This window comes from Beta vulgaris, chromosome 8 (genome assembly GCF_026745355.1).
Source record: "Beta vulgaris subsp. vulgaris cultivar EL10 chromosome 8, EL10.2, whole genome shotgun sequence".
NCBI lineage: Eukaryota > Viridiplantae > Streptophyta > Magnoliopsida > Caryophyllales > Amaranthaceae > Beta > Beta vulgaris.
Window position 1 is genome coordinate 46,769,670 of NC_079209.1, and position 72,089 is coordinate 46,841,758.

Here is a 72,089-nt window from a genome sequence, read left to right on the forward strand (position 1 = left end):
TTTGTAAGCTAGTACAAGTTGTCGACACCAGCTGCTAATAATACCAACTTGAAAGGTATAGTATTAGAATCGGCCTCGTCTAGTATATGAAGCTCAAAAGTAACGCTATCCAAGTATTTAACATATGAAGTATAATATCTTGAGCAAGTCCTTGATTGGTAAGAAGTCAATTTGTTGCACGGTTATCCTCTCTATAAATGCAACCTATCGTCACAATTACATTTGATGCAGTGACATATTTAGGAATGGGTGTTTGTTCAGAGTCGTTTAAAAGAAAAAAGAGCAAAATAAATATACAAAACAATTTGATATACTAATTCAATTTCAAAATTTCAACCGATAACTAATAACATAATACATTTATTTACATTTTAAATTTTTTTATAGAAGTATTCTACGAGATTTTATATTTTGAAAGCGTTCTGATACAACATGGTCATTGAATTTGGTGGTGTGAAAGTAGGGGACTCATCATCACCTTATTTTACTAGAGGTTCCCTTAAATTAGGGTAAGAACTAGCAGAAATTTTTGACTGTCCCGCACAATGTTTCAATAAAAGTTCTAAATCCTTTATAGTCCTTGCTCCACAATCTACATTAAGCCAAGGAGAAAGGAGTTATGACCAAGAGGAGTATTTTGAGTATATTGAATGGTTGTGTTTAGTAAATTAAGGTTGCATTTAGCAACCATATTTATTCTGAATGGGAATTTCCTTTAATTACTCGATTTATCAAGAAGTAATTGATGAGAGTAAATTACGGGAGTCCTCTTTTCTTTCCATTAAAAATTACGCACCCCTTTCTTCTTCCCATTTATATTTTCTTCAAAATTTCGAAACTTGTTTGGAAGCTTCAATTCACTTTCCCACCATCTATCTATACAAATATATTAAAAGGCGTGCATAAACAAGAAACTGTGCCACGTGGCACTCTCCCTAGGAAGTTTTAGTTCATGTGATCCATGCACAATAAATTTTTTTTAGAAATTGCATAGTATAGGGGTTTGATCTCGAGACCTCAAGAACATATACTAAAGTCTTAACCACTAGACTAAGTTGTATTTAGTGTTATTATCATAAAGTATTATATTAATAAATGATTTTTTTTTTTCGGGGCATAGTCCGGGCCTAATAACTAGTTAAGAATTAAAGCTTGGAGCATCCATTTCCATGAAGGTGATCATGACTAATTTTGTAGTCTGACCATCAAAATTATATAAAGGAAAATTTAGCTTCCTAGAATTTTGTCTTAGACTGAAGGGTGTTGCTCTTTGTTTTTTAAGATTTTATTGGGGTGTTGTGGATCTGATTTTCTCATTTTAACCGAAACCAGAATTAGTAGAAGGAACCACACGGCAAACATTGTGGGATCATTTCCCTTTGACTCTTGGTTTCTTACAGATCCCGTCGGCTATATGCTGGTGGTATTCTGATTATGTGGAACTCGGCACGTGTCAATGTTCGCATTATCAGTCACAATCCCCAAGGAATCCATGCTTTGGTTGAGGTTAATTCTAAAACTCCCTTTTTCATTTCTGCTATATATGCAAGTTTAAAATTCACTCGTAGGAAGTTACTTTGGGATGATTTATGTTATGCTGCTCTTAATTTTAACATGTCATGCCTTGTGATAGAAGATTTTAATGAAGTTATGCATGTTTCGAAATGAAAAATGGGGTGGGCATCGGATCAATAATCATAGGGCCAACCTTTTTAAACAAATTATTAATAATTGCAATTTACTTGATCGTGGTTTCAATAGTCCAAAGTTCACTTGGACAAAGAAGTTGAAGAATAATCCTATTTATGAGAGGCTAGACCGAGAGTTTGGGAACAGGTAATGGTTTGATGCGTCTCCAAATTCTTGTACTTGGCATTTGACTAACTAGAATTACTTCGGACCATGCCCCAGCGTTGTGTTTGTTAGATGAGCCATCCCCGTCCTTAAGAAATAAACCCTTTTCGTTTCGAGCCAATGTAGCTCCAGGATCCGAGTTGTGAGGGGGTCATTCAAAAGGCTTGGGTTAGTGAGGACTTAGAAGTTTCCAAAAAGTTGTACAATGTTGGGGTTAATCTCACTAATTGGAACCATTTGGTTTTTGGGAATGTGTATGCCTAGAAAAAACGTGTTTATGCACGCCTTAGTGGTATCCAAAATTACTTGCAGTTTAACCCATCTTCAATATATAACCTGAACCTTGAGGAGGAGCTACAAAATGAGCTCATTTAGATTCTTCTTCAGGAAGAATGGTTATGGTTAGCAAATAGTAGGGTGAATTGGATTAACCATGGTGAGGAATACGACATTTTTATCAAACGTCATTTCAGCGCGATTAGATGCTTAAGTGACAATAGTGGAAATCGAATCTCTGAACCCCAACCCCTCACTTCTCTCGTTAGAAATTTCTATGTCAATCAGTATACAACCGAAAAATGGATGTAGGATAGGGGTAAGGCAAGACCTAATTTCCATAAGTTCTCCCCTTTCAAATTATGAAATCAAATGGGCTCTTTTTTCAATGAAACTGCTTAAGGCCCCTGGCATCGATGGTTTTCATCCAATTTTCTTTCAAAAAGAATGGCATATTGTGGGGGAAGATATTTGCGATTGTATAACACAATGGTTCCGGGAGGGGGAGATTCCAGCGGACCTTGGTCATGCCCTTATTTGTCTCATCCCTAGAAACTATGTCTAGCAATCATGTCGGGTCGAGTCAAATTCACGTTGGCCTGTTTATATAAACGGGCCTACCTCTCCTGTTCCTAAACGTGTTAGACAAAAATCTAGGCTGAAAATCTCTAAGACTGCACCTGCTCCTTCAAATAAGGACTCTCCTTTTGTCCTATTTGATGCATAGGAACAAGATCACAACTCACCTAAGGAACCAACTCCTCGATCCTCACCAAAAATACCAGTAACCCTCACTACCATTCCTTTCATCTCTTCCTTATCCTTCTTTGTTCCTTTCATTTTTGAACAGTTGAAGGTTGATATGAATGAACCAAACCCTTTCTCCTCTACATCTATTGACCTTCCACCACAACCACCTTTTCTTCCTTTCATTTACACCACTACTTCACCTTCTGTTTCTCTCAAAGGAACATCAAGACCATCTCAAGAAAACACTCTAGTTCCTCCATCTAAACCACCAACTGACTCTGGTTCTAAAGGAAAGGAACAAGTTCCTTCAAATGATTTTGGTTGGGTCAATGAAGTGTGTCTCCCTTCTCCACATATGATTAGATTCTACAATCACCTACACTGGAATCTTGATGATAAAATTGATAAGATGATGGGTCTCATGAAAGTCCTTAGTGTTACAATGATAGAACAACAAAAGAACATAGAGATGATGGCCCAAGCAATTAACACTTTGAAGCAGCAACTTGATGGACATCATGGAGAGGTGAAGACAAAGTTGGAAGAAGTAGTAGAGGAACGCAACTCCCTTCAATTCCTAATGTCTAGTTCTTTCTTCTCTTAAAGGAACAGGAACTCTTAGCTTTTGTTTCTTTTTTTTTCTTATCTCCTTTTTCTCTTTTGTACTTTAATGGACCAAATGTTATAAATATAATGATGTTTGCTATCTTTGTCTTCGTTTGTGATTTGAGTGCATAATTTCTTACTTGGAATGACTAATATTATCTGATTGATGTTTGAGCAAGTCTATCCTTTGAAATTCTTAACTTAACCATTTTTTTTTGGTGCTTGTTAATGGTTTAATGGTCTTGTAAATATCAGTCTTCTCAAAATCACCAAGAGTTTTATCTTTTTAACGATCACAAAGGAGGAAAAGATACCGGGAACAAACTAAGTTGAAAAAATGAAAAAAATGTAAAAATGAAAATTGTAAATCCTTACTCTACCTTAATTAAATTATTATTTTATCTTTTTCATTCTCTTATGTTATTTGTTGTTTTCCTTAGTTTGTAACTTTGTTGTCATCATCAAAAAGGGGAAAATTATTGAACCCTAGTTTTAATGATGACAAAGGAACAACTATGCAAACTAAGTATTAGACTAACAAGTTGTTTAAGTGAATGAATTTCAAGGTATCAATGAAAGGAACAAAGAGAATATTAAGTCAATGAAGAAATCAAGTTTGGATTTTGAAGACTAAGTGAAGATGTTCAAAGATTTGATACTATGGAGAAGCATTGGAGCAAGAAGACCAATGCGAGGAGTTTTGCTTCTAGTTCCAATGTAATGGAACGGGTAAGAATGTTAAGAATCTGTGGCAATTTAAAATGAGAATGAGCGTTTGTTCCTTTGTAAGGAACAGACGAATTGGCGCTGTCACAATAAATTAAAGAAACTAACTATTAAAAGGAACTAGACTTAGGATAAAACAGTACAACGGTTTAGTTATGTATTTTGAGTAATTTATGTCTAGATTCTAGGTAGCCGTTTAATTTAAGTAAAAATCTGATTTTAAGGAAAATCTTTTTAAGGAAAGATTTCATTTTTATAAAGATAATAAATATCCTTTTCGGTTTTATGGAAAATATTTTTTAAAGATAATATTTTTGGTAAAAGAATTTTATTTTGGTTTTATTAATTAAAATACTTTTTAATTAAATCATATTTTAGAATTACTATTCCCCACGTTTATCTCCCACATTTAACAGTGATCATGGAGATCATAGGTTTAAGGAGGAACATCATGAGATAATGGTTTTATCACTAACATATGTTTAAATCCCATGCTACAAGTTATTACCGCTATAACTACTAGTGTCTAATTAAGTTCTATTTTGTGTCTAACATAGTGAATTAGTGAGTTTAACTAAGTAAAGTGTCAGTGCCTTCATTCTCTCATAAAAGTCATATGTTCCTTGCCTTCTTTACTCTAATCCACTAAGGGGGCGTTTGGTTGGAGGGTTTCAAGAAAGGGAAAGGGAATTGAAATCCTTGTTTCCCTTTGTGAGTGTTTGGTTAGTGTGTTTTTTCAAACCCTTTACCCCTTTTTCTTATTAGGATTACCCTCCTTACCCTTAGATTGATTCCCCACCACCCCCCAAGGTTTGGGATTACCCCATATCCCTCTACCATTAAATTATTATTATTATTATTATCATTATTATTATTATTATTATTATTATTATTATTATTATTATATTATTATTATTATTATTATTATTATTATTATTATTATTATTATTATTATTATTATTATTATTATTATTTATTATTATTATTATTATTATTATTATTATTATTATTATTTATATTTTTATTTATATTTTTATTTTTATTTATATTTTTATTTATATTTTTATTTTTATTTTTATTTTTATTTATTATTATCATATATTATTATTATAATTTATTGTTATAATTATTTGTTATTATTGTATTATTATTTATTATTATTATATATTATTATTTATTTATTATTATTTTAATTATTATTATAATAATTTGTATTTTAAATAATTATTTATTATTATTACTATTATTATTTATTATTATTATTTATTTATTATTATTTAAAAATTATTATTATAAAAATTATTATTTTTATTAATATTAATTATCATTATTTATTATTATCTAATATTATTATTTGTTATTATTATTATTTTAATAATAATAATTTTCCATTTCCTTTGATTTTCCTAACCAAACAACATTTTTAATCAAAGGGAAACCCTTTCCATTCCTCTTGTAACCCTTTCTCATACCCTTTCCCTTTCCTTTCAACGAACCAAACGCCCCCTAAGTTTATTTGATCAATTATATTTTGATTTTTGGGATAAGGGGACTTTGAGTGAAGTTTTGTAAGAGAGAAGCTTTGAGTGAAGCAAATTAAAGTAAGAAAACTTAAAGTGAAGTTGAGAGGAACATTTATTAAGGGAATAATTGTTCAGGAACTTGAGTTTAGGAACTCAAGGTGTGGCCCGTGAGTAGAATTAGGTTGTAACAAAGTTGTTTGGCCTAATTAGTGAAAGAGTTGACTAAATCCCTAGTGGTCGAGGTTGTTTCTTCTTGTTAGGCCCAAGAAGTTTTTCATCGTAAAAATCCCTTGTGTCAATTCCTTTAGCTTGTTCCTTTGTTTAAGTTTAAAATTACGCAAAAAGTTACCTTTATTTCTACACATACAATTCACCCCCTTGTATTATTCTTAGTGAAATAACATATATTAACTTGGTTGTTGCTTCGTAAATCCTGCATGCAATGCAAAAGAAAAAGGAAAACATGGGTGGTTTGCTTTGAAAGTTGACTTAGAAAATTCTTTGAGTGGGACTTTATTTGACATTGTCTATCCATTCACAATCTTGATTCCCACTCCATCTCTTTGATCACGAGTTGCATCAATAAAGCAAGCTCATCTGTGTTGGTTAATGGCAAAAAGACAGAAATCTTCCATCAGTCTAAAGGTCATAGGCAAGGTGACTCAATGTCCCCCTTTATCTTTAATATCTGTCTTGAGTTTCTTACTGGTCTTATAAACAGGGTCGTTCTAAACAATTTGGGGGCCCTGTGCTAATTTTAAAATTAGGCCCTAATTTCCTTATAGATTTATACATATTGTGAAAAAATTACATATAGGATAACATGGTGATTACAAAAGAACAAAATTCACAATTTATGATTGAGCCAAATAAAAAAGAGAAACCTTAAAAAAAAATTATAGGAAAAAAGTAGTTTTTCTAAAAAAAAAACAAAAAAAAGAGAAGTAATGCTATCTCCTTTTCTCACCTTATCAACAACGGTCATAGACAAACAAAAACTTATTATCCCAATAACTCCAATAATCAAACAATTTTAGGAAAATAAATAGATGAATATATAAAATTATGATATGTGCATGTTACATAAAAGTATGGGGAAAAAAATATATGTTTATAAGGAAGAAGATATGAACTATATGAAATAAGTATATTGGAAGGACAAATACCTTTTCTTTTCTTCTTTTATGTAGAATTATGATTTATACATGTTACATAAAAGAACACACATATGCTTATAAGGAAGAGAGATGACTTATATGAAATTAGTATATTGGAAAGAAGAAGGTAATAACCCAACCACAAAACCCAAATGAATTTTTAAAAGTAATAATGAAAAAAAAAAAAACTTTGTGAATTTTGCATAGAGTGGGATTCGAACTCATGACATAAAACAAATAGTCATGTAGCATTACCAACAAGCCAAAGCAAGTACTTTCTTTTATAAATGCAAGCAATAATATATGAGGCCCTGTTGAAATGGGGGCCCTGTGCGGTGGGGCTGTTTGCACAGCCCCATCACCGGCCCTGCTTATAAACCCATAAGGGGATAAGTTGTGGAGCCCCTTTTGGATAGGTAGAGATCGGGTCCCTATTTTCCACATACTCTTTGCGGATGATCTTCTTACTTTTTGGTAGGATTGATGGGACCACTTCTTTTAAGCTTAGAGACATCCTAAAGATTTTCAGTCTAGCCTCAGGCCAAAAGATAAATGAGGGTAAAAGTAGACTTATTTTCTCTCCTTATACTTCGGAGGAACATAAACAACTGTTTTAGGAGACTTTGAATGTCAAAGAAAGTGGAGAATTGGGATTATACCTAGGTCTTCCGCTTTCCCATAAGAGACCTGGCAAGAAAGATGTCTAGTTTGTCATAGATAAAGTAAGGGAGAAACTAGCCATGTGGAAATCTAAGCTACTTTCTAGAGCAGGTAGACTTATTCTCATAATCTCAATCACGAATACCATTGCTTCTTACTACATACAAGTCACCAAATTTACGAAATCGTGTCTTCTGGACTTAGATAGACTTTGTAACAATTTCCTTTTGGGGGGAAAGGGAAGGAAAAAAGAAAATTCATTTGGTCGGCCAGTCTCACACTTTCCTTCGTAAAGCAATGGGGGGTTAGGGATCAAAAGTCATGGTGACCTCAATTTAGCCCTATTGGCAAAACTAAGTTGGAAGATGACTGATGGTCCACAGAATTTAGCCAAGTAGTGCATTTTTTCTAAGTACAAGAATTGTAGATATTCCATTGCTTTTAAGGTAGGATCACAAATTTGGAAGAATGTGGGGTTAGGCATGTCCATTCTTAGGCAGTGTAGGAAATGAAAATTGGGCAATGGGCTCTCAATAAATTTTTTTGAAAAGATGACTGGGTGGGTATTGGAATCTTAAGAAGATTTTATCAGTACCCTTTGCTTGAAAATGAACTGAATCTAACAGTTGGTGAGCTAATTGTTGACAACTATTGGAACCTTGATAATCTTTCCTTAGATTTTCCCGAGTGCATTCTAGAAAGGATTTATGCCATGCCCATAGCTTATCACATGGATGACGCATCCTTTTATTTATTTGTGGATAGTGATAAATTCTACTTGTCTGAAGTATATAATTAGATGGTCAAGGATTGTATGGCTCAGAAAAGGGTGAGTGGTTATGGAAGCTTGATATTCCCTCTAAAATTTGTTTTTTCATGTGGCTTTTATGGTGGGATTTCTCCCTAGTTTTTCGCTTTTGCACCAAAGAAAAATCATCCTTTTCGCTCTTTGTCCCTTTGTACCTCTATAGTTGAGTCCTCGATGCATATTATTCGAGATTGTGATACAGCTTCAAGCATTTGGAATATTCCTTCCCTCAAAATTTTTGGAAATGTAGCAATATTAAGGAGTAGTTAAAGTTTTGTAGTAATAAGCAACATCTTAGTAATGGTTTGAGTTGGTCCCTCCTTTTCTATGGTTTGTCTCGAGATTTGGAAAGACAGAATTCACTCATTTTTTGACAAACAACCTCATTCCCCGGCCCATGTCACGCTTGCCAAGGCTATAAACCTTGCTAAAGAATTTAGGGCCACTCAGTCATCCCCTATGCTAGATCCTTCGATTCGGCCCAGTAAATGGAGACCTTCTCCCCCTTCCTTTGTCCATATACATGTGGACGCTTCTTTTGTGAACATTGAAACCAAGTCAAGTTTGGCAGGAGTTATTAGAGATTGTTTCGGAAGTTGGCTCCACGGTTATTATTCTTTATCATATGTTATTGACCCATATCATGTAGAGTTATTGGCTTTACGACAGGGTTTCGAGATGGCAAAAGACAAGCAATTCACTCATATTGCTATTATTTCCGATTGTAAAATAGCAGCGGATACTATTAATGGAAATTCGGAGCAGATTGATTTTTATAAGGATCTTATTATGGATTGTAGGGAGCTGCAGCACTACTTCCCGAAAACGAGCCTTACTTTCGCTAGACGGAAAGATAATCAAGTGGCGGATAGGATGGTTCAAGAATGTAGGCATGGTTTGGATAACCTTGGTGTAATTAGGCATTTTCCTACCTCCCTCCCCCCTCCCTAATTACTGTCAGAAACTACTTTCTGTAGATTGTAATCGGCTTTTTGCCATAACTCTTTAATTATGTTATGCTACCTTTGTTCACCAAACAAAAAGCGGATCAGATTTTTATAAATACTCTAAAAGCATGTTTAAATTTTTTAAACAACGTAAATTTGGTTGCTCATCTATACAAATATATTAAAAGGCGTGCGTGAGAATGTATACACGCCACATGGCACCTCTATTAACTCCACTAGAATTGTGTAATGTGTACATAAGTCATGTCAATTAACAAAAGTAAAATTAGCTTGCTACAAGATTTGAACACATGACCTCTTGCTATTATACATGACACAATTACCATCTCAACCAACTTTTAATCGTGCTTTAATTGTCCACATTATTGTATTTGTACCTTTTAAATGTTGAGTTTTCCTTAATGTATTTTAATGAGAATGGAAAAAATGCATATCAAGTTTGGAAAACAGTTCAACCTAGAGCAATGCCAGAAGCCAAATACTAGTCTATACAAATATATTAAAAGGCGTACATAGACAAGAAATTGTGTCATGTGGTGCTCTCCCTAAGGAGTTTTAGTTCATGTAATCCATGTCAGTAAAAAAATTTAGAAATTGTATAGTATAGGGTTTGGTCCCGAGATCTCAAGTACATATACTAAAGTCTTAACCACTAGACTAAGTTGTATTTACTGTTATTATCATAAAGTATTATATTAATAAATAAAATTTTTTCTTACCCGAGGCATAGCTCGAGCCTAATAACTACTTTTTATTTTAAATTATGCATAATTTTTTTTTTATCCATATGAGCCACAAAGGCGGTACAAAGTACAAAGAATGGGAGAGGGAATTCGAACCTGTGACTTATCGTTCACAGTACCTCAATCTTAACCACTAGGCCAAGACATCCTTGATTGCATAAATTACTCTATTATCATTGAATGTGGTGTATATTTGATGGATTATTGATTAGGCATTTAACTTCTCCTTGTGCACTTTACTTTATCTATTTTACCATCTCTCTCATAAATATTGATTTTGGTGTGGCCCATCTTATGTTGATGGTTTTATGGTTGACTGGTGCACTAGGTGGGAATGAAATATCAATGAATGACATCAGTGTTAACAAAGTATACACCATGACGTTCATGCACATCATGCGGTTAAAATATTTGATCAACAAACCACAGGACGAAGTAAACTGCAAAGTATTTTTACACGCTTATGCGACGAAGCGTCGGAGAACCCTCTTCTTTATATCCGCGCATACGCTAAACAAATTTATGTTTGTTTTCCTATAAAATTTCTATGCACTTTCAGTAACGAACTATATATATTCGTCAGGAGGACAGGAGCTACATTTCATAATCCACATCAAAAACACAAGTACAACCCTGAATACAATTTTCGAGCCTTTAATTCCGTCTATATCAGACATCAAAATCCCTGGAACATTTAGTCTAAAATTTTATCAACAGCAGAAATAACCGTGCTTTCTTGCAACAAACTACAAAGACATACGATACATGTCGAGCATCTTGCATGCGAATTTAGTTTGCATTGAGATTTTACTCAAAGTACCTGAAAACCTCAGTAAACCCAACAAAAGGTGGCAACGTGCTTTTGCTAGCATCTATTGTTCAAGAGCCCTACTTTCTCTTGCACCTAATAAGAAACACAATGAAGGTAAGTTGCCACATTCTTATTCTTACACTATTCTTAACCTTGAACCACATCAACCTTCCTTGAATGTAGATCAACAATCTCTTAGCAAACTTACTAAACAAAAAGACCTCCAACAACTTCAAGAATTCGGTGGAGTAGATTCCATTGCTATTGCTCTCAAGACAAATCTCGATAATGGTATTCATGGTGATGACCAAGAGCTTGTAAATCGCCATGAATCATTTGGTACAAACACGTACAAAAAACCACCTTCACTAGGACTTTTTCATTTTGTGTGGGAAGCTTTCAAAGATTTCACCATCCTTATTCTTCTTTTTTGTGCTGCTCTTTCCCTTGGATTTGGGATCAAGCAGAAAGGTCCAAAAGAAGGATGGTATGATGGAGGAAGCATATTTGTGGCTGTTTTTCTTGTTATTATTGTCTCTTCTCTAAGTAATTTTAAACAAAGTAAACAGTTTGAGAAGCTATCCAAACAAAGCAACAACATCAAGATAGAAGTTGTGAGGGATGGGCGGCCTCAACAAGTTTCAATATATGAGATTGTTGTTGGAGACGTCGTCTGCTTGAAAATCGGAGATCAAGTACCAGCTGATGGCTTGTTCATCGATGGGCATTCGTTACAAATTGACGAGTCAAGCATGACGGGGGAGAGTGACCATGTGGGCATTGATAGAGCTCAACACCCATTCTTACTCTCAGGGACAAAGGTTGCAGATGGTTACGGCAAGATGCTTGTGACATCAGTTGGAATGAACACAACTTGGGGTGAGATGATGGGTGCAGTGAGCCGCAACACAGATGAACAAACGCCACTACAAGCTCGGCTTAACAAGCTAACTTCTTCTATAGGTAAGCTTGGTTTGGCGGTGGCTTTCCTTGTTCTTGTCGTATTATTGGTCCGATACTTCACAGGGCATACAACAGATGAAAGTGGCAACATAGAATTCAACGGGAGCAGAACCAGTGTTAACAATGTGCTCAACGCTGTCGTCAGAATCGTTGCTGCTGCAGTTACGATTGTTGTGGTTGCAATCCCCGAAGGATTGCCACTGGCAGTCACCCTGACACTTGCTTATTCAATGAAAAGAATGATGGCTGATCAAGCCATGGTTCGTAAACTCTCAGCATGTGAGACAATGGGGTCGGCCACCGTCATTTGCACAGACAAAACAGGCACTCTCACCCAGAACCAGATGAAGGTGACCAACTTCTGGTTAGGCCAGAATCCGGTGGAACACAGTTCAGCCACTGAGATTGCTTCAGGTGTCCTTGCATGTATCCAAGAAGGTGTTGGGTTTAATACTACAGGTAGTGTCTACAAAGGTTCTTCTAGCTCTGATTATGAATTCTCAGGGAGCCCGACAGAGAAAGCTCTTCTTTCATGGGCAGTATTGGAGCTCAACATGGACATGCAGAAGCTGAACCAAGTTTGCACAATCCTTCATGTTGAAGCCTTCAATTCACAGAAAAAAAGAAGTGGCGTGTTAATCAAGAGAAATGAAGGGAATAATGTTCATGTACACTGGAAAGGTGCAGCAGAAATGATACTAGAAAAATGCTCTTGCTACTATGATGCGTCAGGAAATTTGAAGCCTATGGATGGTGATGCAAAGAAGAATTTTGAGCAAATAATTCAAAGCATGGCAGCTAGCAGCCTTCGATGCATCGCCTTTGCACACAAACAAGTAGCCCTAGAGGAAGGTGAAGCAATGGCTCAAGAAAAGCTCACTGACGACAATTTGGTTTTGCTTGGAATGGTGGGTCTCAAGGATCCATGTAGACCCGGGGTAAAGAAAGCCGTTCAAGATTGCCAAACTGCTGGAGTAAACATCAAGATGATCACAGGAGACAATGTTTTCACTGCACGAGCGATAGCTGTTGAATGTGGGATCCTGCAAGCAGGTGACGACATCGATAGTGCTGTTGTTGAAGGTCCAGAGTTTCGCAACTACACAGAACTAGAAAGGATAGAGAAAGTTGATAAAATACGGGTCATGGCTAGATCTTCTCCTTTTGATAAACTACTGATGGTGCAATGTCTCAAACAGAAAGGCCATGTGGTTGCAGTAACCGGTGATGGCACAAATGATGCACCAGCACTCAAAGAGGCAGACATCGGGCTTTCTATGGGGATACAAGGAACCGAAGTTGCCAAGGAGAGCTCTGATATTGTCATCATGGATGATAATTTTGCTTCAGTGGCAACCGTTCTAAATTGGGGTAGATGTGTTTACAACAACATCCAAAAGTTCATCCAATTCCAGCTTACTGTAAATGTTGCTGCACTAACGATCAACTTTGTAGCAGCAGTTTCAGCAGGTGAGGTACCCTTAACCGCAGTTCAACTCTTGTGGGTCAACCTGATTATGGACACCTTAGGTGCTCTCGCTCTTGCAACAGAGAAACCAACAAAGGAATTGATGTACAAGGCACCTGTTGGAAGAACTGAGCCGCTTATTACCAACGTCATGTGGAGAAATTTGATGGCTCAAGCTCTATACCAAATAGCAATCCTCTTAACTTTACAGTTCAAGGGAGAATCAATCTTTGGCGTAGGGAGCAAAGTGAAGGACACCTTGCTATTTAATACCTTTGTGTTGTGCCAGGTGTTTAATGAATTCAACGCAAGGAAACTAGAAAAGAAGAACATCTTTGAGGGGATACACAAGAACAAGCTATTTTTAGCCATCATTGGCATAACCATTATCCTTCAGGTGGTGATGGTTGAATTCCTCAAGAAATTCGCTAATACGGAGAGATTAAATTGGGGACAATGGGGTGCTTGTATTGGCATTGCAGTCGTATCGTGGCCCCTAGGGTGGCTCGTCAAGCTCATACCTGTGGCAGAAAAACCATTTTTCAGCTTCATAAAATGGCAGAACTCATGTTTCTGGAAGAAAAACCGGGTAGGATCATTCACTGTATAGAAGATAGATAGATTTGCTAAAATTCTTTCAAGGCTTAATTCTTTCAGTTACTTTATACCATATGTAGTTATGTACTAGTAGATGTTAAGTATAATTTATTTATTAATATATATTTAATATGTGTAATGTATTACAAAAGGAAGATTATTCACCTAACTAAACAAAGAGTATCTCCAAAGCTTCTTACACCAGAAAAGTTGTGTCAAGAAACACAAAAAGCAATAATACCAATAACCTAATCAGCTAAATTCTTAGAGAATAGAAACAAACAAGAGCTCACTGAATCCTTCTATGATCCTATCCTACACAAACATGTAATACTATGAGATACAAATTTTTAAGATGAGGAACAGTAATTATGGCTTATAAGTGCAGTAACAATTTGTGTTAAGGCGAATTTCCAGAACCATTTCCCTGTTTATTTGTTGTAGTTCTATAGATCATTTGGAATGACAGGAAATATTATCCATTAGCACCACATTTTCCTCTGAATTAGCATTGTTCTATTTTACTTAACTTATGACAAACTGAAGGATACCTTCGTCTATTTGGGGTTCAACCGAAGTATTGACAGGTTTTTAATAATTGTAAAACACTAAAATAAGCTTTGAAAAAAAGTAGCGCGTTTCTTAATTTGAGTAATAAATACTTCTGCTCAAGCTAAAATAAACTTTTTCCCCGCTTCTAGGACCAAAAATAAAGCCCTTAACTCAAGATCTAACACGATGTTAAGTGTTTTTACTCCTTTTTTTTTCCTCTTGTTAGAGCGTTTTTACGCCTTTTTTTCCTTCTTGTTGGCTTCCAAGACTTAAAATTATGTCTCTCATTAATCTTTCCCATAAAATCAACTAGCATAAATCCATTCAATAAATAATTACAAAAACTTAAAAGCAGAAACATATAGCACCCACATTTGTCAATTTCGGCAGAGAAACAACACTGACTGTTCTCGGTTAAACATAATTAAATTAGACAACACTTGAGAATCAAGGTAGCTTCTGATGTAAACAGCTTTTCTTTATTAAACCTTTTTTTCCAAGTCTTTCAAAAATAGTCCCTTAACAAGTTCTGACTACGTAAAGGTAAGGTCACATACATTTGGAATGATGTTTTGTTACATAACAGACCAATCGAATAATCCCAATGATCATGTACACAGTTTCCATCAAATGTTATCCAGTTAAACTAGAGGAAGAGGTTGCAGGAATCATCACGTTAGGAACAAAGCCACACAAAAAGTCTCATAAAGAGAGGGGGGAAGGGGGGGGGGGGGGGGTAGAAGAAAAGAGGCTTCATTTTGCAAAGTACAAAAACCCGGAACAAAAAAGACATCTCGCATAAAATCCTATATGTTCAAGTGTTAAATAACGAAGATTGTGAAAATGTAAAAAGACACTAGCGAAGATATTTCACAATAACCTAAAAATGGCTATTAAACATGCTAGGCTTTAAGAATCTATGTAGCATGGATACTTCTTCTAGGTCACGTACTCGTACTCGTACCCGTACCCTATATGATATGTATTCTGTATGAGTACCATTCCTAAAATTTCAAAATCCTCCCATTTTTTGTCCCAATACCAAATCTGAACTCATACCCTTATCCGTCTCTGGGCAACCTAGTTAAGAATAAGTCTACAAGTGTATACTTGAAAATTAGGTAATAGATGACCACTAATAATAACAACCCATTTTACAAGTGATATAAATGGTTATAATGGCAATGAAATCATATGTAAATTACAGGTAAAATCTCTTGCTCATTAGCATGCTATTACGGCCCGTTTGGTAGTTGGTTATAAATGGCGGTAATGGGAATGAATTTGTGTGTAAATTTGTGAGAAATATCATTGTTCATTCCCATGGTAATGCTAATTTATCCTAAAGTGTCCACTTTCCTTCTTGAATTTTCATTCCCATCCAATACCACCTTGTAGCTGTAGGTGGTAATGAGTGGTAATGAAAATTGCTTCCCCTTGGAGACAAAAACACAAGTTTATGGGTGAGATTGCTTGCCCATGGAGAAAAAATACCTCCCCATGGAGATTTTAGGGGTGCTTCCCTAATAAAATTACACTTAAAATTCATTCCCATTATCGCAATTTATTAACGATTACCAAACGGGCCGTTAGAGTATCATCCCCAAACATGTGCTCTCAAAAGTATTTCATACAGAAAAAATAAACAAAATGATCTAGCATAGAAGAAAATGCCATTACCTAAAGAAGTTATATAAGCTAACCACAATCAGAATGGATTTGCAATGATTAAGAACAAGTTCTACAATTGTCAAATAATAATTGGAGAAACCAAAATTATGTCTGAAAATTACATCACAGAAGAAATAAATAACAAATACGCAAGGGGATTTTATCGATTTTTTGCACCTCTTCACTAAGTAGTAAGTATTCAAAAAGCACAAGTGCACAATTCTATTGATTATTAGCAGTGTGTAGGTGTAAATTAGTAAATGCAGCATAAAATTTACAATCAGAGAAAATTTATAACACTGAATTCATCGTGAACAATAGGAGGATTCAAAATCGAACCTGTTTCCTAAATTGGCGCTATGTAATTGAAGCACGCCAAGAACAAACTGGGGGAAGACAGAAGAGACAGTGGACAAATACGCCAATATGGGAGGGACCATCAACCATGGGATGGAGACTAGAGAGTAGAGAGTAGAGACTAGAGAGTCAAAGAAGGCAAGTAAAAAATGGGGCCAAAGTTTGTTTTGGCTGCGAATTGCGATAGTGTCCAAAATATTGATATTTCATCGAGGAGTTAGTGTTGCATCACGCAATTTAGATCCTGCACGGAGGTGTAGGTAGAGGAACCTACACCTCCTGCAAAACGACAGCGTTTTGTGTAGTTTAGGGGGGGGCCAAAGTTTGGCTGAATTGGAGGTGAGTTTGGCGCCTTTTTTGAAGTGGGCCAGCTGAGTTTAGCTCATGGTATGTCATGGTGTACTTTGTAACTTTCATCAATCAATCATTCATTCTATTTCTCTCTCATAAATTTATGTAGAAACATTTAAAGTCTCTCTTTTTTTTTTTGTTCTTCATTGATTTCTTTCTGAGTTTCATAAATTTATATGATAATTTGGCAGAATTTACTTTGGGTGATTTTCGGTTTGTATTTTTAAAATCTTTGCAAGTTTTATGGTACAAAAGTTGGAAAAATGGAAGATATTAGTGAAAACGATGTTGATAATGTTGTTCTTGATAATGCAATAGAAGATTTGGGGAATGAAGGAGGAAGTGAAGAAGATGAATTAGAGAAGAAGAATGGTATTTAGCTACCAAGCTCTTTTTTAATGTACAAATGCATGTTAGTTGATGTGCAAGAATATTATAATGTACATTGGGGTATTAAAACTGTACAATTGGTTGAGTATTAATGTACAGTGGCATTTTGTACTTTGGTTACGTATGTCAGATATGTTTAATGTTATCCCATGAAGGGTCAATATGCGCAGTCAATTTTAAGTTTGGTAGTTACATAAGTTAGTCACTCACTCTGATTTATTATGCAAGAAGCAATTTAATGCCTTGCCTCATTTATTTTTCATTTATTGTGCTGTTGATTGGAATGTTCCTTATATTTATGTATGTCTATTATAAATCCCCAAAAGGTGCAAACCTATACTGTTTTGGGATGTTTCAGTGTTTGGCATGTGTAAAGGTTTATGTGTTTCATGATAATGAATTTGCCAAATGGAGGGAGAAAGTGGGAAATGATGTAATTTACGTGCATCAAAGACAATAGTACAGTTAGGATTATTTACTGATCATTTCAGTGACATCGTCCAATGTACATTATTTTACATGAGTGTTAATATTTGGTATGTGTGAATAATTATTTTTCTTTTGTTTCAGTGATCAATTTTAGTGAGATCCAATGCACATTATTCTATATGAGGCAAATATTAGTTATGTTTAAGGTGTAAACCTATACTGTTTTGAGATGTTTCACTGTTTTACATGTGTAAAGCTTTATGTCACTACTACAAAAAAGGCCAAAGAGACTACCTCTAGAAGACCGGTTGAGGTTACCAACCTATTTCTTAAATATAGGAAACCATTGATTATCTAAGACCAGTCTCTTAAGTTTAACTATTTGACTAATTAAAAAAGTTGTTGTGAAATAAGAGACTGTTTCCAAGTAAAACCGGTTTCCTTGAAATATTTTAATTTTTTAATTCAACATAATATACTATAATACGTATATATTTTTCTCATTGGGATATAGAAAACTATTTCTAAAACTGCTCCAAAAGATGCTAGAGACTCCCGGAGAAAGAAAAAGAAAAAACACACGAACCCCTCATTGAAACCAAACCCTAACCATTGCACCACCTCTGAATCACCTTACCAGAGACGAACCTCCACCGCGTCCCCTTTTCATCACTGTCGAGGCACGCAACTGCTTACCCCCTGCTCCGTCAGTGAGCCGGCGAACCTGAAGGAACGAGTTTCGCAAACTCGTGAGGGTGTTTTGAGCACCACCGCGATCAATTGATCTTAGCTCCACCAGTGTCCTTCCTCCGGCGAACATAACGCGCCTAATCCGCCAGTGTCCTTGTCACAGGACCGCCCTCCAAACCACCCTGTCAACCGCGTCACCACCGCTTCCTCTCACAGGTTCTACGCTACTGTGGCGATTCCTGCTCGTCGACCTACGGCACGACACCTGCTCTGACTACCCTCAAAGAACTTTCCTTTCCCGCCCTCGGCCACCAGAAGCTGCACCGGCCCTCTTGTTACACGTATTCACTTCGATTTTGCTATTTTATTCAGCTTCTTTTGGTGAAGATTAGAAACGAATTGAGATTTACAATTCAATGCTTACTATTCATGGAAGTATCATTTGGGCTTACTGATATAGCGTATTTTGATTGTAACTAGTTTCTGTAACTTGTCTTATTGCAGAACATTAATCATGTTGCTATGTTATAGGTAGGCTTCCTGCTGAACATGTCATTGCAACAAACCGTCAAGTAAGTTTGTGCCGAATTCATGTATACTTAAGTATTTACAGGGATCTAGTGTTCGCTATTCATTTTAATAGCTGGATTAATGAGTGAAATCTTACTGGCTTTGTTGATGGAAATATTAGGAATGAACTAATTACTATCTGATTTATATAATGATCCTATCTTGCTGCATTTGGAACGTAATGCTTTCTTATAATTCCTAAACTTATTTTTCTGATTGAGTATTATAAATTTTGAGTGGGCTGATCAGTGTGTCATAGTATGTTTTTTGAATGAGCATTACTAACCAAATATCCTTGTGATCAGTGTGTCATAGTATGGAAATATCAGCTGGCATATTTGGTTAGTAATGCTCACGATACTAACATATCTCTAGATTCGTTCGAGCTGTCGAATGATTTGATTAATTGCCTTTAACATAAGTATCCTTTATCGAATTGGAAGGATGCCTACTAACTTAATATTGTTTGTAAACTATGGTATTCTCTTTATTTTTTTTGAGAATTTCTTATCCTAGGAACCCAATATTTCTTTTTCTAGCGATATGTGCTCATAAACATGCTTTTGAACAGGTAAGGGGTGGACAGCTTTGGGGAACAGATATATATACTGATGACTCTGATTATTGTAGTCAATATGTGCTTAAATAATATGAATGAAGCTTCAAGATGTTTCTACATTTTAAGTAGACATATAACATGGAAACATTGCCTTCTAGACTTCTAGTTCTCATGCATACAGGTTATTGTCGACCCACAACATCTCCGCCCTCCAGCAACTATTCAAGATTTACGTGCAATTGTAAGGGTTCTACCTCCACAAGATAGTAAGTCAAGAGACGCTAAACTCTTACTTATATATTTCACATATTTGGAAATATTCTCATATTGCCATTTTGCGAAAGACCAGAAGTATACTTTGTTGGAAATTGTCTTCCATATATGTCTGGTAGCTTCACCTGGTTATTTAATTTGCGAAATGTATGCTTAACATTCTGTATGGGATAATTATTGGTTGAAATACATGTGTGGTGGTGTAAATCAGGTCCGAAATTGACTTGGAATTGAGGAGAGCTATGCCCTGACTTTTTAGTTTCATTAGAGTTTCACTTTTCACCAGAATGATGTGGATTAGTTTTTTTCGTAGTTTACTAGTTTAGTACTTTAGTATGATTGATTTGGTATAAAGATGCAGTTATATTGATCAAATTTATAAACTTGGTGTGATTACATTGTGCAACTTGACTTAGTGGTCTTACAATATTGATGACCCTCCTATGCTTTCTCTGCAGGTCTCAAGGTATGCTAATTTGTTGCTGTTAAACTTGGATGATGAGGGCCTCTTTTCTCTGCCAGTCATTTTAGCATAAGCCATGCCATGCTGTTTCTTGGTGCTCTCTTTCCCCCATTTTTTTTTCTAAGTTGCTAATATTTCTGTGCAAATGTTGACTGAAATTTGCATTTTATTTTTCTCTTGAAACTTATAAAGTACATATTTATACTAATTCTAATTATAATTATCTGAAATTATTTTGTGTACTTTCTAATTATAATTCTTTGTAATTATTTTGTAGTACTTTCCTGGGATTCCTACCACTTATTCGCAAGAGATGATTGACGAGCTAAGAGATACGTGGGTGAAATATTTAAATAATCAAACACGAGACGATGGAGATTGAAGACAATAGTCAAGTTTCAATTGTATATATTATTTGCTCAAGTTAGAATTTTAATTTTAGTAGATATCATTAGATAATAGAAATTTTAATTTAAAGACATTAATTATTGGAATAAATGGATGCTTTGACTAGAGAAATTGATTTTTATGTAAATTAAATGTAGCAAATATTTTTTATATTATTAATAAAGCAAGCAGGAATTTTTGTTTCATAATATTATTATTATTGTGGTTATTTATAGATTTGTTTTTTTTTTAAAGTGTATATACATGGAACTGCAAATACAGGAGCAGATGTATGTATATTGTAACATTTTAATTAAAAAAAATGTAATACACCTAAGAAACCGGTTATGGTAAATAACTGGTTTCAAAGGGTAAGGTAAGGAGACTGGTTATAAATGGTAACTGGTCTTCTAACCTCTTTTCGTAGTAATATTTACCTTATCTAAGAGACCGGTTTTACCTATCAACTGGTCTCTCAAAGAATCAAAGAAACCATGTATTATAACCGGTCTCTTAACCTAGGACACATGTGAGATGGAAACGTGTTGTCGTCAGGTTTCCTAGGTCGTTTTCAACCGGTCTCCTATGCTTTTTTTGTAGTAGTGTGTGTAGATGATACTCAATTTGCCAAATGGAGGGAGAAAGTGGAAAATGATGTAATTTACATGCATTAAAGACAATAGTATAGTTAAGATATTTTAGTTATCAATTTAGTGACATCAAATGTACATTCTTCTATATTAGTGTTAATATTTGTTATGTGTTAATAATTATTGTTGTTACAGTGATCATTTAAAGGGACATTCAATGTACATTATTCTGTATGAGGGTGTATATTAGTTATGTTTAATTATTTTTTTTTTGTCTGCAGAATATGTTGAGTGTGAGACATCTGAATTGATACACAAAGAAGTTGCCAACGATGAAGAAGCTTACAAATTATACAATGAGTATGCATTTAAATGCGGATTTGGTATCCGGAAGGGCAAAGTTTGTTGGAGATATGAAACGAAGACAATCAGACAACGTTTTTTAGTTTGTAGTCGGGAAGGATTGAAAGACACAAAAGGTGGTGTGCCTAAGGTATGTGTTATGTTTTGTGTGGTTTAATGTAGGTCATGACAATATGTACATATAATTTATATATAACTGAAAGCAAATGTTCACTGGAGTATACTTGAGGTGTGGTGATGATAATATGTACATTAGTATATCAGATGTTATTATATATAGTGGTAAAATTAGTATACATTAATTTATTTTTTTTTCAAATCATAGTGTTTAAAAAAACAATGCGGATGTTCATTACTGCAAAGCCAATGTTCACTAGAATATACATGATGTTCTTCTTGGCACAGGCATTCACTAAGCTTGATCAACGTTGTGGATGTAAAGCGTTTATTCAATTTGATGTATCCAAAGACTCTGGACTTTTTATTGTTACTAAGCACCATATGATTCACAATCACCCCATGGTACCATTGAAACAAAGACATTTAATTAGATCTCATAGGAAAGTGACAGTTGAACAATTGCATATGATTAATAATTTGAGAAGTTGTGGAGTGGGGGTTGCTGAAGCTGTGCGTGTATTGAGGAAGGAAGCGGGGGGATCTCCAAATCTTGGGTTTGTGAACAGAGATGCTTATGATGCAGTTGCTACTCAAAGAAAGAAAGAACTTGATGGTTGTGATAGTAACCAACTGATAAAGAACTTTACGCAAAGACAAGCAGCGGAATATGATTTTTATTATAACGTTCGACTAGATGCTATAGGTCACTTAATAAGTTTTTTCTAGAGGGATGGAAGAATGAGAAAGGATTATGAAGTGTTTGGAGATCTAGTTGTTCATGATACGACGTACCGTACGAATAAGTATGGGATGATTTGTGGTCCGTTTGTTGGGATGAACCATCACAAAAGAACGTGATGTTTGGTGTTGGTTTCCTATTGAACGAAGACACCGATTCTTTTGTGTGGTTGTTTGACTCGTTTTTGAAGAGTATGGGAGGTAGGTCGCCGATTACCATTATGACTGACCAAGATGCTGCGATGGCGAAGGCTATAAGCATTGTTTTTCCCAATGTTATACATCGTCTGTGTATATGGCACATCGGGAAAAATTCCATCAACAATATAAAAGGTTTGAGGGGAAAGGCTGGATTTGTGGATCTATTCAATTATGTTTAAAACATTGTGAGACCAAGAGTGAGTTCAAGCACTACTGGACAAGGTAATTGTACATTGTTGTAAGCTTAATGTTCATTAGATTCATCACAATGTTCAATGCATAATGAATATTTTTGAATTTAGAGAATTAGTATGTTTTTCTGATCTGAATAATTGCGATGATTTAATGTACATTATTAAATGAGTGTTGAGAAAGGGAATGTACATTATTAAATGAATGAAATAATGTTGAATTAATGTACATTATTAGTATGTGTTTTGTACAGTATGTCATGATGTAATGTACAGTATTATATGAATGTGGACAAATTTATGTTCATTCAATAACTCTATTGTTCATTGGTTTAAGGCATGATCATTGGATTTATCATAATTGTTTACTGTATTATGTATGCAGTATGATTACCAAGTACAAGTGCGCTGCATGTCCTTGGTTGATTAGGTTGTACAAGTTAAGGAAGATGTGGTGTCCAGTTTACTCCAAGGATTACTTCTCAGGAGGGGTGCTGTCTTCTCAAAGAAGTGAGACTACAAACCATTCCTTGAATCAAAGGCTTCATAGCATGCAAGGCCTTTGTGATTTCTACAAGGTTTTTATAGATGTTGTTGAGGAATGGAGGGATAGGGAGAATGGTGAAGATTACAATGCACTTAATGGCAACAAACATCTAGCATTTGTAGATGTTAAGTTACTAAATGAGGCGAAGAAGATATACACTGTGGCTGTGTATTTGACGTTTGAGGAAAATTTCATAAGAGGTGCGTCATTTTGCCAGAAACTAGTCAAGTATGACCCCCCTTTCTTTGAATACCATGTGGGACGCACTGAGAAAGAATATCTAATGCATCTTGTTAGATATGACCAAGAAAATATGACAATTGATTGCACATGCAAGTATTTCACTGAGATGGGTTTATTGTGTTCCCATTCATTGAGGATTTTTCACATACATAATGTTGAAAAAATTCCCCAAAGATACATTTTGGGTAGATGGGCAAAACATGCTATGTGTACAAGAGTTGATGATGACGTTGGGAAGGATGTAAACATTGTTCAAGCGTCGGTGTGGCGTGTTAAACTACAAGGGATGCTTTATCCATAATTAATTCAACTCAACATGACATAGCTGCTAGGAAAGTTGTGGAGAATGCTTTAAGTGATTTGAAGGCAAAGGTTGGGTTGCTTATTGGGAAGGTTGATGAATCAATCACCATTGATGACGTGCAAAATTTGTTATATCCTGTTGTTAAAGATCCACCTAAGAAGAGGAAGAAAGGAACTAGAAATGTAAGGTTGAAAAGCACTGTGGAGAAGCAGGTGAACAGGTTAAGAGGGTGGAAGAAAACTGCTGAGAAAGCTGCATTGAGGAACAAGGCAAAAGCGCAAAAATCTGTCCAGGTAATCATTGTACAATTGTATCCCTAAGATGTTCATCTGTTATTGTAACATGTTCATTATTGGATAATTTGAATAGTAGGATATCATATGGCATATTTTTGTTTTTGATGTACATTGGTATTATATGTGTTCATCTGTTTTTGTTACATGTTCATTGTAGAATTATTTGGTAGTAGGATAATATGATGACATATTGAAACAATGTACATTCTATATATTGAGAATGTTCTTTGTGTCTTCATTATGTTGTACATTTTCAACAGGGGAAATGGTCAATGTAATTATAAGTTAATTTTCTAAAATTAGTGTAGGCAGCTAACTTTGACTATTACAGGAATACATTGATATCCCTGAAGAAAGCACTGTAGCTCACTCAACACAGAATAAGTCTCTTCTTGATGTGTATGGCCCTGATGATTATTTCCCTATTAACCACATCCCTGGGGAAGGTAGTAAAGTTGAGCAGCCGCATCACAAAGCCGCCTTGGAAGTGTACCACGAATATTCTGAGAAGCTGTTCGGTAATTGAGAGGCGATATTTTGGTCACCTAACATGAATTTTTGATGAGCTTTTTGGGAAATGAAACGTAGTCCACCATGAATGAGTTGTTGATACACTTTTGTAATGGATGTAGCTCATTCATGTTGTACTTGGTCCAAAACACCCAAAAAACTCCTGATTATGACTTGGAGGTTGTGTTAACTTATACAATGTTTATAATTGGTGTATATGTTAACTCTAGGCAGTGTACATGAAAGTATTTGATAATGTACATGCTAAAGATATGGGTAAAGAAGTTTGTATTTTGGCACGTGTGATTTATAAATGGTGAAGTCATACTTTTGAATGTTTGGAATCACTTGAAAGCAGGAGGTTATTATTTGAAGATATGTTATGAAGTGTGTATAATTATTTAAATGTTTGAACTATGGAGAAAATTGATGTGAACATAAAAGGAATGATAATGTACGACCTATATAATATGTCAAATATAATGAAGTTAGCAGCTCAAAAGGTAGTACTTGTTGCTATACAAAAGTAATGGTATTGTTTTGTTAACAGGAAAGTAATTCTAGAAATGTTTGGTTTAGTACAACAAAAAGTGACTATTAGAAATTGTTGGAAGAGTGCGGAGTTGAATCTATGTGTGTTTGGACTTCCCTTTAGCGTGTGCTTTGGCAGAATCAGCAACCCAGGCAGCACAGTTGTTGACTTTGCTCACAAGAATGTCAATGCAGTACTGGATTCTCAGTTGCTTGATCTTGTCAAACTGAGAATAAATGAATTGTGTGAGGTTTAGGAATAGGAGTAAGACATGGGGTGACTATCATACTAAAATCAATGTACATGCAAATGACATACAATGAACAGCTAACCTAAAATACAATATACATGAATAATGTGCTTGATAAAAAACATGTAGTGAACATCATATTGTCTTTAGTGTACATGTTGAATAGATGCAATGATAACATATAAGTATTGTACATGCGAAAGACATGTACTGACTATCATAAGTCAATCAATGTACATGTAAGGGACATACAATGAACATCATGTCTGCCTTAATGTACATGTGGAAGACATGCAATGATAATCTAAGTATTGTACATGTAAAATGTACATGTGAAGGAGATAAACCAAACACTAACCAAAAATACAATGTACATGAATATATGAAGAAGTATATTTTGACTGAACAAAGGAACAGTATAATGTGCTTGATAAAAAACATGCAGTGAACATAATATTGTCTTTAGTGTACATGTTGAAGAGATGCAATGATAACATAAGTAATGTACATGTGAAAGACATGTACTGATTATCATAAGTCAATCATTGTACATGTAAGGGACAGACAATGAACATTATGTTTGTCCTTAATGTACATGTAGAAGACATGCAATGATAATCTAAGTATTGTACATGTAAAAGACATGCAGTGAATATGATCATATAAAGAAGAGTTGCTTACATTATCAGCTATGATGCCAGTTTCAAAGTTGGCTTCCCATTCACCGTTATATTTTTCCATGTGCCGCATTGCGAAAATCCCACAATCATAGGTGTTGGAGTTAGTTCTCCTGGGCATTTCCACTATGCGAGGCCTAAGTGGTGTACTTATCATGTTGAAGCCAAGGGATACCAGGAACCTACCATAAGCAATTGCCTGGACACAAGCAATAGGTGAGAAGATTGTAAAAAGATGTGGGAGTGCTTGATGAAATTAGTTGGAACTTACAATTTTAGCTGGGTAGTCTTTATATTTGTCGTGAATGGAGACATTCTCTGGCAATATTCCTGTTGTCGAGTATGTCCAAAGTCATTTTGTTGAAGTTTAAGCAGAAGACATAGAAGTGGTCTGATGCGCACACAGGGAAGAAAACCTGGGACATTAAGATGTACAATCAATATCATTCAGAGTACAATCAATATAATGTCAGCGTACATTAGATTAAAATCATGATGTGAATAGATGGGAGTGGACAAAGTACAATCAATATCATTAAGAGAACAATCAATATGAAGACCAAGGACATTGAATAACTAACAATATGGTCATAGAGTTAAGACAATAGCAGTGAATGACAATGTACATTAAAATTACTTGCAATATAGTGTACATATAGACAATAGCAGTAAGTTGATGTGGGAATATAGTTAAGATGATAGGGCCAGAGAAGTGGCGAAACAATGTACATATGGACATTAGTAGTGAACAATATGTATAAGGAGAATGTACATTTAAATAAGTGGCAGTATAGTGAACAATCAAAGCACTAAAACATACATAACAATATGGGAAGTGTCAAACCAATGTACATATAGACAATATCAGTGAGCAGGCACGTAAGAGACAATGTACATTAAAATAATTTGCAACATAGTGAACAATTAAAGCATCAAAACATACATGACAATATTGATAGAGCTTACCAACTCAAACTGGTCAACATGTGTAATGCCCTGTTCTCTGCACTCATATGTGAGCCTCTCCACAAATTGTTCCATCCTTGTATTTTCAGTGAGTCTTGCAGTCTTCCTATCTTCCTCCGCTTGCTCAGGGGTGCTTGGGGAGGATTTGAAGCATTGGGGAACAATAAGTGCTTTCAAGAAATTAGGGTTAGAATACATAAAAGAACTAATTTAAAACAAATAGGAGAATTAAATGAAAGAGATGTACATGTGCTATAGTTGAAAAGAAAAGTCGTTGAGTGGAGCCAGCCATTCGATCCGAATTACGGTGGTTTAGGATACGTGCCCATGCATCAAGGAAGCCGTTCCAAATTTCCACATCAGCCCCCAAAGAAAGGAAGTGGGATCTGTTGAGGAATGTGTTACCATCATCGTAGAGCAAGTCCCTAGGTTGAGCAAGAGGTAATCAATAACAATGTACAAGTAAATAGTACCAATATTGAATAGTAGTGGTTCACACTTGTTAAGGATTTGTTATACAGTGGGAGTATGTTAGCTAATGTACAGCAGAGGCCAAGCACAAAGTACACGAGCATAGTTGTTAATGTACATCCATAAAGAGAGACAAGAGGGCAAGTAGTTATAAACACAAAGTACATGTATATATTTGTTACTGTACATTCATGTAGAGGTACTCAATAATTAATGTACAAGTAAATAATACCAATTTTGAATAGTAGTGGTTCACATTTGATAAGGATTAGTTATATAGTGCAATTATATTAGCTAATGTACAGCAGAGAATAAACACAAAGTACATGAAATCTTATGTTAATGTACATGCATGAAGAGAGACAGGGGGGCAAGTAGTTGCTTTCCTCTTATGTTAATGTACATGCATGAATAAACACAAAGTACATTAATATATTTGTAATGTACATTCAGATAGAGGCAAGTAGCTTATAACTTACTCATTATCTCCAGCATCAAAAGCAAAGTCTGCCAAGTAGGTGTTGTCTATTTGTCGCTTTCCTCTTTTCTCTGCTATTAGGTGGGAGTACTTGACCAAATATGGAGATCGAAAAATTGCTGGTTTGATTATTGTGCGGCGTGGCCTGCTTGTAGTAACTCCGATCGATAAATCTTGATTTCTAGATTATGCAATGTAAAACAGTCAAATGTGAACTTGGAAGTTATTAGGGACTGCAAAGAAGATAAAGATTAAGATGAGTTACCGGGGTGGGGGTGATTGATCTTCTGACCCTGATTCGTCATCTCTTTCAAATTAAACAGACGTAGTACAAGTTAGGATGTGGCGAGGAAAAACTTATGATTTTGGGCAAAGAAAAAGGATAATAAATGCATACCTCATTGAACTACTCAGAAGCGAGTCAGCTGTATAATCCTCCATTTGCATTGGATCATCATACATAACACTATGTGTTTTAAAATTAGCAATGAACAAAAGAATGCATACTAAAACATCAAGTATTATACAATGATCAACCTTAGTAAAGGAATGAACATAAAAGCGAGCCCAATGTACAACACTATGCAATCATATGAGCAATCATATGGTTACATATAACTGATCACAATGATCATTAGGAAGCAATACAGTGTACAATAATAAGCAATGAACATAGGGAGTTAGTAGAGTAGAATGAAATTCAGGATAGTAAATGAACAACCAAAACAAACCAATGAACATACAAAGGGAGTAGAATGTACAACATTATATTAGAATTAGATTAGCTGTACAAAATAATAGGCTACAATGATCATCAGAAACATTGTGAAATGAACAATAATTAGGGTACATTGATCAGGTGCATTGATCATTTGCTCGTTACTGAGCAATCACAATACACCAATGAACATAAAGGGGAGTAACTAAGACATTCAATAACCGAAGTAAACTAGCGAACATCATGTAGTGTTCAATGTTACAGGTTAGGGTAGTATAATGAACATACATGGGGGGAGTACAATACCAAACAAGACATCAAATGAACTAGATACCTTTCATTTGTTTGGATTTGAGGTTGGTGTGTAAAGACATCTACTTCAGCGTTGAAACTGGGGTAAATCCAATCATAAATATATTAAAAACCATTGCATTTGTCTACTAAGAAAACACTCACACAAAGGAAATATTCAGGGAACAAATGTAACTAGTTCATGTTAGTGAATTAGTGAAAATACGGGGGCAATGAGCCAAGAGTACAGATGAAAGTTAGTCCACATAGGGATTACCCCTTAGGCGGATCAGTGTTAGGGTTGTTGGACTGGAAGATTTTATCAATGTAGGTCCTCGTGATCTTTGAAAAAATCACCCAGCGACAGAGATGGGGAAAATGAGGAAGATGGTTGATCTTGTCGTTGTTGAGGTCTGCCCATGCTTAACTCCAAGTCCAGGCTGAAAGTTGGGCCATCAAACCCACCTTGTGCTTCATGTGGTTTGAGATGTGATTGAACAGCCTGGTCCACCATCTCCCAAACTCCGAGGAGGAAAAAAGCAGCATCTTGACTCAGAACAGAGGGGTTGCCTTGATCAGGGAGAGGGTTGGGAGTAGGATTGATTGAAGGTTGCGCGGCATTTTCATACCGAGTCCAAATGGCCTGAAGTATGGATGGGGCAAAGCTGCTAACAGTAGGATCCAGATTGAGATGCGGGCCTTGGTTCAGCAAGGCCGTCAACTCAATGAGGTTAGCGATGAACTTGGAACAAAGATTGATGAAATTTGATTTCCAAGACTGAAAATTTATAAACAATTGTTAGAATACTGTATGTGTGATAAATATATAACATATAGATTTGTTTTAAAAGAAAGGGGTCACCTCAAGGTCATGGGGTGGTTGTTGTTGTTGTTCAGGATGTTGCTGTTGTTGTTGCTGTAAGAAATCCCAATATACAATCTGTGAGTACTCAATGTACAAAGTGCAACTAACCAATGTACACCATCACAGTAAACAATGTACAACCATCACAGTGAACAAGTAAATGAGTGTAAACAATTAGGAAGAGTCATTGTTCATCTTGGTAAGCAGAGTGTACATTGTTGCAAAAACAATGTACAATAAGATGAAGTGCATTATATTAAATACTATGTACAAAACGATAAAACTGGTGTACATAAATACAATTGTAGTGTACATCAGTATATATATATTTAATATGTACAAGAAGGTGGTGTTCATTGTTGAAAGCAGAAATAATTTGTACAACCAGAAGGAATTACCTGTTGTTGCTGATTTTGTTGTTGTTGTTATTGTTGGAGTTGTTGCTGTTGCTGAAACAAATAAGTAAAAGAATGTAAGCCCAATGTAGATAGGCAAATTAGAGGTGGAATTGTACATCCTGATAAACCGTATGTACAATAGAGATTACAGTAATGTACAACACGATTGTAAAGGTGTACAGTAAGACAATTACAGTGAACAACACACAAGTATATATATTTTTAATGTGAACCTGTTGTTCTTGTTGTTGATCTTCTTGGTGTTGTTGGGGTTGTTGTTGTTGTAAATTTTGCTGCTGAAGTAGATATTGTTAGGACAATGTACATTATACATGGCAAAAACAGGTTATGTATATAGTTAGAGAAGTGGATTACTTGTTGTTGTTGTTGTCATCTTGTTGCCCGTGCATGGGAGCAGTGATCCTTGGGAGAACAGTCCCATCATCACTCCGGACTTGAATTCCCAATAAATCCTGCTCTTGATTATTTCCCGTTTCCATATAGAGAGTAGCGGGAATTGACGGGGAGGCTTGTGTAGTTCCTTCTGTAGACGATCAAAATAGCAGACCTAGGAAATAGTAGACCAAATAGGGTAATGTACATTAAGTCATTCACATTTAAAATAGTGAACAATCAGAAGAGATTAGACAATGGCATATTATGAGAAGCAATGGACATAGGGACAGTATCAACATAATGTAACTATGAATGTACAACGAGATAAGAAATAGTGTACATTAGAACTCAGTGTTGAAAAAATAATGTACAAAGGGACTAAAATAATGAACAATCAATACAATGCCAAGGTACATTACTGTAGTAACATCACAAGAAGAGAGCAGACACTGGCATATGGACAATATATCAATGTAATACATAGGTGGCATATGTGTACCTGTAAGAAAGGCAGAGGACCAGCGAAGAATCTACTGGTATCCTCTTGCCAAGCAGAAGCTGAATGAAGCAATGATTCAATGGTGTACTTGCACCAGTTGTACTTGGGGATGTTGTTGATGTCAATGGTAGCTGACAAGAAGTTTGTGAGAGGCTGGGGGTTTAGGGTTGATTTAATGCAGCAGTTAACGGCCACCACTAGGAATGTCCTCTTCCAGTTGTCCGTAACTGGCACTGCGGAATCAGCAAGCTGCGTCGCCATTGTAGAAATGTATGGCGAACCCGCCTGGACGCCAACATTTCCCTCTAGTCCTCGATCATACTCCTGAAGTCAGCATCATTCTCCTGCAATTCCTTGGTCTCATCAACGACCAAGCCTCCTAGTGGAATCCCATACACCAAGTGGACATCGATTTCCCTGATATCGATGTCCTTGCCTCGGCGTAGCAAGAGGGAGCCACTACCCACACAAAATCGGCTGACGAGCCTAGCACAGAAGATGGGGTCATTCCTTGGCATGTCTAGCTCAAGTAGACCACCGAAACCCATGTCAATGATTGCTTGCTTCTTCTCAGGTTGATCAGCAATAGCAGCGATGAAGGCTTGGAATGGCGTAGTACTATGCCTGACCTTCACACAAGGCTCAGTAGGTTTTTTTGCCTTTTTTGGTGGGGGCTTGACATCAGGAGGTGAATCACTACAATGTACATGTAAAGAGAGTGCAATGTTCATTTTGGGCAATTACAATGTACATTCAATAACCAGTCTGACTATTGTACAAACAAGGCGTAGCACCAGTGTACATTCAATAACACAAAAAGTACATTCAGAAAATACTAATGTACATGTACATCCAACAGAATAATAGTGTACATGCTTGTCATAATGCACAAAGAAATGGAATGTTCATTTAACCAATTACAATGTACATAGAACATAATCAGTCTGACTAGAAGAATACATAATGTACAAACAAGGTATAGTAACAGTGTACATTCAATTACACAAAAAGTACAATCATCGAATAATAGTGTATATGTACATCGAATAGAATGATAATGTACATGCTTGACATAATTCACAAAGAATTGGAATGTTCATTTAAACCAATTACAATGTACACAGAACATAACCAATCTGACTAGAAAAACATAATGTACAAACAAGGTATAGCAAGAGTGTACATTCAATTACAGAAGATGAACATTCAGACACATACTATTGTACACGTACATCCAACAGAGTAATAGTGTACATGCTTGTCATAATACACAAAGAAATGAAATGTTCATTTTAACCAATTACAATGTACATAGAACATAATCAGTCTGACTAGAAGAATACATAATGCACAAACATGGTATAGTAACAGTGTACATACAATTTCACAAAAAGTACAATCATCGAATAATAGTGTACATGTACATCCAATAGAATGATAAGGTACATGCTTGACATAATTCACAAAGAAATAAAATGTTCATTTAAACCAATTACAATGTACACAGAACATAACCAATCTGACTAGAAAATACATAATGTACAAACAAGGTATAGCAAGAGTGTACATTCAATTACAAAAGATGATCATTCAGACACATACTATTGTACATGTACATCCGACACAATAATAGTGTACATGTTTGTCATAATGCACAAAGAAATAGAATGTTCATTTTAACCAATTACAATGTACATAGAACATAATCAGTCTGACTAGAAGAATACATAATGTACAAACAAGGTATAGTAACAGTGTACATTCAATTACACAAAAAGTACAATCATCGAATAATAGTGTACATGTACATCCAGTTACAATGTACACAGAACATAACCACTCTGACTAGAAAATACATAATGTACAAACAAGGTATAGCCAGGTGTACATTCAATTACAAAAGTTGAACATTCAGACACATACTATTGTACATGTACATCCAACAGAATAATAGTGTACATGCTTGTCATAATGCACAAAGAAATGGAATGTTCATTTAACCAATTACAATGTACATAGAACATAATCAGTCTGACTAGAAGAATACATAATGTACAAACAAGGTATAGTAACAGTGTACATTCAATTACACAAAAAGTACAATCATCGAATAATAGTGTTCATGTCATGCAGAAATAATATACATGACTGGATAAATAATGTACAGACATGAATATTTTATTGTTCATTCACTATACCTGGACTTAGCAGCCTTCTTTTGTTTGGGAGGTGAACCCTTGCCAATTTTGATTTTCAGGGCCTGCTCTGGTGCTTTCCTCTTCCCAGGCATTGTGGTATCTGCTTCAAGTGGGGACTTGCCCTTGGCAGCCTTGGAAGTTGTGGCAGCCTTGGAAGTTGTAATTTTCATTCTCTTACTGGGGCGGGTGCTGTAAGATGTAGGTGCAAATGTAGTTATGTGTAAAAATGAACGTAAAAGAAGTACAACAATGTGTAAAAATGAATGTGTCAATGAACATACGCTTGGGCACTTTTCCTTGCCCTGGCCCTCAGCACACCAATTGGTACCCTGCATGTCAATATACAATGTACATTAGGGTAAAAGAAAGGAACATGTGTACATTAGTTTGGACATGAAGTATATATAATTTAAGATATTTCTTACTCTTCATCATCGTCTGTTTCATCTTCTTCAGGAATTGTTTCAGGAATGGGAGGTGTTGGAATAGGTTCAGTAGTAGGGGGCCTGACAGTGTAAAACAAATGTAACACAATAAACATGTATGTGATTAACAATGTACAACAAATATACCACAATGTACACTGAATATAACATTAATGTACAAAGACTGACATGTCATACAAGAACATAGCTGTAATTGAATGTACAATGATCATTTGTAAACAGAAATTGTACAATTAAGGTTAACTAATGTACAATACGGCAGAGGCAATGTACAACGTAGTAATGTACACATAGCAGTGTAGTGCAACTTACATCTCAGTATTGGGTTGAATAGGGTCATGTTCATTAGTGGGGGCCTGGCATTGTACAACAATTGTTACACTATAAACACTTTAAGCCAGTAAAAATGTACAATGGTTGGAATGGCCTTAATAATGTATGTAATTAAGAACAAACAAATAATGTACATGCACTTACATCTCAGTATTGAGTGGAATGGCCTCACTCTCAAGAACAGGCGTTCTAGAAAAAAAAAGAGTGTACATATATGTAATTAAAATTGTACAAATGTACAATAAACGTTCATTAATCAACAAGATAACAGTAAGTAGTGTACAATGATAAATACTTACCTATCAATTGTTCTGGTGGTGCTTGAATCATTAGGAGTATGTTCTTTCTCAGTCGAAGGAGGACTGTAAATAGAGTGTACATATATGCAATTAGTAAGAATGAACCTTTATGCCAATACCAATGCAAACCGACATTGTACATTTATGTTTGAAACAGTGAACACCATACATATAAGGAATGTACAATGAACACTCAATAAGCTAATGGTGTACAATAGGTTCAGTAGTAGGGGGCCTGACAGTGTAAAACAAATGTAACACAATAAACATGTATGTGATTAACAATGTACAAGAAATATACCACAATGTACACTGAATATAACATTAATGTACAAGGACTGACATCTCATACAAGAACATAGATGTAATTGAATGTACAATGATCATTTGTAAACAGAAATTGTACAATTAAGGTTAACTAATGTACAATACGGCAGAGGCAATGTACAACGTAGTAATGTACACATAGCAGTGTAGTGCAACTTACATCTCAGTATTGGGTTGAATAGGGTCATGTTCATTAGTGGGGGGCCTGGCATTGTACAATAATTGTTACACTATAAACACTTTAAGCCAGTAAAAATGTACAATGGTTGGAATGGCCTTAATAATGTATGTAATTAAGAACAAACAAATAATGTACATGCACTTACATATCAGTATTGAGTGGAATGGCCTCACTCTCAAGAACAGGCGTTCTAGAAAAAAAAAGAGTGTACATATATGTAATTAAAATTGTACAAATGTACAATAAACGTTCATTAATCAACAAGATAACAGTAAGTAATGTACAATGATAATATACTTACCTATCAGTTGTATGTTCTTTCTCAGTCGAAGGAGGACTGTAAATAGAGTGTACATATATGCAATTAGTAAGAATGAACCTTTATGCCAACACCAATGCAAACCGACATTGTACATTTATGTTTGAAACAGTGAACCATACATATAAGGAATGTACAATGAACACTCAATAAGCTAATGGTGTACAATATGGATCAACAGAGTATGAGATGTCAGTGTAGAGAGGGGCTTACATGTCAGTACTAGGTGGAGTTGTTTCTGGTTCAGTAGTAGGTTGCCTGCTATTATACATCACAGTTTATAGAATGTACATGAACCTCAGAGTATGAGATCATATTTATAAAGTACAAACAAGTGCAAAAAATGTACATTGTGAACTTACTTCTCAGATGTTGTGGAATCAGAAGCATTTTCAGTAGAAGCTGCTGTGGTGGACCTGTCAATGTGGGCAAAACTTCCAACATGAACAGGCATGCCAACACAAATGTATAAGCTTGGAATAAAGACAAAAATGTACTTACTCTTCAACAACTACAGGTATAGATCCTGGTTGCTGTTCACTAGATTGTGTTGTGGTGGGACTTTTTGGAGGGCTGTCATTGTACATTGGCATTTCGTTATTGAATAAAAATGTACAAAGAAGCAGCATAGTATAATTATCCAATAAGAATGTACATTGGACATCACACAGTGTACACACAGTGATTAATTAGTGTACTTACTTGTCTGTTTCAGGGGTGGACCCTGTTTGCTGTTCATTAGATACTCTGAGGGTGGGATCTATGCAAGGGTTGTCAATGTACATTGGCATTTATTAATTGAACAACAAAACATTCAATAATGTACAACAAAGCAAGACAGTAATTTTGCAATAATGTACAACTAGCCAACAAGAGTATAAATCATTCCAACATGGACAGGCATGCCAACACATATGTACAAGCTAGGAGTAAAGACAAGAATGTACTTACTCTTCAACAACTACAGGTATAGATCCTGGTTGCTGTTCAGTAGATTCTGTTGTGGGGGGGCCTTTTGGAGGGCTGTCATTGTACATTGGCATTTCGTTATTGAATAAGAATGTACAAAGAAGCAGCATTGTATAATTATCCTATAAGAATGTACAATGGACATCACACAGTGTACAACACTGTAATTAATTAGTGTACTTACTTCTCTGTTTCAGGGGTGGGCCCTGTTTGCTGTTCCCTAGATTCTCTGAGGGTGGGATCTATTGGAGAGCTGTCAATGTACATTGGCATTTATTTATTGAACAACAAAACAGGCAATAATGTACAACAAAGCAAGACAGTTTAATTTTTCAATAGAGTACAGGTTCTAATAATGTACAACTAGCCAACAAGAGTATAAAAGAATGTACATTGGAGGTTAGACAGTGTACAACAGTGTGATGAATTACTGTACATACCTATTTGTTGCAGGTATGGGTACTGTTTGCTGTTCAGTTGTTGTGGTAGAATCGTTTGGAGGACTGTCATTGTACATTGGCCATTTAGTTATTGCAGAAGAAAACAGGCAAGACTGAACAACCACATAGTTCATAGTTTTGGTGTTGTACAATAACTAAGGTAGTGTCCCATTGTACATTAAAAGCTAATGTACAATAACAAACTAAAGTGTTCCATTGTACTTTAAAGTTAAATGTGCAAGAAATAAATTTGTCATCCAATGTACAGTCAATTTGGCATTATGTACATTAAGTAAGGACATGTCCCATTGTAATGTTCAAGTGGATATCATTCAGTATACAATTATTTGATTAACATATTTCATAGAAACTGGGACCAGTTTCTATCAAAATGGACCATGTAAGCTATCAAATTACCAATATAACAAGACATCCAATGTACAATAGTATTGGTATAAGGGCATGTCCCATTGTACATTACGGTATCAATAAAGAAGAACCAAGTTTCCATAATGTACAAGTGGATATAACTCAATGTACAATGATTTAGGTATCATATTTCATATGCATTGGTACCAATTTGTGTCAAAATGGACCATGCAACCTATCAAATTAACAATATCAAAATCCACCATGGAAGTACAATTCGCAACACACAATGTACAACACATCAAACCAAAATTGTTCAATTACAACCGTTATTATACCTAAATTTTGTAATGTACAATGCGCATCAGAAAATGTACCAAATTAACAATTTTTGTACTATGTTCAACTATCCATAGGGTTTAGTACTCAACAACAAAATTGTTCAATTACTAACATGCGAAGTACATTTCGCACACACAATGTACACCATATCAACCGTAAATGAAAATTGTTCAATTACAACCGAAATTGAACATAAATTGTACCAAAATAACCAAAAACAAATTTTTTGTACAATGTTCAACAATCCAAAGTGATGAGAACTCATTTTCTTCACCAAAAATTTAAAATGTAAATTTAAATTTAAAGAAACGAAATTGTAGAAACTTACATAATATCTTCACCCATAGTTAGTTGTGGAGATGGAGGAATTATTCTCAGTGGTTTTGGGCAAGGTAGTTTTTTCGCTTGCCTTGGTTGCCGTGGGTTTCTTGACTGCGGTGGTTGTCGTCTTTGTTTTGGTTTTTTTTTGTCGCTATTGTCCATAAACGCTAGAGGACAATGTTGTGGGATGGTGCAATGGAATTTTTATGGTGGTAATTGGAGTTTTCTGGTGTGAATTGGGTTTTTTTTTGTGAGAATTGCGGTGGTGGTGAGAGAGAATGTAGAGAGAGAATTTGATAGAGTGAGAAAAATGGTAGAGAGAGAAAGTTGTGAATGAAATATGGAGGTTGAGTGTGAAAAGTTGAAATATGATGATCACTGGTACATGGGGCGACGTGATTTACAGTTGACATCAATTCAGTTATTAATTGGTGAATAGTAACGGTCAAATCAGTTTCTTTTGCAAAGTTTTCCATGTACATTACTCAACTGAGACCATGTACATTATTGTTCATTCCTTTACAAGAAGCGTGCGTTTTGTTCTTTTTTTCCTGCGTTTTGGGCAAGGTGTAGGTTCCTCTACCTACACCTCGGTGTATAATCTACTAATTGGTTGCATCATGCATGTACTTGTAGGGGTGTAAGCGGATTACGAAAAGTCCAAAGTCCAATTCACTCCAGTTCAAACTTGTTGGATTGGACTGGACTGGACTGAAAATTTTCCGAACTGGACTCGAACTCAAATTTTCGAGTCCAAATATTTTTGGATTGGATTTGGACTCATTCCTTTCGAGTCCAATAAGTCCAGTCCAGTCCAGAAATATTTTTATATATAATATATATTTAATACACATATAATGTATATATTAAAAAAAATTGATACTATTTTTAAAATTTTGGAGTTTTCAACCTTCCTTCTCTAAATATTTCAACTGGCATCAGACAATTTTACTTGGCGCCAGACTATTGCACTTAGCTCCATTTGTTAAATAAGTAAATTATACTAGCAGTATTGCAGTAGTAGGCTAGTAGCCTACTAATTCTATCTCACTTCACTCCTTAATCCTTACTACTCACTTCCTCTTACTCTTCATTTTCTTTCTACCTCGCTGTCTCGACTCTCGCATTCTCTATTTCTCCCTCAGTTTAATTCTCAGTCTCTCTGCGTCCTCTCAACTTAGATCAAGGTAAGCATCTAATTCAACTTTTTATTCATAGTATTTTACTTTAATTTAAGCTTTCAATCTAATTTGTGAATATTGATAATTGAATCATATGTCAAATGCTCAAGCATCTCAAAAAAAATTAACGTGGTGAATCATTGAATCTAAATCGGGAAAAAAGATATAATAATCGGACTGGACTGGACTGGATTCGGACTCAAGAAAAAATTATCGAACTGGATTGGACTGGACTCAAAAAATATTTGGATCGGACTTGGACTCAATTTCTCGAGTCCAAAAAACTTTGGACTGGATTTAAATTTGGTAAAGTCTGATCCAGTCCAATCCACTTACACCCCTATGTACTTGGTCCATAATAATATTAACATAGTATTTTTTTCTGTGTAATACTACCGATTCGATCCCACCTACCAATGTCATCCAAAGTAGGATCCTAATCCAGATAAAATTAATTGCGCCTAAAAAAAAGTTCAATATTAATTACAACATGCATTACTAAAAAGATATAAGTTTTTTCTATGTATCTCTTATCACATAAGTTTCTCATTTGATCTATTCTTATCTATCTCCTCTCGCATATTGTAAAGAGAGACATTAGAGAGTGTTTATTTGAGAGAAAGATTGTTCGTTTTTCTAGTTTCTTTTTCATGAGGTTTGCAGAAAATGGAAAATAGAAGATATAATATAGTTTCTTAAGAGTTTAAATATAGCTCTTTAATCCATCTTCTCTACAACTTTTTCTACGTAAGAGAAATATAAAAAAAAAAAAAAAATTACAACTATATATTTTCTTTCAATTGGCAATGACAATTGTTTCTTCCAACCAAATAGAGACTAATACATAATCCAAAGTGAAAAGAAATTAGACTAGTACACTACGTACCAGAACATATATAAATTATTGAAACAAAAGCATCCAACATTAAAAATATCACCACTCACGAACTCACTAAGAAAGTCAGCAGAAAAGGAAAATAAAAGGTCATCAAATTAGAAATAATCAGACCACTAATAATCTTCTGATAAAGTCAACAAAGCAGTAGTATCTTATTGCTACCTAAGTTCATTGTAGCCAGACTCTTCTTTGCTGAAAACTCGAATGGATAAAATAGCTAATACAGGCGTCATGAGCATAGAAATAATGACTATAGCACCACTTATAGTCCATGCCTTCTTCACATCTTGGGCAAAACCAAGCTTGCATATTTGACAATTGTAACAAAGCTTTTTTGGGTCATTATCCCATTTGTAACAGTCGGAGTTTGAGTAGGTGCTATTGTTAGGCTCGATCCAAACCGTTGGGCTTGAGAAATTGAAGTTACACTCCACCGGAGGTTTGCAACATCCAGACTAATCACAAGGACAATAGATTCAAAGAAAAACAAGTTAGGACATAAATGCATTCACAATATTCCCAAGTACATATATATCATATACATGGTCCGTACTAAAGGCTATTTTTTGTCATTAATATTCTATGATTTTTGCTCATTTTTAGTTATTTTAATAAGCAATAAACAAAAAAATAATTTTGAATGTACTATACTAGAGTACACCCAGGTGTATAATAAAAGTTGTATAATTTTGATAGGTTGTTAAGTTTCTTTAAATAGTGACATATAAGGACAATTCTCCACTGGGATCTTTTGTCATATTAAACGAATTAAGATACACTTTTTTTTTTATGTTGGATCATAAATAAAAAAATTTGCAAAATCCTAAGTCAACGTCGGAGTCAATGTGACTTTTGGCCGGTATCACTAAAGAGTAGGGATGGAAATGGATCGGATTCGGGGCAGGTGGAACATCACCCGCATCCACCACCCGCAATTGTTTACTCCACCCGCATCCATCCATCCGTCATCCATCGAGTGAAATGGGTGTGTCAGGAGCTAAACGGGTGATAATATTTAGTATATTTTTAAAAGAAATTAGTGACATAATATAAATAATTATATCAAACACATACAATATAAGTAATTTACACGTAAAATTTAATAATTGGGTAATGAGTTGGATGTTAAACGGTGATAGATCGGGTGACGGGTGAAAAAATTCTCACCCACCACCCACTTTCCATCCATTTAAATTCGGGTTTTTATCCATTTAAAATATCGGGTTAAGCGGGTGATGGATCATCCATCACCCATTTCCATCCTTACTAAAGAGGCTTAACAAATAAAGTTGGATTATCCTAATTGGCTTCCAACTAAAATCCATATGTATATATCCATAATTTATAATTTTCTCATTTATAATAAAAAATATTATTATTTTAAAAATATGAATCCGCAAGCATGAAAATAAGAATTTGTGCAAGTATTTCTAATCGAAGCCTCGAAGGAAGTACTTCCTCTATTTTTTTAGTTGCAATATTTAACTTTTTGGTTAGTATATTAAAATAATCAAAATATTGCAAAACAAAAACACAAAGGTAGTATAATTTAACATGTAATTAATGACAAAAAAAATCATTTCGTTGATTGGGTTGAAAAACAAGTTTTCCATGCATCCAATGCTTCCAGTTCTGCTTAAGATCATATAAAGAAAAGATCATTATCAATTGGTCATAATTATACAAGTTAGACTACGTACGTACCTGTATATGAGTAAAGTTTCTATTAACAAACTGATCTCGAGTGTCATCAGCATATTTGTGTTGTAAATGAGCACACACTTCCTTATCTTTGTAAAGGCAGTGCTCAATGTCCATCCATCTCTCAGTCTGACTAATCTGCCTCTCAAGTGAGGCGAAGCCCACAGTGCTTTGTATTAAAGTATATACGGCCATGTATATTGTACCAACAAAGAGAACTGCGCCAGTGCCAACGCAGGTTATATTCATCTGTTTTTTCTGGCGTCTATTGAAGTTGCACTCACGAAGTGAAAAGCAACAAATAGTCATGATAGTGAAGATGCTAGACATTATATACACTTGCCCAGGATTGCCAATCTGATTCTCACCTAGGCAAACCTCGCCGGGTTGGTACACTAGCCATACTCCGGTTGCCGGAATCGAGATTATTGAAGTGATTAAGATCAAGATTAGCAACCATTTTGCAATTGATTCAATCATAATTTTTTTTTTAGTCTTTCAACTTTTCTTTTAATTTTTCTGGGGGTGGTGATTTTGGATGCTTTAAGTATTCATTCTTTGTAGAATTTATATAGTGTTTATAATTGTAGTCAAACTTTTTTTAAAATTTTTTTACTTCGAGAAATCATACAGAATCTATACAAATATATTAAAAGGTGTGCGAAAATAAGAAACTGTGCCACGTGATCTCAAGTACATATATTAAAGTTTTAACCACTAGGCTAAGTTGTATTTAGTGTTATTATCATAGAGTATTACATTAATAAATGAAATTTTTTCTTACTCGGGACATAGCTCGGACCTAATAATTAGTTAAAAACTAAAGGAAATACAATTTGTGCGGCATGTTACTGCTCGATCTCTGCTTGGAAAAAACTTGGTTAACCCACCGGGTAGACTACCCACCCCATAATATAAGGTTGTGGTTATTATGATAGTGGAATCCAACTAGACTTAAATACTAATATTTTAATTATCTATTAGTAGCGGGTAGTCTACCCGGTGGGTAGATGTAGCAATGTCCCTTGTGCTTGCTTGATTTGTTTGTTGTAATCAAGTTGAGGTATACTTTTTTTCATATATTGGAGAGGGTGTTATTCAATTCCCAAATCGTTGGCAACTTGCTACCTCATTGTCTCATTCAGTCTCATTAGTGGCGGATCAAAACCACTCTCATATTCATAAAAATAATATTTGGTTACTTAATGTTGACTACAATACGCAGTGACCAATATTATTTTTATGTTGACGGAGCATTATTAATGTTGACTACGTGATACCCCGTATTACTTTTATGTTAATTAATATAGAATTTTAATGCTAAACGTAATTGATAGAGCAACTGACGTAATTCATGCAAGAAAAAATGACGACTCATCAAGTACGTACTTATTATCAAATGGCTATAAACATTATACTTTTTCATTCCATAAATTTTGATCCAATTTTTCAAACCGACCTATTTGAACAACTAAATCCCACAAAATTATTAAAATTCAATTATTGTAAATTATTTTTACTAAAACTAAATTGAACAAAAATTGAGTTGAACTTGACAAATTTTAATCAAAAATCGAACTTAACTCAACCAAAGTTGTTTTGTAACCAAATTAATTTATTATTATCTAGATCAAATTGTACTTGAATTCACAAGTCAATTATTTTTACTTTGCTTTTTTTTATTAAACTTATTAAACCGAACATAACATCAACTTACAAAATTATTTCTAGATACCAAACCAGCGATTTTTATATAATTGCTTAATCAAGTATTTGTTAACTACTGATTTTATGCAGATCTTGTTCCATTAACAAGCACCACCAACAATATTTATTATTTCTGAAAAGCAAGAGATTCTACATACAATACTCCCTCCGTTTCCTAAAGATCTTCCCATTTACTATTCCTACAGATACCAAGGAAAATCAAGTTGTGTGGGGCATGGTGTGAGTAAAGTAGGAGAGAGAAAGGGGTTAAGATAAATAAACAAATAAAAAGGAGTTAAAGCAGGAGAGAGAAAGGGAGTAAAATTGAATTAATAATGTAATGGTGGACCATATGATAGTGACATGAGAGGGTAAATAGGGAAATTTGTTTTGCCAAATAAGGAATAAAGTAAAAGAGGAAAGATCTTTTGGAAACACCCTTAAACGGAAAGAGGGAAGATTTTTAGGAAACGGAGGGAGTATCATAATACAATGAAATGAATAAAAATATAAAAATAAAAAAAGACAGTTAACGAACAAATAAATTAATAAAAACAAGAAAAATGAATTACAAAATTCTCAATTATTCGGCGCAAAAAATAATAATATACAAATTAAAAATCTAAAAATAAATATCTAAACAAGCTAAATTAATAAACGACTTGCGAAAATAATATACATTGACAAGCTAAATCAAAAATCTAAAACAACATTCAAATGGAAACTTCAAGTGGTTGTTGGGGAAGCAAATAAGAGGTTGAAAAGATCTCTAACAGGCCTTGGAGGACCGAACCCACGTATGTGGCAAAATACAGAAAAATGATGGTGCCTGTGAGAGAGGAAATGATCAGAGAAGAGATAGAGGGAGGAGAGGAGGGTCGTGTCGTCGAGGGACATGGGAGATAGATGAAAAATGTGGGGGACTTCTTTTATACCTAAGAATATTAGAGTTTTTAAATTCTCTCTCATCGGTTCGATCGAAATCATCAACGGATGATATTAGATCCTTTTTTTTTCCTCTTTTATATTTCAATACACAATTAATAGTTAGATTTTAATCCTTCTCATATCAATGGTTCTAATTCATGATCCATGATATCATTCTTTAGCCAATAGAAAAATAGAATAACCTAGCACATGGACTGATAATCTTATATTCTTATCATCTTAATACTCCCTCCGTCCCTTAATAGAGTGCCCATTTCTTTTTTGGACACTATTCAAAGGTAAAGAAAGCCCTCAAAAAATATTTCTAATATATAAGGAAAAAACATAGTCATGTGGGTCTTGTTTGATTCGTCTCATTACGTACATTAAGAAAATCAAACTTTTATAATTTTTACTAATATGAAATTAAAGATATTAACAATACAAAACGTGCATTGGCAAACGTGCATTGGCAAATGTGCATTGGAGAAATGGGAACTCTATTTAGGGATGAAGGGAATAGTTCTTATCTTGGTTTAGTAACTTACAATCTTTAGTAATTAGTTACTTACTATTTCATTATAATTTCAAATTTTAATTATCTTTATTGAAGTTATTATTAGTATTATGTAAGTATAATTATCATTTTATAATCAGCATAGTATAACTATTATTATCATAATAATATTATTATTAGATTAAAATTGTGAATTGAGTTTCTAAATTTTTATTAGACTCCTTATAGCGTTACTTATACAACTATCAGTCTAGTACTCAATTAAGTAATAGTATAATTATATATATTTAAGTGATGCATTCATTGATCTCGTCTAATAACAACTTGTTTCAATTCAAATACATGTTTTTAGTTTCGAAATGTATTTCACATGAAGAATATTAGCTAAAATAGTGTATTGTTCTTTAATCAATTAGCTTATAGTCTATAATGATACATTCATTAATCTTATCTAGTATCAATTTCTTTCAACTATCTATTAACAAATTATTGAGTTATTGAGTTGGTATAAGTCTAAGTGAGTAACTGACGAAATGCTAAATTAACATATGGTTGTTGATGAATTACTATTTAGAAAGTACTTGTTAACTTATTGACTTATTGTTGTTATGTTTACTATCATTTATATAAATTGTTGTTATGTTTATTATTATTATATTATTATTGTACAACATATGAACTATCGTTATAATCACTTAGGCCTCATACGAACCATTGTTGTAAACATATGATTGTCATTTACTAACTAGTAACTAGTAAGTACTTGTTGACTATTTTACTTATCGTTGTTACTTGTTAACAATTAACTTATTGATGCTACTTTTTAATTAGTAAGTTATGGTTAGCTTTTATAGGGGATAATGATTTAGGAATATAATTTATTATTATTAGTATTGTGCAACATATGAACACTCGTTATAATCACTTAGGCCTTATATGAACCGTTGTTGTAAACATATACGTTCCATTTACTAGTGATATGGATGTATGATTATCATTTAATTTGTTATAGTATTATAACATAGTAAGAGTCCTTATAATAATTTATAATCAATACAATATTAGATTGGTTTTACAATTATTTTGATACCAATCTTATATTAAAATGATTCAACATATTGATAAATAGTTTGTTTATACTTTATCGTATATAATATAGTCACAACATAATACTTATATACCATTTATGTTTGTTATTGTTATTGCTATTATTAGCATTGTTGCTACTTATTTTTTTTATTTATTGTTAATGTTATTATCATTGTTAGTATTCCTCTTCGTATTTGTATTACTATTTATTGTTAGCCTTTTTCTTGTTACTAATACTGTCATTATTTGTATTTTTACTATTATCATTGTCGCTTTATGTTTATTAGTATTATTATTCTCATTACCATCATAGCTATTTACAAACTTATATATCAATCATAATGCTTATAATAATAAATCATTTATATAAAGTTTGAAATTGATCTTCTACTCGTTATTATTATCGTTGGTTATAATATATAATATTAGAACATATGAAGAGTTCCTCTTATCTACTCCTCTACTCATTAGAGTGATTTTACGTAGTTGATTGGTTTTTCGTTATCACCCATATATTTATCGCACACACATATATGTATATATATGTCGATCTTAATACTTTTATTAATATGATTCGTTTACAAAATCCATAACAAAATCAAGATGACCCGACTAGGAGTTACCAATAGTTGCATTGAGGTTCAATAGCGAATGGACCCGATGTTTCACAATGATTGAACTAAGGTAATTACTAATTCAACCCGAGTAGACTTGACTAAACTCAAGCATACATGAAACCTCAATATGACGTGCGCAAACCTGGTAAAAAATGTCTACTGACGATCATACCCGAGAATGGATCGACTTGTAAATGGAACGTTCAAACCTGTATGACACCCGAGAATCACATGATTCAAATGTGTTCGACCCAATTGAACAAAACCTGACCAATCACGACCTGGGACTCTGCTGTCAGAATCGTGACCTGTCTGGGTTTGACATGGTTCGTCGTGGGTATACTCAGAACCTGTTTGAGAACCTGTTTTGACACCACTAAACACAATACTTTATAATATTTGTTATGGCTGAGATTCACATTTATTTTGTTTTCAAAATTCAAAACATGTTATTCTTATAAATCCCCTTGAAATTTCAATCTTTTTATTTTGGGTATCTTTTTTTTCCTTCCTTATAGCATGTTGATAAATATCAACATCACTTTTATGTCAATTTAGATGGCATGTAACTGTTGATGATAATGTACTATACAGCTTTCAAAATTGAGAAAAAAAATGTAGGTAAGATTCTAGAGGGAAGTTTTGTCTTAAGAAATGCATCATATGGCATATGGTTCCCATACCTGTTAGATTATTACGTTATTTAGGTGGTATGTAAGTTGAAGAAATTGTGTATGGAGTTTCATGTTTCATTTCCTGGAATGATCAACCTTAATGGTAGCCGGTAGGTATTGACAGTTGAATGTTGATGATGAGAATGATTATATAATTTCCGACCAGTTTTTCCGGTAAGTTATCTAGGTGGTATTGAATATTGATCGACCTTTGAGATATTGAAGTTACGTTGAAGTCAAAAGTTCATATTGGAAATGAATGTACTTCTATTATCTGTACGTGGAAAGGTTTTCTTATCTTCTCAAGTGCAAATGCGATGAAACTTAACGCGTTCAATTTCAGATTCAGTCCACACCATGTCATCACATTAATCTTTAATGCAGTAGCTAGTAGCTACTCGTTCGTTTGGTAATAAAGACTGATACCAATATCTCTTTAGTACTCCCTCCGTCCCATAATATAAGTCTTGATTCTGTTTTTACACGGGAATTAAGGTAAACTAAAATCTTGTTTTATTTAAATAAAAAGATTCATTTTTATTGGAAAACACTTACATTGTTTTTTTCTTTTTAACAAAAATTAAAAACTGAACATTAATATTACATAGTTTAATGTGTAGAGGAGTTTAATAGGTTATGAGATTTTATTTTATCATTAATAATGGTGCATTGGAAGCTGAAATTATGAGGACTTTTTGGGAGTTAAATTATTTTCATGAGGGTATTTTGGGTATAATTATTGATTGAAAATAGAAACAAGACTTATGACACTTTAAAAGGAAAGGGGACTTATATTATGGGACGGAGGGAGTAGTCTATTTGTGAAAATGGTATCCAATTAAATTTCGCAAGAAAATATTCATTATAATTTTTATAATAATGCAACACTATATTGTTTTAGGTTTGTTTAACAATTTTTTAATATATAATTTTCTTCACAAATTTTTAATATCGTTTACCACTTTAGAGGCAATGTTTTAAAAATGGACAAATATTACAAAGAATTTTTTGTGTTAGTCATATTTTTTATTTATGCACAATTATAAATACCCTTGAGGTATTCACTTAGTAACATAAGTTGATTTGTGAAAAATAAAATGGGAAATCAAAAAAGGGTTTGAAGAGATCAAGTGATATAACATGACATTAAATAACCTGAAAAAACAAAAGTCAACGCCAAAAATCGACATAAGATAGTTGTCAACAACAAAATGGTAAAATTAAAGTAATTTGGGACAACGATTTTTTTAAAAGGTAGTTTCTTGCAAAAACTTGAAAGTTAAAGGTAGTTTCGGACAAAAAAATCATATTTTGTATTATCAATACAATATTAAATGTCAATTCTTGTTACCCATACAAATCTAACTAAAATTAACTAAATTCTTAATTTGTGTGCAAAAACCTTAAACAACTTTTATATTTTGAAACGAAGATTGTATGTGAAGAGAAATATATAAAAAAATGGGACCTAAATGATAAAAGAGAGATATAGAGAATATAATTACTAAAAAAGAAAATATTACAATCAATATGAAACGTTGAACTTGAACTAAAAGAAAGTTTGCAATTAAAAAAAGACGAGAGATAGTACAACTGTACAAACTATTTACTATATGTCTACCCCCTTCATTCCCATGCTGCTATGCATTTCCAGGAAATCAATCTAGCAAATTAGCAATCAGTCAATCACTTAAGATGCAATTCTGATTAAAATATCAATAGGTTGGAGCTAAATGTTTCATTCTTTTCCAAGTAAACTTACGCGGTAGTTCGCAGTCGACACCTTAATACTGCTAACAAAAACACACACACATTACACACACTCATGTATATACTATACATACTTCATAGAATCATAGTTGTATATATATAGTCACCAATGCATACATCCATATCAAAACCAAAACTAAAAACCTCATACATTTTTCGAGCCTTTGATTACGTCGCCATCTGAGTTATATAATCAGAATATATATCAGTCATCAGACATCTACAACTAAAAATTTTGCAACCAAAACCATACAATACATGTCGACCAGGTTGCATGAAAATTTAGTTTGCATCGAGTTTTTATTGAAAGTACCTGAAAACCTCAGTAAACCAAACAAAAGGTGGCAACGTGCTTTTGCTAGCATCTATTGTTCAAGAGCCCTACTTTCTCTTGCACCTAATAACAAGCACAATGAAGGTAAGTTGCCACATTCTTATTCTTACAGTATCCTTAACCTTGAACCACATCAACCTTCCTTGAATGTAGATCAACAATCTCTTAGCAAACTTACTAAACAAAAAGACCTCCAACAAATTCAAGAATTCGGTGGAGTAGATTCCATTGCTATTGCTCTCAAGACACATCTCGATAATGGTATTCATGATGATGACCAAGAGCTTGTAAATCGCCATGAAGCCTTTGGCACAAACACGTACAAAAAACCACCTTCACTAGGACTTTTTCATTTTGTGTGGGAAGCTTTCAAAGATTTCACCATCCTTATTCTTCTTTTTTGTGCTGCTCTTTCCCTTGGATTTGGTATCAAGCAGAAAGGTCCGAAAGAAGGATGGTATGATGGAGGAAGCATATTTGTGGCTGTTTTTCTTGTTATTATTGTCTCTTCTCTAAGTAATTTTAAACAAAGTAAACAGTTTGAGAAGCTATCCAAACAAAGCAACAACATCAAGATAGAAGTTGTGAGGGGTGGGCGGCGTCAACAAGTTTCAATATATGAGATTGTTGTTGGAGACGTTGTCTGCTTGAAAATCGGAGATCAAGTACCAGCTGATGGCTTGTTCATCGACGGGCATTCGTTACAAATTGACGAGTCAAGCATGACGGGGGAGAGTGACCATGTGGGCATTGATAGAGCTCAACACCCATTCTTGGTCTCAGGGACAAAGGTTGCAGATGGTTACGGCAAGATGCTTGTGACATCAGTTGGAATGAACACAACTTGGGGTGAGATGATGGGTGCAGTGAGCCGCAACACAGATGAACAAACGCCACTACAAGCTCGGCTTAACAAGCTAACTTCTTCTATAGGTAAGCTTGGTTTGGCGGTGGCTTTCCTTGTTCTTGTCGTATTATTGGTCCGATACTTCACAGGGCATACAACAGATGAAAGTGGCAACATAGAATTCAACGGGAGCAGAACGAGTGTTAACAATGTGCTCAACGCTGTCGTCAGAATCGTTGCTGCTGCAGTTACGATTGTTGTGGTTGCAATCCCCGAAGGATTGCCACTGGCTGTCACCCTGACACTTGCTTATTCAATGAAAAGAATGATGGCTGATCAAGCCATGGTTCGTAAACTCTCAGCATGTGAGACAATGGGGTCGGCCACCGTCATTTGCACAGACAAAACAGGCACTCTCACCCAGAACCAGATGAAGGTGACCAGCTTCTGGTTAGGCCAGAATCCGGTGGAACACAGTGCAGCCACTGAGATTGCTTCAGGTGTCCTTGCATGTATCCAAGAAGGTGTTGGGTTTAATACTACAGGTAGTGTCTACAAAGGTTCTTCTAGCTCTGATTATGAATTCTCAGGGAGCCCGACAGAGAAAGCTCTCCTCTCATGGGCAGTATCGGAGCTCAACATGGACATGCAGAAGCTGAACCAAGTTTGCACAATCCTTCACGTGGAAGCCTTCAATTCACAGAAAAAAAGAAGTGGCGTGTTAATCAAGAGAAAGGAAGGGAATAATGTTCATGTACACTGGAAAGGTGCAGCAGAAATGATACTAGAAAAATGCTCTTGCTACTATGATGCGTCAGGAAATTTGAAGCCTATGGATGGTGATGCAAAGAAGAATTTTGAGCAAATAATTCAAAGCATGGCAGCTAGCAGCCTTCGATGCATCGCCTTTGCACACAAACAAGTTGCCCTAGAGGAAGGTGAAGCAATGGCTCAAGAAAAGCTCACTGACGGCGATTTGGTTTTGCTTGGAATGGTGGGTCTCAAGGATCCATGTAGACCCGGTGTAAAGAAAGCCGTTCAAGATTGCCAAACTGCTGGAGTAAACATCAAGATGATCACAGGAGACAATGTTTTCACTGCACGAGCGATAGCTGTTGAATGTGGGATCCTGCAAGCAGGTGACGACATCGATAGTGCTGTTGTTGAAGGTCCAGAATTTCGCAACTACACAGAACTAGAAAGGATAGAGAAAGTTGATAAAATACGGGTCATGGCTAGATCTTCTCCTTTTGATAAGCTACTTATGGTGCAATGTCTCAAACAGAAAGGCCATGTGGTTGCAGTAACCGGTGATGGCACAAATGATGCACCAGCACTCAAAGAGGCAGACATTGGGCTTTCTATGGGGATACAAGGAACCGAAGTTGCCAAGGAGAGCTCTGATATTGTCATCATGGATGATAATTTCGCTTCAGTGGCAACCGTTTTAAATTGGGGTAGATGTGTTTACAACAACATCCAAAAGTTCATCCAATTCCAGCTTACTGTAAATGTTGCTGCACTAACGATCAACTTTGTAGCAGCAGTTTCAGCAGGTGAGGTACCCTTAACCGCGGTTCAACTCTTGTGGGTCAACCTGATTATGGACACCTTAGGTGCTCTCGCTCTTGCAACAGAGAAACCAACAAAGGAATTGATGTACAAGGCACCTGTTGGAAGAACTGAGCCACTTATTACCAACGTCATGTGGAGAAATTTGATGGCTCAAGCTCTATACCAAATAGCAATCCTCTTAACTTTACAGTTCAAGGGAGAATCAATCTTTGGCGTAGGGAGCAAAGTGAAGGACACCTTGCTATTTAATACCTTTGTGTTGTGCCAGGTGTTTAATGAATTCAACGCAAGGAAACTAGAAAAGAAAAACATCTTTGAGGGGATACACAAGAACAAGCTATTTTTAGCCATCATTGGCATAACCATTATCCTTCAGGTGGTGATGGTTGAATTCCTCAAGAAATTTGCTAATACGGAGAGATTAAATTGGGGGCAATGGGGTGCTTGTATTGGCATTGCAGTCGTATCCTGGCCCCTAGGGTGGCTCGTCAAGCTCATACCTGTGGCAGAAAAACCATTTTTCAGCTACATAAAATGGCAGAACTCATGTTTCTGGAAGAAAAACCGGGTAGGATCATTCACTGTATAGAAGATAGATAGATTTGCTAAAATTCTTTCAAGGCTTGATTATTTCAGTTACTTTATACCATATGTAGTTATGTACTAGTAGATGTTAAGTATAATTTATTTAGTAATATTTATTTAATATGTGTAATATATTACAAAAGGAAGATTATTCACCTAACTAAACAAAGAGTATCGCCAAAAGCTTCTTACACCAGAAAAGTTGTGTCAAGCAACACAAAAAGCAATAATACCAATAACCTAATCAGCTAATTCTTAGAGAATAGAAACAAACAAGAGCTCACTGAATCCTTCTATGATCCTATCCTACACAAACATGTAATACTATGAGATACAAGTTATTAAGATGAGGAACAGTAATTATGGCTTATAACTTATAAGTGCAGTAACAATTTGTGTTAAGGCGAATTTCCAGAACCATTTCCCTGTTTATTTGTTATAGTTCTATAGATCATTTGGAATGACAGGAAATTTCATCCATTAGCACCACATTTTCCTCTGAATTAGCATTGCTTTATTTTACTTAACCTATGACAAACTGAAGGATACCTTTGTCTATTTGGGGTTCAATCGAAGTATTGACAGGTATTTAATAATTGTAAAACACTAAAATAAGCTTTGAAAAAAAGCAGCATGTTTCTTAATTTGACTAATAAATACTTCTGCTTAAGCTAAACTTTTTCCCCGCTTTTTGGGCCAAAAATAAAGCCCTTAACTCAAGATCTAACACGATGTTAAGCATTTTTACTCCTTTTTTTCCTCTTGTTGGAGCGTTTTAAAGCCTTTTTTTCCCTCTTGTTGGCTTCCAAGACTTAAAATTATGTCTCCCATTAATCTTTCCCATAAAAACAGCTAGCATAAATCCATCCAATAAATAATTACAAAAACTTAAAAGCAGAAACATATAGCTCCCACATTTGTCAATTTCTGCAGAGAAACAACACTGACTGTTCTCAGTTAAACATAATTAAATTAAACACTTGAGAATCAAGCTAGCTTCTGATAGAAACAGTTTTTCTTTACTTAACCATTTTTCCAAGTCTTTCAGAAATAGTCCCTTAACTAGTTCTGACTACTTAAAGGTAAGGTCACATACATTTGGAATGATGTTTTGTTACATAACAGACCAATCGAATGATCCCAATAATCATGTACACAGTTTCCATCAAATGTTATCCAGTTAAACTAGAGGAAGAGGTTGCAGGAATCATCATGTTAGGAACAAAGCCACACAAAAAGTCTCATAAAGAGGGGGGGGGGGGGGTAGAAGAAAAGAGGCTTCGTTTTGCAAAGTTCAAAACCCGGAACGAAAAAAACATCTTGCATAAAATCCTATATGTTCAGGTGTTAAAGAACGAAGATTGTGAAAATGTAAAAAGACACTAGCGAAGATATTTCACAATAACCTAAAAATGGCTATTAAACATGCTAGGCTTTAAGAATCTATGTAGCACGGATACTTCTTCTAGGTCACGTACTCGTAGGCCATAGCCGTACCCAATATAATACGTATCCCGTATGAGTATGCGTACCCATTCCTAACATTTCAAAATCCCGCCATTTTCCGTCCCAATACCAAATCTGAACCCGTACCCTTATCCGTCTCTGGGGCAACCTAGTTAAGAATAAGTCTACAAGAGCATATACATGAAAATTAGGTAATAGATGACCACTAACAATAACAACCCCTTTTACAAGCGGTACTAAATGGTTGTAATGGCAATGAAATTATATGTAAATTACAGGTTAAATCTCTTAGTCATTACCATGGTATTAGAGTATCATCCACAAACATGTGCTCTTCTGTACAAATTTTAATTTCCAGTCAATACCACCTCTAAAATGGTAATGGATGGTAACGGAAATTCATAAAGAAAAAAAAAGTTTTGGGGTGAACAAAATACTACTGAAAACTACATGTACCCCCATTTATTACTATCTACCAAATGGGCCATTTAAAATGCCTATCGCTCGTTTCAATAAACAAATCACTTTAAATTTTCATGAAGAAATATCATCTTCCTATGTCAAAAACCAGGAAATGACATAGTTACACAAATCACTTAAGCTCTCAAAAGTATTTCATACAGAAAAAATAAACAAAATCATCTAGCATAGAAGAAAATGCCATCACCTAAGAAGTTATGTAAGCTAACCACAATCTGAAATGTACCCTCCAAGTTGTTCAGTATAACTTATAATGAGTCAACATCAGAATAATTTGCAATAATTAAGAACAAGTTCTACAATTGTCAAATAATTATTGGAGAAACCAAAATTATAAAAGAAAAAATTAATAAATGTGCAAGGTGATTTTATCGATTTCTCGCACCTCTTAACTAAGTATTCAATAATCAAAATCAAAAGTGCACAATTCTATTGATTATTAGCAGTGTGTAGGTGTAAATTAGTATATGCAGCATAAAATTTACAATCTGAGAAAACATTGAATTATTCATGAACAATAGAAGATTCAAAATTGAACCTGTTTCCTAATTTCGCGCAAGGTAATTGGGGCACGCCAAGAACAAACTGGAGGAACTGAGAAGAAAGAGTGGACAAAGACGGGACCCCGGGACTTGGGAGAGAAGGAAGTAAACAAAAATGGGGCCAAGTTTTGTTACTATCAGTCAAGTAACATTTATTATGGTGCATTTAATAAAATCTCAAAAGATAACCTTTATGTTTTAACATCAAGGCCCGATATAAATATAAAGCCAACCAAGCAATTAACAGAGGTCAAAATCAACAAACTCCAAAGGAAGATTATAAAAAGATGAAAGTCAAAAGCAGTAAAAGAATAGCAACGAAAAGATAATCAGACGATGGTTCAACATGAACAAAAACGAGCATGATAGGGTGACAGTTATTCAGCATCAGAAAACAATTAAGGTTTGAATCAAATGTGATTTAAATATTTTCCTTCCCCAACATGCATGGAAGTTACTTGTTATGATTCTCTATAAATAGAGAATATATTATCAAGAAAACGAACACACGAACAAGCTGTCAAAACTCTAGTATTTCTTAATTCCTTAACGTAGCGCTAGCATAGCCCAATCCCTTTATGGGGTTGTAGTTTAATTCTTTAGATTTAGCTCAGGCATCCGGGCATATTCTGGGGCCATTAGGCAAAGTCTCAAATTCTTACTCCAATTAAATCAGGGAACCACGGAGGTAACAACTTTCATGTCTCCTTTTTAGTTGTCCAACCTGACTCATCACTTGCGTGTTGTAAAATTCATCTCTAACTTGTGGCATGTATGGGAATTTTCTTGTAATATCCTAAAAACTTAACCAGGTTTAATGAATTTATTAGTTATAATTAATCACTAATTTGACTAAGGGCCTGTTCTCCCCAGCTTATTTTCAGTTCAGTTCAGTTCAGTTCAGTTCAGTTCAGCTCTAATAAGTTCAGTTCAGTTCAGTTCAGCTCCAATAAGTTCAGTTCAGTTCAGTTCAGATCAGTTCAGTTCAGTTCAGTTCAGTTCAGTTCAGCTCTATTCTTTTATAACCATTTTGTTAAATATTATTATTATTATGTTGGTATAATTTATTTTACTAATTACTATTATTATTATTATTATTATTTAAATATATATCATTACTATTAAGTATTATTATTATTATTGTTGTTTCTATATATTTTTTTTATTGTAGCTTTACTTATTATTATTACTATTATTATTAGGAGGAACATGGTTTAGGTCAAAGCACAAATAAACCCACTTTTTTTAGCCCATAAACCAATCAAATCGCGTCAAGACGGTTTATTGTATATTTTCGCGGTCCAACCCAATCATTATTTTTATTACTAAATATTTTTAAGTTATTAAATATAATTATTAAAATAGTAATATTAATTTACTTCTTAGATATTATTGTTATTATATATCATCGTCAAGTATTAATATATTAATACAAATAATATAAAATAATTATTATTAATTATCATTACTATCATTAATTATTATTATTATTATTAATTTATGATTATTAATATTATTTATTTATAACTATCATTTAAAAATATTCAAAATACTACTATTATTATTATTCATTATTATTACTTATCATTATAATTATTATTTAATATTCTATTATTATTGTTTAAAATATTATTTATATATTTATTACATTCAATTTATTTCAATGAATATAATTCAATTCAATTCAATTCAATTCAGTTCAGTTCAGTTCAGTTCAGTTCAGTTCAGTTCAGTTCAGTTCAGCTCTGATAAGTTCAGTTCAGTTCAGTTCAGCTCCGATAAGTTCAGTTCAGTTCAGTTCAGCTTTGATAAGTTCAGTTCAGTTCAGTTCAGTTCAGTTCAGCTGTTTTATGCCGAAGAGAACAGGCCCTAAGAGTTAAAATTTTCTTTCTATTATGATAAACATAAATTACTAGACTTTGTAAAAAGTGGTAATTCTATTCTTTTGTTTAACAAGAAAATATTATACTTATAAGTAACTATCACCAAGTTAGGTGGTTGAAAGTTGAAACAATGACTATTTTCTGATTTCATAAATTAAAAGAATAATAAAAGTATTATAAAACTGAGAAAGTTGACTGCTTTCTTCCTCCTTCTTCATTCCTTCATTTTCATGGCAAACACATGGCACACATGCCTTCACTCTCTTCTTCTTCTTCAAGTCAAAATATGTCACCAATCCCTCACCATTGCTTCTTCAAGTTAACAAATTCAGATTATTTACTTCACCATCTTCCTCCCAACCACTGATTTTTAACTCCAAACTTTCCTATAAATAGTCATGGATACAACACCAAGAAACCATCAACAACAACCTTCATCATCTCTCCTTCCTCCAATCAGAAATTCAGTCAATAATCGCCGGAAAAATTGCAACTAGAAGAAACCCAAAAGAAAACCCCAAATTTGTTCTCTCTCTCTCTCCTCTATTTCGACCCCCACAACCGACCACCGTCGGCCACCGCGCGCGCCACCTGCGCCGCGCCCAGTCCCTCCCCCACCTCGTCGTCACTCGCCGGTCACCAGCCGCCGTCGGAGCTCCGCCAAACTCTCTCCTCCTCGCGCCCTCTCTCTCGCTCCTCTTCTTCTTCGTGCGACGCTGCTGCACGCGCAGCACCGCCGACAACCCACGCGCGCCCACCGCCGGAGATCGACGCTACTGCTCGACGCAGTTCACGGAGCCGGCGTCCCACCCCTGCCGGAATTTTTGTCCTCCCTGCTCCTAGTAGCAGAGGTGATGATATTCTTCTTTTAAAATTTCTGATTTCTTTAGTTTATGTTAATATAAGCCCAAATTACCACCTATTGTTAAGTTAGTTTAGATTGGGCCCAAATTAAATTAGTTAAACCAACTTAGTTTAATTATTGCATGAATTTAGTTGGGTTTCAAAAATCTGATTTATATTAGTTAAACTTAAACCAACTCAATTTAAGTGTTGCATGTTCACTAATTGGGCTCAAATCTGACTTTTTATTATTTTAGCTAAGCTACTTATATTAGATGGGCTAAATGAGTTAGAGTAAAGCTGATTTAGTATTTTATTAAGTTATGTTAGTTTAATTATTGAGTTAAGTATAATGTTGGGCTGATAATCTGATTTACTCAGCTAAGTCATTTAAGTTAATCTTGTGGTTTTAATATATTGAGCTTTAGTGGACTGATTTAGTTAGTTTCATTAAACCACTTAACTTATTTACTAAAACTATGTTTGGGCTGTGATTCCTAATAACTAAGTTGCTTGAGTTAACAAAAACTAAAACTAATTCATTAAGCTTGTTGTTTACAATTAAGTTTAAGTTATGAGTACTTCACTAATCCTTAAGTTCACTTATAATAATTAGTTACTTGACTTGCTAGTTTTAAATGACTAAATAATATTAAAATGATGCTAATGGATCTATTATAACTTTACACTTAATTAATTTATTAATGGACGACTAATTAGTTATTAACTATGAACTCGAATAATGTTATGTTCTCGAAAGGTTATATGATATGTAGTAACATAACTTTAATGTTTCGATAATTTCTAAAAATATAGCTAAATGAGTTATTTCATTAATTAGTTGTTAAAGAGTCACCTTAATCAAAAAGTTATTAACGATTAAGAAATAATGACCTTTTTAAGGAGACCTTTACGACGTTATAATGACCGCTATGACCTTAATAAGCGCTAACTAATATTTAGGCTTAAAAAGCTAAATAACGAAACGTTCATTAATAAAATTATTCTTGAATAGATTAAGGAAGATAAAGGATATTACAAGCCTCCCCCGGCTATCAAGGTTATTAAGCAGGAATTCAGGTAACGTCTATTGCTAACACCCACAATCCCTTTCGAATGATGTTTTATGGTATTTCGCACTATGTTGTTGATGTATGGATTGTGGGATATGAAAGGTTTTATGATTATGATGATTTTCGATGATATGAAATGATTTTGATGTTTATGGAAATATGAGTATGATGCCACTACGATTTTAATGATGTTTCATGATTATGATTACAATAATGTAATGTAATTATGATATGTAAAAAGAGACGAAACATGATAAAGTACAGTGAAAGATGGTTCTTGGCAGTATAATACGGGCACCGCAAGTGTCACCTATGTTGTGACTGCCTGACTGTTTTATACGGGCACCGCAAGTGTCACCTATGTTGTGACCGCCTGACTGTTTTATGATACGGGCACCGCAAGTGTCACCTATGTTGTGACCGCCTGATTGTTTAAATGATACGGGCACCGCAAGTGTCACCTATGATGTGACCGCCTAATTGTTATGTAATGGGAGATGTCCCCTATGTTATGATGTACTAGCCAAGTTACCGAAGTAAAAGACATATGATGATGAACATGATAAAGAAGATAATGTAACATGATATGACATGATGTTTTGTTTTATGTTTTAGGTATGGGAGAACAGTGTGGATCACTATTATACTGCGTTATGGAGATTATGTATGATTATACGAGGTTTTAGGATATTTTGTATAATGGATAAACAAGTATTAATTTTGTGATGAGTAATTGTTTAGTGAATTTTCAATTTTAGGCTATTATTTTATTTGTGGGCCATAACCCACATGATTAAGTTATGCTTCCGCTGACGATTAAGGTTATGTAAATTTGTCGGGGCGTTACATTTCTGTTTTAATTAAAAGCTTGATTACTATTTGCTCTATTTATTTCTTTTCGCCTGAAGTTAATTTATGTTGTAGTATGATCATTAATTAAATTACAACAGAGTACGTTCGTAAGGTTTTATCAATAGTAGAATAATTGATTATTGATGCAGTGATATTGATGTGGTTTTACCCATACGCAGCAATATATCACGTAAAAAGAAAAGAAAAAATATAAAATAACCATATTGCTGCGATTTCGGCAGAAAACCGCAGCAATATGGTTTCAACATAAAAATTTTTACTATTTGACCAAACATATTGTTGCGGCTTCTGGAAAGAACCGCAGCAATATATTAAAATAATATTTAAAAATATATCATTTGAACCTATTGCTGCGGTTCCTAAAAAATACCGCAGCAATAGGGTTTTAAAATTAATATTAAAAGGTCCAGCTCATCTTCTCTCTCTTCCTCTCATCAGTTTCACTCATCTTCTCTCTCTCCTCATTCAGACTCTCTCTCTTTGTCACCCTTTTTCCTATTTCATACCCCCTCTCTCTGACTCGTCGACCCCCCTCTCTCTATCTGATCCGTCGACCCCTCTCTTTCTCTTTTACTCGTCGAGCTCTCTCTCTTGTCCTCACTGAGACACCGTGGCGCACCAAGTTGTTCCACTAGTGCATAATTGGCCTAAAGTATCACCCCAAAAGTGTTACTTAAAGGCCTAAAAGTGTTGCTTTAGGTCATATGTAACACTTTTATAAGTGAAACATCTGCCCGTGTTACCTATTCTCTAAGGTAACACTTTCCAATGCTAATGTTTCACTTTCTCAAGTGTTACTCAAAATTCTCTAATGTAACACTTTTTTTTAACTAATGTAGCATTTTTGTAGTGTTACTAATAATGTTTTATGTAACACTTTTTCGTCTATAGTAGCATTTTCTATGTCATCTCTTGACTTATAGTAACACTTTGTTAAACATTATGCATCATTTTAAATCAGCATATGTAACACTCTATTAGATATTTGGCAACACTTCTTATCAGCTAGTTTTATAGTGTAACGCTTCTATTTCACATATCTTATAATAACATTCATTAATCTATCGGCATATATACAATGATAATAATAGTAATACTTATAAACGTAATAATTGAAGAGGAAATAAAATGATATTATTGATATAAATGAGTAGAAATACTCAACGACCATTGTAAAAAAATGAGCCAAAGAGTATACTCAATCGAAAACATACTATTTCATCCAAAACATAAATAGTTAATCTGAAAATTAAATCATAAAATCATAATATATATATATATATATATATATATATATATATATATATATATATATATATATTATATATATATATATATATATATATATATATATATATATCTCCTTAAATAAACCTAAATCAATCTTAAGGTCCTTCTTTCATTATTCTTCAATTCCATTATCCATGTAGGCATGCTTCTCGATGTATCATGCATGTTTGCTACTCTAATCCGCCATTATTTCCATCATCCTGCAGTAAGGAAAAAAAAAACTTCAAAGTCTTATATGATAACAAATCTAGTCTGTAAAAAAAAAAATTAGAACTAGTGATATACTTGGTAATATGGTAGAAGCAAACTTGATAATATGGTAAAAGATAGGTTCTTATAGTTTGAAAAAAAAAATTCAAGAACCAAGAGCACCAAACCAAAGTAGTAATTGCTGGATAAAATTACTTAGCAATGTTTTTTCGGGTCGGGTTATAGGATACCCGGGTTAATCTTTTTCTTTGTTTTAGTATACATCAATAAAATAATGCCTAATGAATTGAACATCTAATGTACTCCCTGTACATTGTGTCTAATATATAACATCATCTCAAATTTATAAAATAAAAAAATCAATAAAACTTCTATTTGCTACTGCACTATGCAGTAGTGTTATGCGACTTCCTAAACCCTTCCTAAACCCCATGAAGTATTTGTCTCTTTGATATTTAACCCTCCCCTAAATTAGCTTAAGTATGTATCATTGTAGACCAATCCTCTACTTTGTATACATGTATTATTATGACAGTTCAATAGAGCATGGCCCACAACAAGGATTAAACAAAGCGAATTCTGATCCTATTTAAGGTTAGCATCATAACATTGAACTTAATAAACAAAGTCTGAGAGCTGGATTAATTGATTTACACTAAGAGTCTAATTTAGTCTAGATAAATAGATATACACAGACATGTGGAATTAAATTAGAAATTCCATTAAAATGATCATTGTATGGTTCAAACTTCAAAGACACTGAAGTCTAAACTAAACATGTCCATCCAATCCATATTAGTTGCCCTCTTGACCAACATGTCTTATTTCTTGGGTCAGATATTGTTGTTGAAAAGCTGAATAGAAACACTACGCAGACATTTAAGCCCAGATTCCAGACTCCAAAGTCTAAGATATATAGTCTCATCACTCATCAAGGAAACTTAAGTGCAATACAAATGAAGCATTAGTCTATAGCAGTTATGCCAGTAAGCAGTTGCACAATAATTTCATGTAACTCGTCATGACATGCAGTTAATGGCAAGAAGCCCTTACCTTCGTGGGCTGACAAGACTATTAGGAACAATGACTTTAGGCTGACAATCAAGTTCAAAGGAGGAAATTATTCTTGTTCATCATCTACCCATTGAGCACAAATGTAGATTTACATCAAGGGAGCAAAGAAGATAGGAAAATAATTTACATTGTGAAAGGCTCGAATCTTTAACAACACAATTCAAGAACTATTTGAGGAAACCAAGAGTTGACATCAGCAATCAGATCAGACTACTTATCAAAATTACTTCCCTGTCCACTAAAAAAGTATTGGTGCGAAAAAAATGAATATAGTGCAAAGAAACGCAAATGAAAACATGAAGTTACAAACCTTTCCAAACGCTAACTAGTAAAGCCTCAAGGGAAAGTCCATGAACATATTCACCTAAGTATCTTTTAAGCAAATGCAAGACCTGCAAAGCAAATATGCCAGTCATGTCACAACAGTAATCTTCTTATACAGCATAGATTTAATAACAAAGCCTAGAGCAAAAGAAGGCTAATTTCAGGCTATCAGTATCAGCTATGGTAAATAATGTAAACAATCCACTTTTTTTTTAAAATAATTTAAAGAACATTATACGTATACCATATACCTCAGGGTAAAATTTATACGGAGCGGGGCGGGGCGGGTGGATATGGGGCGGGTTTGACCTCATATCTACCACCTACCCACTACCCATGACGGGTTTGACTTTCGACATCCATACCCACCCACTACCCACCAAAGTCATATCCATACCCGCTCCAAGTGGGGCGGGTGCGGTGCGGAACCCGCCAAATCATACCCACCTGCCATCCCTACAGCGAAGAAGCAATTATCGACGAAGACTGAAGTCGAAGAAGCAAGACTCACCGGTAAGTGAAGCGTCTCGCAGGTAAGTGAAGCAAAAGTAGAGACGGAGAGTAGAATAGAGCAGAGGCTTTGAGTTTGAGAGGGTGAGAGGAAGAGAACGGCGCGCGTTACATTAGGTTAATTTTTTTTTCTGCGATTTTCTTTTTCTTTTTGGAAAAAAAGGATAGCACGTGCTACCCCTTGTTATTATGTAGATCCTCCCCCGTGTGGAGCGAATTAAGGAGTGGGGTGATCGAATCTGACTAGAACGAATTATGGAGAGAGGAAATCAATGAATTAAATCAAATAAATTGAGAAACGATTACCAGAAATCTAAACTGAAAATGATCAATTATCAAAGAGAACTAGTCTAGGTGCGTGCAGTAGTGTTGAACTAAAACCTAAGCAGCAGGAATAAAAATCAAGAGTTTAATAACTTTAATCTCTTTGGCGGCTGATTAAGGGCCAAATTTTTTTTTTTATTTTGTTTATGTTTTTTTTTTGTGTTATATTTGCTTTTATTTTTTGACAAGATGGAAGATTAGTTTAATTTGTTGAAAACATTGCTTCTATAAGAAATAATAGAATGTATATAAGAAATCATAATATTATATTAAAAATTACACTTAAATTATACTCTAACAGTTACTTATCTTAAAGTGTTACTTAAAGAAAAAAAGTGTTACTGTTAAATGTTACCAATATGTATGTGTTACCTAAAGGTGTTACCTATTTAAAAGTGTTACATCAAAATGTTACTCAATTAAAAAAGTGTTACTTCAAAATGTTACTTATTGGAAATGTGTTACATTAAGTGTTACGAATTGATTAAGTGTTACCAAGGTGTTACATATATATTCGACAAACTTAAATTTTGAAAAGTGTTACCTCATACATGTTACCATAGGCCAACTTTGTACTAGTGTTCGCACCTCTCCATCAATGCCGTTCGCCGATCGCCAACTTCGTTTGTCTCCACCGACGTTGTTCGTCGTTCACAAATGGCTTCAATCGACCATGGCGCTTCATCCTTCGATGGCGAAACCACCATGACATTAACTGTTCTTTTTTTTTTCTATTTTCCTTCTTCGTTTTTTTAGATCTGTTTGTAGATTTTTTTTTTTTGAGTATTTTTTTTTTATTTTCAGTTTCTTCTTTTTTAATATATCTTTTGTTTTTATTATATTTTTGTAATTAATCATTTAGTTGTAACTGTTGTTCTTTTCTTTTTGTTTTTTCATTTTACTTTTTGATCTTTTGTAATATTTATATAACTAGCTTTTTTTATCTTTATATATTAATGAGATTCTATGTTATTTCATCTTCAGTTCGTTTGTGAAATTGGTGGATAGTGAATGGGTTAGTTGCCTGGTTTAATTCTTTCAAATTTACTTGAAAAATGCAAAAACAAAAAAAAATACATGTACCATGACCTATTGTTGCGGTTTTGAGCAACAACCGCAACAATAGGCCAAACTATTGTTGCGGTTCCTAGCCAAAACCACAACAATACGTTGTACTTTTTAAATAAAAAGTAAACCTATTGTTGCGGTTTTGGCTAGGAACCACAACAATGGTTTGACCTATTGCTGCGGTCAAAAACCTATTGTTGCGCCCATAATTGTTGTGCGGCCAAAACCTCCGCAATAGGCTACTTAATGAGTGCCGCAAGAAACATTTATTGTACTAGTGTATCTAATTAAAATCGGTAACCCCCTGGGGACTAAGTCTCCCAAGGCGTTCAATATCAAACTATTGGGTGTCCGTTGACTTGTTTGCAAGGTTAATGAACTGATTTTGCACCAACAAATTTTTTGGCGACCATATTGGAAGAAGAAGATTCATAATCAATTGTGAAATTTCTTCTTCGTACTTTTGAAAACTAACTGTAAAAAACGGTTATTTTTGTTTTTTACTAAAATGCCGGAAACACGTTCTAAGAAGAATAAAGAAGTTGCTCGATCGGGTGAATCAAATTTCCACAACATTGGAAACTAGCTCTTTTATCCCTTCAAAGACAAGGGTGTATGGTAACAATGGTATCGTCATGAGGAGTCGGTTGGAGAGACCCCACCAAGGGATGGCTCATCTTCGAGTAGTACTGGTCGTGGACTTATATTCCAAATGTATGGAAAGTTCACGGAGGTAATAAGGAAATTATTATTATAAGTCAAAGAGAGTCAAAGACAACAATTTGACTCTAACTACAGAACTCTAGCCCATGAATCTCTCAGAGTCTTTGGAGATATCCTCCAAAGGATAAGTGAAGAGAACAAAGATGTTAACTCTAAGAAAATTGATAGGATCCTTGTAGATATCAATGATACTATCAGAGCAACTTTCACGACAATGACTAAATCTCTTGCCACTGAAGTAGTTTCCCGCCTAGAACCACTAGTCAAAAAACATTATCAGTTAAATGAGAAACTAGTTAAGGCTTTAGAAGAGGTTCCTTTAGACAGAGCAAGGGAAAGTCGTGGCATTTCCTCCAATAGGTTACCCTCCAAGGGTACATTTCTCCCATCCTGAAACCAAGGGTCCAATTATTTCAAGTGATCCACAAACTTTCTTTCATGTACATTAAACAAGGGCAATACTCATGAGCCATGAAGAGGGTAATCATGGAAATCTTTGGAGAAGTGATAGAATGGCAGTAGGCATGGAGCCAGACTGACATAAGGCATCAGGACATCATCAACCTTCACTTTCTATGGATGGTGGACAAGTTGGTGACAACACACACCAACCTGGATCATCACAAGGAGGACGGAGCCAAACTATTTTTATTACAAACAACAATGGTACACCATATGCTTATATACCTCCTAGCCAACCAACTATAGTTGGTACTCTTTATTATGAGAATGTTCCAGGGTTTTGTAAGCCCCAAGCTCCATTTGCTCAAGCAAATGGTGCTTATCATCAAGGGTTGCCCACAAATGGAAACACACCTCCGTCACAAAATGGCACAAGGAACAACAAATCATACCTTCATGCACAATAAGGAAATTCCTATTGAAGTTCATCAAAATCAACCTTTCAATCCTAGTTCTAATCCTACATATGATCATGCAAGAAACATGGGATATGGAAACATGGGATATCCAGGAAGCCAGGATCCATTGGTAGTGCAGGTTAAGACACTAGTTCAAATATTAGTGGGTGATACCTCTAGGAGAAATCAGAGGCAGATAGGTCAAAAACCTTACCTATGAATGGATTGATAGAGCAAATCCATTTTCTAGAACTTTTAAGATACCCAACTTTACTTTGTTCTCTGGAAATGATAGAATTTTGCTAAAGAACATTTAGTTAGGTTCAAATTCCAGTGTAGAGAAGCAGCTGACAATGATTTCCTAAAACTTAGAATGTTTTCCATGTCTCTTACTGAGACTGTTTTTTAGTGGTACAACAATTTACCACCCAATACTATTCATTCCTGGCAAGACATGCAAGTGCAATTTACAAATTATTTTGCACGCACTTAACCATGATTGATCCTAAGTGATCTGGCCAAAATCTAACATAAGTTAGGAGAGTCTGTGGAAGACTATCTATCTAGATTCAAGATGGCTAAAATTAGGTGTCATGTTAGCATTCCTGAAAGGGAATTTGTACAAATGGCTCAAGAAGGAATGTTGATTCAGTTTAGAAAGAGGTTTGATTGTCATGCCTTTGGTGATTTCGTTGAATTAGCAGAATTAGCTGTAAGGTATGAAAGAAACCTACAAGTTGAACGTGCAGCAATGCACCAGAGTTTCTTTGCTCAGAATGAGCAACCTTTCCACTTTGAAACTGCACAAGAAGTGGACGTGGCAGAAATCATTAATGGAATACCTTACAAATGTTCTCCTTTAGAGAAGAAAGAGTTTTTGGCTCCAAAGGATATGAAATCTAAATAAAAGAGGACATATACTTTTAATGCCAAAAAAGCTAATGTTATTTTCGACTTGTTGTCACTAGGCGAAAAAAAAAGGAAGGGCTGCGTTGGAAGGGCTGCGCTTTCTTCATTACGCAGCCCTTCCAGTAGGGCTGTGCTTTTAAATAAAACGCAACCCTTCTTTCTTGTAGGGCTGCATTTTTATAGAAAAGCACAACCCTTTACAAAAAGGGCTGCGCTTGACTAAAAAACGCAGCCCTACTGTAAAGAGAAGGGCTGCGGTTTTTAGTCAAACACAACCCTTTTAAATGAAGGGCTGCGTTTTTTGGGACAAGCGCAACCCTTCATGGGCTTTTTTTTATTTTATTTTGAAAAGAAGTGCATTGGGCTTAAAAGAAGCGCGCTAGGGTTTATTTCTCCAACCCTTTCTCCCTCATTCTCTCAATCTCTCTCGTCTCTCACAATCTCATTCTCTCTCTCCTCTCTCACAACGACGTTCGCCTATTCATATCGAAGACTCGACTGTTCTTCTTCATCAGAACTTTGATAACACTAACCTTTACTCTTGCCGTGAAAGTCGTGAATGGAAGTGCAGAAACCAGTCGTCGCCTCGTCGGGAGCCAAGGATGCCCGTAACTGCTGAAGCGATAGAAACGAAAAGCCCGCTGAAACGCCAGCAAATAGTAACGAAATTCGAACTTCGAAGAGAGAGTGAGGACACACGAGAGATGAATGAGCGTCTAAGGCATATTTCCGGTGAGCCTTTGCTGTTTGATGAAGTTGTGATGAAAGAGAAAGAGCACGAAGAAACGCAATATTCGACTTTCACGAAGGCCGCCGTCATTATTTCGGCCTTTGTTTGTCGCCTCCGACGAGTTTGGGGGTGGTCTTGCTAGAGATTTCCTCGTGAACTTCACTTGTTAGTGTTTTGATTTCAACTTCAGATCTATAATTCTAGGGTTTTTTTTTTTCATTTTCGTTTATTTTTTTCATTTTTTGTTCATTTTCAGATTAGTTTATTTTTTTAGGGTTATTTTTTTTCATTTTTGTGAATGTTCAGATTTGTTCAGATTAGTTCATTTTCAGATCTATAATTTTAGGGTTATTTTTTCATTTTTTGTTCATTTTTGTTAACTTCTGTTTTTATTTTCGTTCCTTTTTTTTTTCTATTTCCGTTCGTTTTTTTTCCTTTCAGCAGTAAGATTTCTGGAATAAACATTATTTTGTTATATCTGTTATTTAATTTCAGTTATATATTACATTATTTTGGTTGTAATATTCATCAGAATCAATAAAAATCTAAATTTTAATTTCAATTCTGGATTTGCATTTACACGCCTTTGGTTGTTGCTGCTGCTTTATCAAACTATATTATTTCAATTTTTTTTTATTTTTTTTGGTCTAAAAGGGCTGCGCTTTTTACCTAAAAACGCAGCCCTTCACTTGTAGAAGGGCTGCATTTTTAGGTAAAAAGCGCAACCCTTCATTGTGAAGGGCTGCGTTTGAACTTAAAAAGTGAAGGGCTGCGTTTGAACTTAAAAAGTGAAGGGCTGCTATGGAAAGGGCTGCTGTCAAAATACGCAGCCCTAAGGGCCTTTTTTAACGCAGCCCTTCCTTATTTTTCCACTAGTGTGTTATCGATAGATAATGGTTCATATTCAACTAAGATAGTTGAGCCAAAATGCAGAGGCTTCACATTCCTTGCGGAAAGGGGCCGATGGATTATTTCGAAGCATTATGCATGAAGATTTTACTTACCTTTTTTTTTTAATAAGGTAAGGAAAAAGAATATTAGGAGATCCTCCGCACGAGGGGTGGTCATAATATATCGTTTACAATGATTGAGTGTAAAACCGAATTTGTACAATTTTTAATAATAAAAGGTGCATTAATCAAATGACCAACATTTGCAATCTAGCCTGCCGTTAAGTATTTTTAAGTAGTTTTCTTCTCTTTTATAGTTTTATGCGAATACAAACTTGACCCAATACGACCCGACGCGTGACTATTGTAATACACGGCCACACGCGGCGCCCCCCTCCCTCTATGAACAAACTATCAAAGTCCATCGGGTGATTTGATTGCGCAACAAAACGTGAAAACCCAAACTTATTTTACCAGATTCCCCTGCGTTAATCTTTGTTCTTTTCGCGTACACTCCCACTGAGAGAAAGCCACAACACAGAAAAAACGAGAGAGAGAGAGAGAGCGCTTTTAATGGCGGAGAAGCCAGAGGCGGTGAAGGTGTTATACTGTGGAGAATGTGGTTTACCAGCTGAATATTGTGAATTTGGACCTGAATTTGAAAAATGCAAACCCTGGTTGATCCAAAATGCTCCTGATATTTACCCTGACCTTCTTAAAGGTACTAATCCCTTACAAAACCCTCTTTCATTCCCTTAATCTTTCTCACCATTAATTTTTTCACATGTTTTGTTGTATAAATTCAGTTCTTCCTATAAATCCACATAAAATTTTCAATCTTTTGATTTTGGGTATCTTTTCTTTACTTCTTTCTCGCACGTTATATGTTATTCTCAGTAATCGCCAGAAAACCCTGAAAGTTTTGATTCTGTTTCTTTTTTGGAACTTTGGGTTTTTATTATTATTTCTTAATATTAACTACTGAAATTTATTTTTTCGCTGGATTGTTGCTGTTGTTTTTATAATGGTTCTCAGAGTCTAGTGCTAAAGAAGCTGATAAGGTGTCTGATCAGCTGCAGTCCACTTCAATTTCTGCTGGTAAGACACTCTATAGCTGTAATTCTTTGAGATTCTACCTATGGATGATGATGATGATGATGATGTTGTTGTTGTGAATTTACTTGCTCTTAAATAATTTGCAATTGCTTCTGTACAGTTGACACATATTATGTTACTTTTTTTTTGGCTTTGAGTTTATCAGTTAGGCAATGTCTTCTTTTTCTATATTGTTCATCCATGGATTATTCGGACGGACTGGTATGATATAGTAATGGATTGGTAATGGATCATTATATTATGTCTTGTTTACAGTTCTAAGCGTTGCATAAAGTTTAAAAGTGCTTCCTTGAGTTACTCGAGTATCCTGATCCTAGGCATTAAATCACCATGAGTAACCATTTTGGTGTAAAGGTAGAGAATTCCAAATTAGAGAGTTATTTTTTGTTTATTGCTGTTGCCACTAAATTTCATTATGCTAAGTCATTCTTCAGTGTCTTCAGCTTGATGAATAACATAAAGTTTGATGTTGTGTACTTTTTCTAGGAGTTATTAATTTCTCAAGAGATTTGGCTCCTTGATTATGGCTTAAGCACACTTCATCCTCATATCATATGAGGATGAAGTGTGCTTAAGCCATATAGTCATATCTACTTTGTGTACGCATAGGAGTTTGGGTCACTCCAATTTGTACCTTATTTCATGTGGTCCTCAATTTTTGTGAAGGTGGGTTAAATCTTTATACGATCTGACCTATAGGCAAAACTAGGAGTGTTAACGAGCCGAAACGAGACTGAACTTAGGTAGGCTCGGCTCGGCTCGACAAGGAGAAAGATCGGGCTCGGCTCGAGCTCGAAGCTCGTCGAGCTTGAAAATCTGGGCTCGGCTTGAGCTCGAAACAAGTGAGCCTTGGCTCGAGAAAGGTTCATAGACTATTTGGCTCGAAAAACCGTAATTACAAAAAGAAGAAAACAATTTAAATTGGAGGAGAGAAAGAATCGTTCATCAATGCATCATGATTCACCATACTTGAAAGGAGGAAATCAAGAAAAAGAAAAAGGAAAAGAAAAATTAAAAGAAAAAAAGGAGAAACAATCATCATCAATCATATCATTCATCTATTAAAGGATGAAATAACGAAAAAGATAAAAAAATTAAACAAAAGAGGAGAGAGAATCTGTGGCATCATTCATTATATAGTAAAGAAGAAGGGAAAATATAAGAGTTGCTGTCCGACTTTGATGCTTGAGCCCTTCGGTGCTGTGTGCAGTTTGCGGTGTGCTGAGTGCGAATTAGGGTTATGAGCCTTCTCACTCTCTTTTTATTTCTCATTCAGTAAATTGTATTTCTTAAGTGGGCTGAACTTAGCAACTTTCATTCTTTTGTTATTTCTTATTCAGTAATTTGTATTTTTCATGTGGGTTGGGCGTTGGGAATTGGGATAGAAGTTGGGCTCTTATTAGTCCAAGTAATGTTTAAGTTTGGAATTGAAAATCAATATATAAAATAGTAATTTAAAATATATCGAACATGTTTGCTAGCTTTCGAGCCGAACTCCACTAGGCTCATGCTCGACTCGTTAAGGTCTCGAGCCGATCTCAAACTCGAATCGAGCTCACTCGACCCGAGCTTTGACTGAGCCAAGCTCGAACAACTGATCACTCTGTAACGCCCCGACTACTAATTCACTATTTAATACTTTCTCCGTTTTTTAATAAGTGCAACATAGAGAAAGTGGGGGAATACCAAGGAATATAGAGAGATAAAGTTGGGACCACAATAAAGTAGAGTAATTCAAGTGATGAAACAAAAAAGTTGTGCTCTTCTCTTGCTTTTTGGTGGCATATTTGTAATAATATTGAACATTTTTTTACCATTTTGAGTTTGGTTGCACTTATTGTGACTATTCCAAATAAGGGAAATGTTGCACTTATTAAGAAATGGAGGTAGTATAATCTAATTAGCTGCAGAATACCTATCTAGTCGCGGCATTACTGCCGCACCTTCGGTTAGGAAGGTGCAAGGCTACAATCATATGACATATTTAAACATTAAGAGATATAATAGTGATAACTTAAACATCTTATAATATATTAAAGTAGACAACGCTAACGTTACTTGACGTGATAACGATAACCTATATTAAAGTATATGGTCTTACATTCTAGTTAAGTTAACCTTACAAGTTAGTAGCACTATTACTAGATGATTTAAAAAGGTGGTAATCCTTGCCACGCAGTACCATCGTCCCCAGCAGTACCTAAAACATAAATACAAAACGTTATGAGCCGAGGCTCAGTAACAAACTATCATAGTAACGTAAACTCATTTCAACTCATTTTATTTACAAAACAGGGAGAAAGAATAATTCAAACATTTACGAAAAACAATATCCATTCAATTCACTTTAATATTCTATGATCTCATTTCATCAGTTTTTTTTTTTACTCTAGTTGCTGCAAAAATCAGTCTCTGGGACCTCTCCCAGCCATGTGTATGCACCACTGTGCAAGGACCTGTGTCCCGGGCATTACCCTACACCAGTGCCCTAATAAACAGTAACGGGCCAGTGCCCTAATAAACAGCTCGGTACGTGCACGACCGCCAATTAGCTCAGCAAACCAGTTCTTTCACTTTACTTTATCATGTTTCGTAACTTTTAATATTCATAGGTGATAATTATCAGTCATTCATCTCAGCTCTACCTCAATGATTAAGGTAGTAAAATCATTTCATATCCACTTTTCA

The 72,089-nt window shown here is 34.7% G+C and overlaps 6 protein-coding genes and 2 long non-coding RNA genes across 10 annotated transcripts in view; 5 read left to right on the plus strand and 3 right to left on the minus strand.

Moving 5' to 3' along the window:
• Positions 1-10,605: 10,605 nt before the first annotated feature.
• On the plus strand, positions 10,606-14,042 carry LOC104908348 (putative calcium-transporting ATPase 13, plasma membrane-type). Its single transcript, XM_010697455.4, has one exon. The coding sequence runs from the start codon at positions 10,837-10,839 to the stop codon at positions 13,921-13,923; it is 3,087 nt and encodes a 1,028-aa protein (XP_010695757.1). The 5' UTR covers positions 10,606-10,836; the 3' UTR covers positions 13,924-14,042.
• A 2,745-nt stretch (positions 14,043-16,787) lies between these two features.
• On the plus strand, positions 16,788-25,040 carry LOC125492277 (protein FAR1-RELATED SEQUENCE 5-like). Of its 3 annotated transcripts, none has more exons than XM_057391066.1 (5): positions 16,788-17,213; positions 21,474-21,685; positions 21,961-22,836; positions 23,191-24,192; positions 24,527-25,040. In XM_057391066.1, the coding sequence occupies exons 1-3, from the start codon at positions 17,105-17,107 to the stop codon at positions 22,399-22,401; spliced, it is 762 nt and encodes a 253-aa protein (XP_057247049.1). In that variant the 5' UTR covers positions 16,788-17,104; the 3' UTR covers positions 22,402-22,836; positions 23,191-24,192; positions 24,527-25,040. The 3 variants fall into 3 exon arrangements, with proteins under 3 accessions (XP_057247049.1, XP_057247048.1, XP_048490450.2); XM_057391065.1 differs by having other exon boundaries at positions 16,813-17,213; XM_048634493.2 differs by having other exon boundaries at positions 16,813-17,213; positions 21,474-22,836.
• A 5,669-nt stretch (positions 25,041-30,709) lies between these two features.
• Positions 30,710-31,510, minus strand: LOC130589926 (uncharacterized). The gene is made up of 2 exons (XM_057391570.1): positions 31,247-31,510; positions 30,710-30,919 (listed from the first exon to the last, which is right to left on the minus strand). The coding sequence occupies exons 1-2, from the start codon at positions 31,505-31,507 to the stop codon at positions 30,710-30,712; spliced, it is 471 nt and encodes a 156-aa protein (XP_057247553.1). The 5' UTR covers positions 31,508-31,510.
• A 4,052-nt stretch (positions 31,511-35,562) lies between these two features.
• On the minus strand, positions 35,563-35,890 carry LOC104909023 (uncharacterized). Its single transcript, XR_792283.4, has 3 exons — positions 35,851-35,890; positions 35,712-35,765; positions 35,563-35,610 (listed from the first exon to the last, which is right to left on the minus strand). It is a non-coding gene; the product is annotated as an uncharacterized LOC104909023 (long non-coding RNA).
• Positions 35,891-39,269: 3,379 nt separating this feature from the next.
• Positions 39,270-42,189, minus strand: LOC104909077 (tetraspanin-9). Its single transcript, XM_010698263.4, has 2 exons — positions 41,574-42,189; positions 39,270-40,324 (listed from the first exon to the last, which is right to left on the minus strand). The coding sequence occupies exons 1-2, from the start codon at positions 42,048-42,050 to the stop codon at positions 40,028-40,030; spliced, it is 774 nt and encodes a 257-aa protein (XP_010696565.1). The 5' UTR covers positions 42,051-42,189; the 3' UTR covers positions 39,270-40,027.
• A 6,814-nt stretch (positions 42,190-49,003) lies between these two features.
• LOC104909078 (putative calcium-transporting ATPase 13, plasma membrane-type) lies at positions 49,004-52,335 on the plus strand. The gene has a single exon (XM_010698264.4). The coding sequence runs from the start codon at positions 49,130-49,132 to the stop codon at positions 52,214-52,216; it is 3,087 nt and encodes a 1,028-aa protein (XP_010696566.1). The 5' UTR covers positions 49,004-49,129; the 3' UTR covers positions 52,217-52,335.
• A 4,390-nt stretch (positions 52,336-56,725) lies between these two features.
• Positions 56,726-59,387, plus strand: LOC104909024 (uncharacterized). Its single transcript, XR_008967339.1, has 2 exons — positions 56,726-57,435; positions 58,443-59,387. It is a non-coding gene; the product is annotated as an uncharacterized LOC104909024 (long non-coding RNA).
• A 9,242-nt stretch (positions 59,388-68,629) lies between these two features.
• The window catches only part of LOC104909025 (translation machinery-associated protein 22), a 21,838-nt gene continuing 18,378 nt past the window's right edge, over positions 68,630-72,089 (plus strand). Inside the window, exons 1-2 of the mRNA XM_010698200.4 lie at positions 68,630-69,006; positions 69,321-69,383. Of these exons, the coding sequence (XP_010696502.1) occupies positions 68,859-69,006; positions 69,321-69,383 (211 nt within the window). The 5' untranslated portion in view covers positions 68,630-68,858. The remainder of the gene's footprint in view (positions 69,007-69,320; positions 69,384-72,089) is intronic.

Coding starts and splice junctions, on each gene's coding strand:
- LOC104908348 (XM_010697455.4), top strand. CDS start 10,837: ATGTCGAGCATCTTGCATGCGAATTTAGTTTGCATTGAGATTTTACTC.
- LOC125492277 (XM_048634493.2), top strand. CDS start 22,709: ATGGCACATCGGGAAAAATTCCATCAACAATATAAAAGGTTTGAGGGG. Junction 22,837..23,190: donor TTCAAGCACTACTGGACAAG/GTAATTGTACAT, acceptor TTATGTATGCAG/TATGATTACCAAGTACAAGT.
- LOC130589926 (XM_057391570.1), bottom strand. CDS start 31,507: ATGGCGACGCAGCTTGCTGATTCCGCAGTGCCAGTTACGGACAACTGG. Junction 30,920..31,246: donor GTCCTCTGCCTTTCTTACAG/GTACACATATGC, acceptor ACTATTTCCTAG/GTCTGCTATTTTGATCGTCT.
- LOC104909077 (XM_010698263.4), bottom strand. CDS start 42,050: ATGATTGAATCAATTGCAAAATGGTTGCTAATCTTGATCTTAATCACT. Junction 40,325..41,573: donor GAAACTTTACTCATATACAG/GTACGTACGTAG, acceptor CCTTGTGATTAG/TCTGGATGTTGCAAACCTCC.
- LOC104909078 (XM_010698264.4), top strand. CDS start 49,130: ATGTCGACCAGGTTGCATGAAAATTTAGTTTGCATCGAGTTTTTATTG.